Source organism: Scylla paramamosain, chromosome 27 (genome assembly GCF_035594125.1).
Source record: "Scylla paramamosain isolate STU-SP2022 chromosome 27, ASM3559412v1, whole genome shotgun sequence".
NCBI lineage: Eukaryota > Metazoa > Arthropoda > Malacostraca > Decapoda > Portunidae > Scylla > Scylla paramamosain.
The window spans coordinates 8,576,161-8,648,249 of NC_087177.1; the positions used below are offsets into that span (position 1 = coordinate 8,576,161).

The 72,089-nt window shown below is 38.0% G+C and overlaps 4 protein-coding genes across 8 annotated transcripts; 2 read left to right on the top strand and 2 right to left on the bottom strand.

Moving 5' to 3' along the window:
• Positions 1–5,477: 5,477 nt before the first annotated feature.
• On the bottom strand, positions 5,478–13,136 carry LOC135114137 (protein maelstrom-like). Of its 3 annotated transcripts, none has more exons than XM_064029864.1 (9): positions 12,919–13,136; positions 9,606–9,786; positions 9,262–9,405; positions 7,847–8,001; positions 7,445–7,523; positions 7,067–7,209; positions 6,398–6,586; positions 5,828–5,911; positions 5,478–5,747 (listed from the first exon to the last, which is right to left on the bottom strand). In XM_064029864.1, exons 1-9 carry the CDS (start codon positions 13,108–13,110, stop codon positions 5,724–5,726), a joined length of 1,191 nt encoding a protein of 396 aa, XP_063885934.1. In that variant the 5' UTR covers positions 13,111–13,136; the 3' UTR covers positions 5,478–5,723. The 3 variants fall into 3 exon arrangements, with proteins under 3 accessions (XP_063885934.1, XP_063885935.1, XP_063885936.1); XM_064029865.1 differs by lacking the exon at positions 12,919–13,136 and adding an exon at positions 12,625–12,768; XM_064029866.1 differs by lacking the exon at positions 12,919–13,136 and adding an exon at positions 12,599–12,743.
• Positions 13,137–13,553: 417 nt separating this feature from the next.
• LOC135114135 (probable ATP-dependent RNA helicase DDX43) lies at positions 13,554–26,021 on the top strand. 3 transcript variants are annotated; one of them, XM_064029860.1, is made up of 13 exons: positions 13,554–13,772; positions 15,473–15,705; positions 16,013–16,116; positions 17,225–17,334; positions 17,730–17,947; positions 19,209–19,374; positions 19,638–19,747; positions 20,013–20,145; positions 20,496–20,643; positions 21,810–21,920; positions 22,403–22,533; positions 22,649–22,811; positions 24,275–26,021. In XM_064029860.1, the coding sequence occupies exons 2-13, from the start codon at positions 15,477–15,479 to the stop codon at positions 24,362–24,364; spliced, it is 1,713 nt and encodes a 570-aa protein (XP_063885930.1). In that variant the 5' UTR covers positions 13,554–13,772; positions 15,473–15,476; the 3' UTR covers positions 24,365–26,021. The 3 variants fall into 3 exon arrangements, with proteins under 3 accessions (XP_063885930.1, XP_063885929.1, XP_063885931.1); XM_064029859.1 differs by having other exon boundaries at positions 13,555–13,772; positions 15,470–15,705; XM_064029861.1 differs by lacking the exon at positions 13,554–13,772 and adding an exon at positions 14,124–14,244 and having other exon boundaries at positions 15,470–15,705.
• On the bottom strand, positions 20,645–32,817 carry LOC135114136 (zinc finger protein OZF-like). The gene is made up of 3 exons (XM_064029862.1): positions 32,800–32,817; positions 29,072–29,193; positions 20,645–27,272 (listed from the first exon to the last, which is right to left on the bottom strand). The coding sequence occupies exon 3, from the start codon at positions 27,221–27,223 to the stop codon at positions 25,655–25,657; it is 1,569 nt and encodes a 522-aa protein (XP_063885932.1). The 5' UTR covers positions 27,224–27,272; positions 29,072–29,193; positions 32,800–32,817; the 3' UTR covers positions 20,645–25,654.
• Positions 32,818–37,662: 4,845 nt separating this feature from the next.
• LOC135114134 (thioredoxin domain-containing protein 5-like) lies at positions 37,663–49,090 on the top strand. Its single transcript, XM_064029858.1, has 8 exons — positions 37,663–37,923; positions 39,524–39,670; positions 40,058–40,166; positions 40,900–41,031; positions 41,358–41,513; positions 41,740–41,936; positions 42,344–42,476; positions 43,640–49,090. The coding sequence occupies exons 1-8, from the start codon at positions 37,775–37,777 to the stop codon at positions 43,763–43,765; spliced, it is 1,149 nt and encodes a 382-aa protein (XP_063885928.1). The 5' UTR covers positions 37,663–37,774; the 3' UTR covers positions 43,766–49,090.
• Positions 49,091–72,089: the final 22,999 nt, after the last annotated feature.

Here is a 72,089-nt window from a genome sequence, read left to right on the forward strand (position 1 = left end):
TCATGAAATTTCGTCTCCTTTACTTTTCTCTTGCATTTTCTTTTTCTTTTACCGAAGACTTTTACCCACATTCCCTTTTTTTTTTCTTCGGGTTGGCTTATTATTATGTATGTCACCTCTCTCTCTCTCTCTCTCTCTCTCTCTCTCTCTCTCTCTCTCTCTAAATAGCGTCACGGTGGAAGAAGGGCGGATGGAGAGTAACGATGGAACAGGAGAGCCGCAGGAATGTGAAAATGCAGTGGAAGAGTGACGGTGGGAGAGCGCATTAACGATGGGACGGCAAGGTGGTGGGAAAGGCACGGTGGAACGGGAGGGCGGCGGGAGAGTGTGAGAGAGAAAGAGAGATGGTGGGGCGGGAAGGGTTAAGAGTGTCGGAAGAACCACGTGGATTCCCGAAGGTGGCGAGGCAGCGGCAGAAGGCGGGGCGGGTGACGCACTGCAGCAGAACCATCCCTCCCCTGCCGCGCCTGCTCCTGCTGATCAATAGTAACCTAACAGCCCGCCGCCACACGCCCCCGCCCGCATCCCAGCCCCTGCCTCACTTACGCCCCCGCCCACAACTTAACCAACTCCACAGTACGCAGCCTGCCGCCGGCGCCCTGAAACTGTAAGATATCAGAAGGAAAGATGCCCACGCCCGCACTGCAACTAAGTTCCTCAGCCAATGAAGTCCTCGTGCCTCGCCTGCTGTCCCCCAAAACACACCTGCTGGCTGGCCCTCCCCAAGCACCTGTCCCTTTATGCTTAAGTTTTCTTCAGTAAATTATGGATTTTCCTCGTATTATTTCCCCGTGGCAGCATCTGTTCAAATGATTCCCAGTCCCCACTCAATTTTCCTACGCTTTTGTACGATATTCACAGGTATTATTACTCCTGTTTGGGCTGCTACTACTACTATTACTACTACTACTATTGCTACTACTTCAGGTGTTTGGAGGGTTGAAAAGGAATCCGATGGGAGAAGCACCCTGCCCCTGCCCCGCGCGGCGAGTGTTCCCCCTCAAGCCAGCATGGAGTTCATTCCGCGGGCGGTTGGAGTTGCATCCACCTCTCAGCTTCCGACACTCATCACCCGGCTACAGGCAGATTTATGAGCGTCTTAAGGAAGCAGGTGGAGACGGAGTAAGAATAAAGAAACGGGAGGAGGAGGAGGAGTACGAGGAAGACGTGGAAGAGGATGAGAAAAGAAATTGTAAAAAAAAAAAAAAAAAAAAAAAAAAAAAAAAGTCCACAGCATCCCACGAAGAGGACGTGAATGAGCATCTCTCCTTCAGTAGCGGGACAGCGTGCGGCGGCATCACTCAGAGAGAAAGGAAAACACGAGAGAGAGAGAGAGAGAGAGAGAGAGAGAGAGAGAGAGAGAGAGAGAGAGAGAGAGAGAGAGAGAGAGAGATAGGTGGACCAGAGAAATCCGTGTCTACTCGAGAGATTACATCCGTCATTCCTAAACGTGCCACATCCTTCAAAACATCGATTTCCCTTTTTATTTAGTGTGCCAAGGTCGCGGAGCTGAAGGGCGAGGCTGAGGTCACATGTAAAGGGCCGCGCCAGGGGAGGGAGAAAGGACTCAACTACGGACTGCTTCGTGAGGAACAAGACCTGCTAAGTCCCTTTCTGTTTATGATCCGAGGCTTATAAAGGACAGATAGTGATGCTTGTTATGTCATCGTAAGGAAAGTTGAGTTTATAGGTACAGATTAACCAGAGGAGAAAGGAGAGAAGACAGAGTACACGCTTCATGGGAGAATAAAATCAGTGGTAAATTTTCATGTACGATTTGAAAGTTATAAAAGACACTCTGATGCTTCAGGTCATCGGAAGGAAGGGCGAGTTCAGTGATAGTCACACTGGAGAAAAAGGAGAAAAGAGAGTGTTGGTTTCATGGGAATAAGATCCGAGATTAATTTCCATTCATGATCTGAAGCTTATAAAAGATAGTGATGCTTTAACTCGTCGGAAAGCAATTAAATTCAGAAAGTCACTGGAGAAACATAGAGAAACAAGATTCGTGATCTATTTTTACATATGATTTGAATTTTATAAAAGGCGGCGATTGATGCTTGAATCAGGAAAGAAAGGTTGAATCTATAACCACAATGACACAAGGAAGAAAGAGAGAAAAGATACGGCACGCGCTTCATGGGTAACAAAATTCATGAACCCGATTTGTACCTGTGATTTGAGCGTAGTCCACCGGCGGTTTCTCATGAGCAAGACTTACTAAAGAAAAATAGTAACGGCATGTTCTCAGCGTAAGGTAAGCGTACAATAAATAAATAAATAAATAATAAATAAATAAAATAAAATAAAACAAATAAATAAATAAATAAATAAAAATAAAATAATAATAATAATAATAATAATAATAATAATAATAATAATAATAACAATGCTCATAACTGCCTATATCGTTGGCCAAGAACATCAAAAAACATCATATTCCAGAAAAAAGAAGAAAAAAATAAATAAATAAATTGGCCCTATTCCTTAGCCGGCGTATCCAAGAAACTTCGTACCCACACCATTACCGGGTTAGATTCATAGATTTTCTTTCCACGGCGGCAGACATGGATGAGATCTAAATGACTGCCCTCCATCACGGGGCGAGGGGCTGCCGTGTCCGTAATATGTACTTGGCAATGCGACAAACATGCCATTTTTAGCGCTCAATTTCAACGTTACTGATAGTTATGGGTAATATCACACACTTCTTTACATTTATTATCATAGATGGTAGTAGTAGTAGTAGTAGTAGTAGCAGTATATCGATTTTTTTTTTAAAGGAAAGGATAAATGTGCCGCAATAATGGCCTGACCGTCACCAGCCTACCACACTCCTCTGCCTCAGTACTGAAATTTCACGGTAGGAATTTATAAACGACCTGGGCTTAATACGTAGCAGGGTGTGTTGCCGCATCACCATGAACACGACACACTCCCTGCACCGCCGACACAGTAAGCGCGTTCGTATAATTAAAATGAACCCAAGCAAAATTCTGTCACAGTATCTAATGACTCAGTACTATGAGAATGTGTCCAAATGTATGAGTCGTATCCTTAAACACTGTTCTCTCGTAAGGACTATTTCTAAAGGCCTCCGAAATAAATAATCAGATTTTCGCGTGCGTTTTCTTTTTGTCCACATGGAAACCTTGTTAAACTATTACAGCAATCAATTATATTCTTCAAAACCCCCAATAATTTCCACTAGAGCTAATTAAAGAGTTCACGATAAGGCGCTGAAAAGTTGAATAAGGATTTATTATGTAACTTATCAAAGCATCACCATCACGGACACTGCCCCCAAACACCCAAGTCTGGCGAGGTTCAGCGCCCTTTGACACGATTCTGACTCCCTATAAACAGTATCTGGCGCCAATTACATCTTGGTAGCCTGCCAGAGCTGATGTTTGGGGGAGTTGTTAATAGATTCTGTGTTAAAATGGAGCAGAATGTAGGTTAAGCCTGACAGCAGTTTCCACCACGAAACGAGCGCTAGTTACGTGGTCTGATTACATTTAGGCTTAGTTTCCCAAGGAGGCTCCTTTACGGTAATGGTCTAACTTAATTATAGTACTAGGTGTAAAGAAAAGGGAACTTCAGGAATAATGCATCATTTTCTAGGGTGCCGAGAGGAGTATGGTCGAGTTACCGCACAAAGGCCTCGCAGGGTCTTTGGTTAGGAGTCCCTGCATCAACTACTTTAGAAGGCTCAGATGAACTCTGGCTGCAGACTAAGCCTCTAGACAAGACGTAACGCCCGCTCTCACTCTCTTAAACTGACTGTTATTCATATTCTTGTCACTTCATCCCCATTTTTTTACCTATCTTTTAGAATAATAATAATAATAATAATAATAATAATAATAATAATAATAATAATAATAATAATAATAATAATAATAATGATAATAATAATAATAATAATAATAATAACAATGCCTTTACCAAGAAGGTAGATAACAGCAGTATAAGAAAAATGAACGATCAAGTTAAATTTTACAGTAAACCCTTACAATCTCACTATATGAAGGACCACAATATCCACCTAGAAAATAACTTGGTAAACTAGCAATTAGTGGTTTCAACAGGAAGACATTACTTAAATGCACATCTCAGTACAAGAGAGGGATCCGCCAAGCAATCAGCGAATGGGAAGACCTGTCAGTAGGTGGTAAAATCAATTTCCTTACCATCTTTCCTACTTTTCTTATCCTAGTCACCCCAGTGCCCAGAGAGAAAGAAGCAATGCGTGAAAAAGAACAAGAGCAGGGCACCCCCACCGCCACTTCTGCAAGTGTCGCGTGACTGTTGTCTTTCGACCGCTAGTGTACACTTCCGTTTCAATTTCATGTTTACTTTGATCTTTTATTTATTTCGGGTTTACTACTTACAAAATCCTTATACTCGAAAAGCAGGAACTTCCATATCACACAATGTGAATGGATTGTGCATTGCAAGTGTTATACATAATTTAATTTTGCATATGTTCAAATTGCAATATTCATGGATACTATCATTACCACAACCTATTTTAAATCATTTACATCACATAGGTTGCTAAGGATAATGCTAACACAAACATTATGTGGCAGGTATAAAGATCATAATGGTACTATAGAAGGTTGAAAGGAAGTGAACATGGCAATGGTAAGAAAATGTATCAAGAGGATAATAAATGGTCATGTATTTGTTGGTGACAGCGTTAAATTGGTGAAGCAAAACAAGAGTAAATTACCTAGGTACTGTTAATACTGATGCCTAAACCCTTACCTTACCCAATCCAACATGTCAGCTGCACTGTTTATCAACCATATTCTATAAGAAAGCCAATCTTTACTTTTTGTCCCCATTCCTCCCTCACCTTTAGTGTTGCAAATTCCTTCCACTTTTTTTTTTTTCATGACTATAATGCAGCTTCTATAATAAAGTCTCTTCAAAGCCAGTCTTATTCTTAAAATGGGTGTGGTATATATGGCAAAATTCAGGCTTTCGAGGGCTAATCAACAAGACCCATCCCTTACTTTATCATGAGCCAACACTCAGGAAATCACAATGAACCCTAATCAACAAGATATCCTTTAGTCAGTGTTCCTCCTACATAAAAAAAAAAAGGTGCTTTTTTTTTTTAATGTGGAATTTTTTTTTATTATTTTCCAGTTTCCTGGAAGCAATTATTTTTTCACATAGGTTCTTCATTTACCTTAATGCACATCTGTCATAACGAACACTACATTGGAACAAATCATATTCATTGTTGCATACACTACTATACATGAAGCTAAATAAAGTGCCAAGGTTTCATCCTTTAAAAAGGGAGCATTCACCATTAACATGAAGCCACCCTCTCATACAAAGAAAGGTAATGGTTCATAATATAAAATTAGAAAACTATTTCCTGAAAATAAACAAAACATTGATGTCAACACTCAAAATAATTGCTGGTAATAAAAAATAAATAAAAAAATAAAATACAATTGAGCAATAATAATTATAATTATTTTTAAACTACATCACAGGGAGGAGGAAAAGTATTAAGTATCCACCAGTTTCTACCTCTCAAAGTAACTTCTCTGATAATGTCTCTACATCAGAGAACCTGAAGTTCCCAAAAGTGTGTTCCACAAACTGTTTCTTTCTCAGTACTTGCTGAACTTTGTGTATACGTCTGCTGGTGAGAACCTCTCCTCTACCAAGCACTGCCAGACCCATTGAGGTTCATCTTATCTGCGATGATGACAGGTGCCCTGCAACAAGACTCTGTCACACTTTTCTCTCCAAAAAACATCTCTTCCTTGCATGCAAAAAAATAGTCCCAGAGCCTTACCAGAGTAGCTTCCTGGGGCACAGGTGATGAGGTAGGAATGGCACTAATAATTCCACTTGATATATCATCTGGCATATTCAGGTTCTGCAAGACAAAATCACAAAACTTGACATCAATAATCTGTACCTGCTTATGATGCCACAAGGGTCAAAATTTGCTGAAGAATACATTACACCAGTTAAGTGTGTATTGTGGAATGAGAGGGACATGAGGAATAAATACAACAGAAGGATGACAGATATAGCATGAAAACCTGTGCAAGTGGAGAGAAGTGTGGAGAGGTGGAATAGAGGTGACAGGCTTTGTACCACAGTCATCCCCTTTGGAAATGCCTTGAGAGATCAAAGCTTCATTGACTGAGACTATTTTAAATTACTTTCCTAAAAAGTCTCTCTTGCCTCTCTCGCCTACTCCTTCAAAAGAACTTAATTATCAAAAGACACATTAGTGCACAACACAGGCTTCTTTGGAAACATGAATTTAAATAAAAAAAATATTTAGTGCTCCAAGAAATCCTTTCACAGAAAAGCTAAGCAACTCAATGCAATAAATGAGGCACTCAGCACTCACCTGCATGAGAAGTGGCAAGTTCACCACAGTACTAAGAACTGGCTCTTCCACTGGGTAATGTTTTCCCTCTTCAGGAACCACTCCAAAGGCTGGCACCATCCCAATGTGGCGGCACATCAGGAACACCCATTGCTTGACACAGGACATTGTGCAATATCTTACCGAGTCCTGCTCATTGTCTATGTGCCACTGTTGGCAGAACAGATAATTTAGTCACATGATTAGATTACATTACTGTACTCGCAGTCTGACTGTTCTACTGAACAGGTAATTCTTCTCATCCAAATCACCCATCATAATTATGCTTCTTCCTAATTTTTCATAATATCTTTGCATGTCTGAAATCTACTTATTTTAAGACACATTTTCTAATATAAAAGTTCTCAACTAACTGGAAAGAAAGATAATTTAACATTTCAGAAATGTATAAATGTTGACATTCAAATAAGAAGCTACACTAACTCTCTAAAAATGCCTTTATTTATCTAATAAACCTAAAAAAAAAAATAAAAAATAAATTATTATTATGAGGCTCTTCTCATTACACAAAGAGGGAATGGCAGAGTGGATGGTTCAGAACTTGAATCTCACAACAAATATATAGGAACAACTTGAATGTATATACACATGATATATTAAGAAGAGAATTAGTCAACACAAGTGCCTCACCTTGCATGCAATCCCTACATGGTACTCCCACAGGGACTCAGTGATGACACCAGTGGATACATGGAGTGGAATTTTTCTGATCAAGACTGAGTGAATGTGTTGGAAGAGTATGTCTAGAGAGTAGACCTTCAGTTTGTCCTCACCTGTGCAGGGAATAATTAATGGACTTCCATCACTGTCAAAATCTTAATTACATCATATTCTTTATTTTTTTCACAGGCTATGCAGAACAAACAAGAAAGAAGTGTATATGCAGTCTTTAGCCATCTGCAAGGAAAACTGCATGGAAAAAGCAAGGCAATTAAAAAAATCACATGCTTGGCTGACATAAAGATACAAAGCATGGTCAGTCAACATCCTTTATGCTAATAATGCTACCTGTCATTGAGTGTAGCATTTGCTGCACTTGCTCCACTTCGCTGTGCAGGGTGTACAGGGGTCTGCACTTGTCATAGTCCTAGAACATATCACCATTCATTACCATCAATCTAATTATACCTGAAGCATTAAGGATGTTACAACTCAACAGGAAACAATTCTTTATATGAGATAATTAAAACAGACAATATAATACAAAAACAACACATGCTAAAACATGCTATATTCATTTCCCAAAAACATCAGTACTGATAATCAGAATACACTGAGGATGGATGTCATGTGAGTAAGGAGCATCAATAATTCAAAAGTTGTAAAGATAAACATGGTGGCAGGACAGGAAGAGCTTAACTGAAATTCAAAGTACTACTACAAAGCCACTATACCACCAACTACACCCACCTCAGAGAGGAAATTCTTAATGCGATTAGCTACTTGAGTAGGGCTACGAGCCACCTGTTTAATTTTCTCCCCATCTGCACCATCTTTGGGCAGCAAGTTGTGGGTGGCCTGAGAGTGTTTCATTGCTAGCCATCTGTACGACACAGGAAGGAATGCTGTGTGGAGGTTCAACAGTAAAATTAGTCTATCAGTATAGTATCACCATGTATGCTTTACTTCAAACAACTAACAACTGAGATGTGAGTACAGTAAACCCTCAGCATATTGAACCCTATTATAGCGATTTCACATTTATCAAACATTCGGTCAGTGGCAGCAGTGGCAGGGGAGTGAGTGAGGGTGGGAGGGAGGGAGGGTATGGGTGGTGGTAAGCACACACCAGTGACTGCACCCACACACACTGCCTCTGCCTCAGTCTTGCAGCAGCAGTTGAACTGGAAGGTTGTTGCACTTGTATATATGTATGTATATATGCATAGTATGTATGCATTTTTGTTTACTTGTTTGTTTGTAATGTATTCTTGTTTACTTGAGCACAGTAGAAACATTTTTCTGTAAGATTTGTTGTTTTATTTATACAAAAATAAAATTTATGCTGTATAATTTATATCCAATGCATGAGTTATCAAAATTTATATTATTTGAGGTTCATTTTTTTTATACTGAATTTCACCCTCATAGGTATAAAAAATAGTATTGGTGCACAGGGGGTCTGATGAATACCATAAAAAGTGTCAGTCAGCTGCTGGTCTCACACTATGTTTTCATTTCTTCTGTTCTGTACAGTCACAATGTTTCTCACACATAGTGCACTAATACTTTTTTACCCACAGTACCAAACAAAGTTCGATGTGTCAGGGAAAAATCTGACTGCCTTTTTTTATTTTTTTTTTATTTTTGCTTTTATTGTCATACTGAGATCGATATACTGAGGATTTACTGTAATAATGGCTTGACTTTCATCCCAGCCTGGATCCACTCAAGCACCAGTTGTGTTTAGTGACAGGCTACATCCATGCAGGGCAAAGAAGAGCCAATGAGAAGAGCTATTCACTCATCATTTTTTTTATTTTTTTTTATTTATACCTTAAATCCCTTGTGAGAAGTCATTTAACTTCATGATAGCATCACTCAGTTTTGGATTTCACCTAAATATGTCTTCACTACCTGAGAATTGGTATTTTATCGTATAGTTAATCTACTGTTATACAATCAAAGCTCACAAAAAGTGAGCTGAAGCTCAAGTTTTACTGTATATTACTATCATGATTATTATTCAAGATCCTAAAGAAGTTATTAATAACAATTTGAAGTGAGTAAGCCTTACATGGTAAGAGCCATCAAAAAATGTAAAATTAATTCCTATGCTTAGCTGCTGCTATTTGTGTAAATAACGGAAGATTAACCAGACTCACGTTCCACAATTGCATGAAACTCCCTGATAATCCCTGTCTTGAAGCTGAACTTCAGCAGACTTATCTCAGCAGGCACATAACAGCCCTCATCCATACGTAAGTAGAAGCTCCCGCTGATCACGTAGAAGGGAAGCAAACCCAGTCCTGGGTGAATACATAATAGCTTTCAAAACAATAATAAGATGTCAGTTGTTTTAGCAAATACAGGCACTGGTTTCTGTTATGCATGAAGCCACTGCTCCTGCTTACAGTGGATGTAGGACACACAGTTAAATGTGTCTGCCTACTCTTACTTCTGAATCAAAAATTAAATAAAGCAGGCAAAAATTGAGACAACTGGTTACCTCCTGATGAATGGTACTTGTTAACAATGTCTGCAATGTGGTGTTGCATGTCCCGTGCTTCCTGTTTCTTCATTTGATTCTCCTCCTCCCGCAATCTCAGTGGTACACCATAGCTGTCCAATTTATCCCCTTGTTGACTACACAAACGCTGGTACCTCATTTTCTCTGAATTGGACATGGCCTGCAAAATAATCAGGTCAGGTTCCCCTTCCGGACAAGAGCTTCAACACACCAGTTAAACAAGGCATAACAATTACGCAGTTGTTATTGATTTCTTAACAAAACTTGACCTACTTTGACTATTTTGTCCTACATATGTCCTAAATGGTGTGCAATATCTGTTCTGCCATGCACTGTGGTGAGCAGAACTTAACCAATAAAGCTTCCCAGACACATGTATTTATTAACTTCCCCTCCTCATTCTAATGGGTGAAAAGCAATCCCTGCTCCTTTGACTCTCCCATGGGATTATTAACCCAAACTCCATCCCCCAGGCAGAATGACTTGCAAAACATATCAATAGTTGGGCATTAATGTGTATTTTTCTTTAAATGTGGGTGAAGCAATCCTAGACCTTGCTAACTCTTTGTATTAACTGTCTTGGGCTACTGCTGCTGGTGATAACTGAACACAAGGTTTAAAAAGTTACACTGTATTATAATTCAGGTTGAACTTGGTTAAATTTGACCTCAACAATAGTAGGTCTAGGGAGGCCTGTCTTCTCTCCCCAGCAATGTACTCGTTTGGCTTTCATAATTAACATGAGTATCAAGGTTCAAGTAATCACCACAGCACTTCAGAACTTGCCTGTTTTCTTTCATTATCTCCATTTCTCTTAACATTAACAATGCTTCTCATCTTTAAACTTCCATTGGGCACAGTTAGCTATGGACTCAAATACTACATACAGCAAAGAAAGCAGGTTGGGTTTCTCATGATTGGTTTCTCTTATTTCAATCTAATCTTCATACATCATCCTTCAGCACCTATGATTTCACTGAGAGAGAGAGAGAGAGAGAGAGAGAGAGAGAGAGAGAGAGAGAGAGAGAGAGAGAGAGAGAGAGAGAGAGAGAGAGAGAGAGAGAGAGAGAGAGAGAGAGAGAGAGAGAGAGAGAGAGAGAGAGAGAGAGAGAGAGAGAGAGAGAGAGATTCTCGTAAATGGCTGGGGAGGATCAAGCAGCATGCCACACCAGGCTGGGGTTGTTGCGTCAAAGAGGGAAGCTGGAAATACATTCTGGATAAAACTGAAATAACTATAGCATTTTCATCTGAGGGATAGCCTATGTTTACATTAACATTTACATGTTTACATTCTGTTTCATTATTGCATTGCTGTGCTCCGAGAGTGGTCACAACTCACAAGTGTGTGTAAAAACAGGTGAACAAATGGCTGCCCAGAGTAAAGAAAAAAAAGCCCTCCTTTTATATTTGTAACAATAAAAAATGACTTTAATTATCCTTTTACCTATTGTAGATTTTCATTCAGTACGGGAGATGCACACGTCCACATTACCTGCTGCCTGAACTGTACTGCCAGGTGGCGGCGTGACAAAACACGCTGAGTGTGAAAGAATTCATTGAACATCATTGGAAGCTAAACTTTGGCGTGAAATTTCACGCTTCGTTTTTAGCAGACACACGCGCGGCATCAGGCGTGAAATTCACGCCGCGTGAAAAAAACTGCCACATCTGAACAGAAGTATGCATTTTGTATGTCCGCTTAGGTTGGGCGTGAACTTCCCGCCGCGTGATTTTTCACGCCTTGTGTGAAAGGGGCCTAAGTACCATGTTAGGAGTAATTTAAGGTTATCTGGACTAAATGCAAGGAAATAAATCAGAACACATTTATCAGTTGAGTTGTCAGTAATACATTGCTGAAGCCATAAATAATAAGTTTCCTCTTCACGTCAATATATCTGAAGGCACTTCTGCTTCTTCACCTTTGGAGGGGAGGAGGAGGGGATGGAATGAACTTGAAGAGGTAGCCACTGATCCTTACTACCTAGCAAACCTGAGACCTGGCACAACAGCATTCTCCACCCCTACCGTGTCTAGACTGACAGCTGTTGGTGGTGGAGATGGAAGGAGAGATAATACTATACATAATGATCACGTGTCGCACGACAACCTCTAACAAACTCAAATTTTTGTGAACTGGTTATATATTTGACTCAATATTTGGTCACAATGATTTTGAATTAATGATTTCACTTGCTTGACTATTCATATAGCCAAATATGGATCAAATGGCATTCCATATTGGTTCAAAACAGAATGCAATATTTCATTCTTGAATATGCAACAGTTCCATATTTTAAGGGACAGGTGGTCACCCTAGTCCTTGTGGAGGCCAGATGGCCTTGGGTACCAGTGAGGTCAAGTGAGGTGGAGTTGTAGCATCCAGAATCAAAGTACTTAACAATTTTACAAGTACTTTTCAATACATCCAACAAAATTATTAGTGCAAATTAAAAGTGCGCTGGAGGTAAGGTCTGTCCTCGGAGAGCACAGGTGGCCTGGGTTGGTGCTAGTGAGGTCATGTGAGGTGTAGCTGCCGTCACTCCCATTCCTGCTTTCAATCCTTATTACAATGGCACACACATACTATGCTGTTGAATAATTAAGTACTCGTGCTTGGACTCGAGTTCAAATATAAAACAGAATACTTGTACCTGGATTTGTGATATAGTAATATAATCATAATTTCGAGTACAAAATAATGCACTCCCGACCCAAGCAAGTGGCCAGGTGCGGGAGGCGTTTCCATTGTTGGTGACATGAAGTGGCCTGAGTCACCTTCCTCCACCTGACCAAGTGCGCTAGCAAGGTTGGTCCCTGTATGACCTTGGCAACGTAGGTATATACACCAAAATCATTGTTATTATCCTCGAAGAAACGAAATATTCACGAAATATTTCTACAATTCTTAAAAACAGGTCTCCATCAAAGAAATGCATGTATTCCGATTCATATTGAAGGAACAAATACTTAACCAATCAGACAGAGAGTTGTGACTGACGCGGCAGGGTGATGGGCAGAACCCCCAAGGGAGGCCATGCTTTATCGCTCAGTAAGAATGGTTTTACACAGGCGCAGCGGAAGCCGAACCCCCGAGTGAGTGGGAACACGCCTCAACGCTGTTTTTCACTTTAGTTTTTGATGTGACAGAATACACATCATGTCTCAACCTTCTAATATGAAAAGGACATATAGAATACCACTCATTACACGCTCACACCCTTATCAATGCCAGTGAGTGAGCTTAGAAGATGCTGGAGAAGGCCAGTTACTAATATACAACATTGGCTCTTACCTGCCATTCCTCTGAGACTTCACTAGCCAGCTCCCACATGGGCAAATATCGCCCCAGCCGCCTCTCCACCTCCGGCTTCCTCTCCATCATGAAACAATTAAAGGGGCTGTACTTGCTCATGACGAATAAGAAGCAGGATGAGGTCGATAATGAATGATATGTGTGAGAAGTTATCCACCCCGAAAAGCGCATTCAAGAGTAGGAGTAAAGAGATACTTGAGATAAAAATTAGTTTTATTAAAAGAGGCATTATTCTCTTCTTTGATGATATGTTAAATGGAAAAGTAAAGTGTTATGAATTGTTGGTTATAATGAATCATACAAAAAAATAATTTGAAAAAAAATGTAAATTAATTATCCAATATGTATACAGTTACAAGGACCTTGTATACAAAAAAATAGAGAAAATTAATCGATATTTATTTAATTTAGTTATCTGAACATAGACATACACACATACATCTGAAAAAAAGTATCATTTCGTAGAATTTGAAAGGTTGTGCACTATAGCACAACCGAATAACAAAATGTGGAGAACAATATTAGAGATACCGGAGAGCAATAAAATGCTAATGATAAAAAAAAGTGTAGTACAAAGAACCAAGAATGAAAGAAAAAAAGTGTTGTTAGGTAAGCAATTCCCAATCCTTACACCCCTGACCTGACGAAGAATCTGATTGTGACCTGAGGAAGCTTTTAAAGGACCCCAACGGGCACCTGCGCACAGGGAAAAAAAAAAAAAAAAATGCGCACACAGTCAGGCACAGCAAGCGAGGCACGGCGGAGGAAACACGTGAGAAGCTGAGAGGCGCCACACGGAGGTTGATTGAACCACACTGAACTGAATCGAACAGGTAGACTGACTCTATCGCTTTGTACCCCAGCTTGCATCAAATTATATACACTATATAATATCATTTGAGTGCTCAAGGCTCCTTTTAAGTTGTTTAGTGATGTTTTAGCTTTTTTTTTTTTTATGTCGCGGGATTGTCAAGGTCATAATACCCCATTTTATTTCCAAAATTATTGTTTTTCCCTTTCTTTATGCACACTTTGTACACACCACTTGTTCTGGTAGGGTACCTCACTCTTCCCACTCGTCTCAGTTGTGAACGTGTGCGGCAAGTGTGATAAATGTGTTTATCAGTCATGTACCAAAGATTGGTCTGAACTACACTTGTTGCCTTCTCTTTGGATTGGATATTCTTGAACAGATCTCATTTATTGCTCACCCAGCTGCCTAACAGTTCAAGGCAGCCGTGGCTCATCAAGTCAAGATTCGTAAATATTTGTATGTAAATGATCGTGATATTAAAGAATTAATGGGTAGGTGACATGGACAAGGGTTTTTCTTTACAAATACTGTTCCAGCTCTATAAAAAAAAAAAAAAAATCTAGCCCATCTGCTCCAACACGTGGGAATATAAGTGGGGTTTTTGGTGGGAAATGCTAAAATTAGTGAAATTTGGCTGTTGAGAAAAGTCTACAGAAGAAATTCAGAATGTGATTAAAATATGGACTCTATAGAAACTTAACAGGGTAGTGGGAACTGTGCAGCCTTCTATCCCATAGCCTGACAACACCACACAATGTAGTTCCTTTATCATGTAATTTCTATCAGCCTTGCTTAGGGGAATGTTTATAACTATAGGGAAACATGAAGGAAAATGAAAAGATAAATATGAAAATTCTGAAGAAATTATTTCTTATTATTTTTTTTTTTTCTGTAGAGTTTCTCTCTCTCTCTCTCTCTCTCTCTCTCTCTCTCTCTCTCTCTCTCTCTCTCTCTCTCTCTCTCTCTCTCTCTCTCTCTCATTTAATTTTTCTTCCAGTTTCCATGTAATTCTTGACATTTCCCTAAGCAAGGCTGATAGAAATTACATGATACAGGAATAATATTGTGTGTTGTATTTAAAAAGTATTAGGAGGCTAATCAGCAGTGCCGTATTATCCATAAGGCTGACTAGGCTGAAGCCCAGGGATCCACCAAAAGTAGGAGCCCATGCAACATTTTTTTTTTTTTTTGTGTGTGTTAAGTGTCAGCACTATGGAAGGGCATGGGGAGGGAGGGCTGGGAGATGAGTGTGATTTACAGATGGAAGGGGGTGGGGGCGGATGTCAAGGGGGCCCAAAGGAGCTTGAAGCCTTAGGGCACTGCCATGGGTTAATATGGCACTGCTCATCAGTGTGCTCGGGGATCAGCAGTGAATGCACTGGATATGAACTTAGATTCTGTGGGGCATCTTAACTTTTACTCAATTACTGTGGGCTTCATAAAGCAGAGTGCTTACCAGAACTGAACTAGCCTATGATAAATAAGTCATGTATACTTTGTTGTGCTAAAATATACAGATCAGCTTAGAGCAGTGACTGTGAAGGTTAACCATTACAGGTATTGGTCAGATTTAAGCTATTTTGCAGATGTTTTTCATCATTAGCTGTTGTGCTGTGTTATTGGATATTGATGTTTGTCACAGTGTTCTGTTTTATAAGAATTTTGTGTCAATAAATTGTTACAACCAGCTGGATTAAAACTTTCTACTCCAACCAGCAGCAAGATGGAACACAACTGGCGAAACCAGAGAGGAAGGAGAGCTGGTGAACGTTCTCCCTGGCAAAGTAATTCTCGTAACCGCACTAACAATGAGACTTATTCAGACTCAAGTTCAAGTCAAGCTCGATTTGGAAACAGAAATAGACCATCAGGACAGAACTGGGAATGCTCCTCTTGCAGGTTCTCCAACTTTTCCACTCGAACTGCTTGTTTCAAATGCAGGACACCCAAGGGTAAGCCAGCATGTAGTATTTGTTTTCATCAATATTTTTATGACTTTGTATGTAGTTTATTCACTGGTGTGTGTACTGTTGGAATGTCTTGCAGTTAGCTGATAGTTCCTAATACCCTCAGGTTTCCACATCATTGCTTGTTTGTTTCTTATGATCTTCTAAAAGTCTAAATCTGTTTATAGTGATGAAAAATGAGAATCAGACATAAGGCTACCAAAGGTGTGATATTCCAGTATGTCACCAAATATTTGAGGCTTAAAACCTTGCCTAGTGTATGAGGAAATACAGCAGATATGTTTGATTTCAGGGGAGAGCAGCAGTTTTGCCGGAGAGTACATAACTTCTTGGAAAAATTCAGGTGATGACTCCTCTGAAGAACTTATAGACTGGGATAGTTTTCAGATGGACAATGTAAGTAATGAGTTCACTGTTGACTTCAGTATCCTGTTTGTGTAAGGCCCCTATCTCTCTATGGAGGCCTATGCTAAAATGTCTTAACAGAAGTACCCAAAGGATCTCTACGACCACCCACCCCTAAATAGGTTTATGAAAGAAGAATGTGTTTATCCATAATATGATTCTGTTCTAAGATTGCAGAAAAAATGTGGTCATAGTCTTGGAAGATACAGGATATCTCTCGTCACTTCAATAATCACTATAGTTTTTTTTTATACATGGGATTCTAAATATTTAATGAAAGATTAAGATTCCATGTGATAGTGGATATTGCTTGCTTGTTATAAAAAGTGGCTAAGAGATAGAGGCTTAGAGACTGATATTGTTTGATATTGTTTCAAGTATTCCCTATTCAAGGAGGGATTTCAGTCTGGTACATAGAGTGGCAGATAGGTACTGCATGTAAATGTTGACATACATATATTTTTATATGAAGATGTTTCTATTGCTTAAAACCCTTAGTTTGCAGTATACTTTATTTCCTTACAATTCCTTACTACCACATTGTGTGCACTTGTGGTATTCAGATCAAGATTTATTGGTGTGTGAGACTTTCAAATTAAGCTGTTAAAAACCAGCTTGTGCTAAATTTGGTAGAGCAAACTGGCCAAAGCTAGTTGATAAGAATGAATACCCTCTTGTAAGTAAGAAAATCAAGCCATTTTGACATGGCATGCCTTCATGACATTGAATTAAAAAGAAGTACATCTATGGAAACCATCAGTATGTAATTTGAGATACATTAGAGATAAAATACCAAACAGGTTTTTCTGGAAAATACTTTGCTGTAGTGAACCATTATCAGTTACACTTCAGGGACGGGAATACAAAGCAGCCAGTCCAGTACAAATGGAATTAGTTGAAAGACCAACTATATGAGCATACTATTATTACTCATTCTTATTAATAAACTTTGTTTTTACTATTCCCATTATATGCATGATACTCATTATATGAACTGAGCTACTCCCCAAAAAACCTCCCAGTATGAACATTGCTGAGTGAGGCTACAGTGCTGCAGCGTTTTTTCTTTCATCATGCTTTTTTTCCCTTTCATCTTCAGATAAAATATGAAGCAGCTCGAATGGCCAATCTTCCTCCTCTTGAGAAAAATGTCTACTTTGAAGATCCTGACGTCAAAGCTATGAGTCGTGATGAAGTGGAAAGGTTTAGGTATGTGAACTGTGGTGTGTGATTTTTGTGTTTAATATAATGTCTCAGGTTATTTTTTTTTTCCCTCCCATATATATATATATATATATATATATATATATATATATATATATATATATATATATATATATGTGTGTGTGTGTGTGTGTGTGTGTGTGTGTGTGTGTGTGTGTGTGTGTGTGTGTGTGTGTGTGTGTGTGTGTGTGTAACATATGGAAACTAATTTATAAGAGTAGCCATATGAGAGAGCAACCAGAAAGCAAACTCTTCCCCTGGGCAAAACACTCAAGGTTCACAACTCAGTACCAGGTGAATCCTAATCACATGCCTCAAGTGGAGTGTTCCACTAATACATAGCTTTTCTACCTGTCTAATGGAATACTTTCTTTTTGCAGACAGGAAAATTTTGACATGAAGGTTTATGTTGATCGTGGGAGTGAACTGCAAATTCCAAATCCAGTGCAAACCTTTGTACAAGCTTTCAGGTCATACCCAGCAATTCTGAGAGAAATAGCACAACAAGGTTTTGAGAAACCATCGCCCATACAGTGTCAATCTTGGCCAATACTCATGCAGGGACTTGACATGATTGGAATAGCTCAGACAGGAACAGGTAATATGTTTACAAGTGTATATACCTCAGACTCCTCTTGTAATCAAAAAGAGATTAACAGTATATATGTTTTTAGACTCATTGAAACATAGACTTATAACTTCACCTTTAGAATTACAATTTCTTATTAGACTTGTGTAATGTTGAAATGGTTAGGAAAGTCAAAGATCCTAGCAACATGCTCAAAATCTTCATTGTGTAATGTTGAAATGGTAAGCCAAAGGTCATAACAGCATATTCTGTAGGTGCAGTATCAAGTTATTTTGAAACCATATAAATTGTCACTTTTCTGAAATCAGTACTTCATTCTGGAAGCAATGCTGTAGTTTTCAATCATTTTAAATGCTGAAATGTATGGATTTTCATCGCAGATGAGAGGACACACATTCACTTCTAAGGAAGTGTGTGTGTGTGTGTGTGTGTGTGTGGAGAGAGGAATGACTGCAGCAAGCAAATGATTGTGTGATAGAGGTGAATGGGGAGTGAGTGGTGAGTGCATGAAAATGACAGTCTCAGGTGTGTGTCTCTTGGTGGGGGCCATTGGCATAACCTGACTGGGTCAGGTTGGGAACAAAGGTGAGGTTGGCTGGGGCTGTCAAGTTCCAATGAGAATGCGGGAAGTCATGGAATGTGGGCAGCAAGGGTGTGGGTATGTGTCCCCACACCAGCACACCATAGCCTTCAATATTTCTCAGACAGCCCACCAACTGAGTGTTTGCAAGGAGTATGGTGGTACTGCCATGGTCACGTGTGAAATAGCCAATAGGCTACCAGTGATTTTGCCATCGTGTGTTTCTTACCGTGCGGTTGAAAATGCTTCGTGTGAACAGGGTCTAAGAGTGTGAATAATATGTGTGAGTGTGTGGCGCATTGTCTGGGCCACCACATGTGGGATTGCCAGCTTGTTATATAGATGTATAGATTGATATAGATATGCAAATTGTTGTTGTTGTTATTATTATTATTATTATTATTATTATTATTATTATTATTATTATTATTATTATTATTATTATCTTTTCATATATAAAAGCATGTATGTATTTATGTACTCTGTTTTTTCATGTGAACCATTCCATGTGTTGTGAAGCTGGTGTGATGTGAAATTTTTCATCCTTCACATTTTTTTTTTTTTTCCCCTGGATTTTTCCTGTCCACATCAACATTCTGATGAAATACTAACACATGATACTGGAAAATATTTAAGTTGATTTGATGATTTAGTGTTGATTTGTAATGAGTATCTGTTTCTTGTGTGTAGGAAAGACTTTGGCTTTCATCCTGCCAGCACTACTTCACATAGTGGCTCAGCCAACACCTCGCAACAAGCGTGTTGGACCCACTTGTCTTGTCCTTGCACCTACACGAGAACTGGCTCAACAAATTGAAAAGGAAGTATCAAAGTACTCTTATGACAATATTAAATGGTAAGTATGCAGTATAGTTGGATTTTTTAGGAATACATGTACACTCAGTGAGTCCTGACAAGATAAAAAATTGTTTTGAGTCTCAGTAGATGTTGTGTGAATGATGATGGTAGCAGAGAGGGAGGGGGAAGGATGTACTGTAAGTGAGAGTGGGATGTGTATGTGAGTGGAAGAGAGATGTAATTTGAGACTTGGTTATGGAGTAATTGTCAAGGTTGAAGTTGACATTTTATAGAACACTAAGTGATTTTATCTTCCTGCAGTGTATGCGTGTATGGCCAAGGAGACAAGCGGACCCAAGTACATAAGATCAGAGGCAAAGCAGAGATTGTGGTGGCCACTCCTGGGAGGCTGAATGATTTTACCTCCACTGGTAAATTTAAATTATGATGCACGTTTGACTTTTTTTTTTTTTTTTTTTTTTTTTTTTTTTTTTTTTTTTTTTTTTTTTTTTGCCATCTTTGTGTGGCAACCTTAGGTTCAAGATTGACCTCAAAGGAGCAAGTCTTGCTTATACATATAGTATCACAAAATTTGTCACTTCTAAATGCTTATGTAGTCTGTAAAAAATATTAGATATAAATTGGTGCTGAGTTGTGAGATGTAGTGAGAATGTTAGTTTGAACATTGTGTTGCAGGTATTATTGATTTGAGTGGCGTGTCCTACCTGGTGCTTGATGAAGCTGACCGCATGTTGGACATGGGTTTTGAGCCACAGATAAGAAAGGCAGTGCTCATCACTCGCCCTGATCGTCAGACTGTCATGACCAGGTAAGCCTTGTCACCTGTTGTGTGTGCTACTTGCCACTTCTGTCCATTCCTCTGATGTACTATATGGTCTTCTGTTGTGAGTATTAGTACCCAAACTCCATGCATGCACTCACACACACATGTACTCCACCAAACAGACCAATATTACCTTAACATGGTTCCCTCCTAAGCGCAAACCATAAACGGTTCATATTATAAATAGTTTATATTCTAAAACTAATTTCATTTTACATTGTTAAATTTCCCATTCAAAATGAAAAATTTTTTCACCACTGCCTCACTAATAAACTATTATTATTATTATTACACATAATAACTTGCTTGGTTGGTTAACCCCTGTATGCTTTCAGTGCCACTTGGCCAGAAGGTGTACGGGACTTGGCCAGCAAGTTGATGAAAGAACCAATAACAGTGGTGGTTGGTAGTCTGGACCTGAAGGCTGTTCACACAGTGACACAGAAGATTTTGATATGTGATGAGGACAATAAGAAGGAAGAAGTAAGTCTGCTTGTTTATTTTATTTTTCAGGATTGAGCAATTCCAGTATGTTATTTAATATTATAGTATGATTAGTATATATAGTACAGTGTAGTTAGAATAGTACAATCCTGTTTCCAGACACAGAGGATAGTTAAAAGTCCTTATATTTTTTGGATGAAGTGCCACAATCTCCTTTCAAGACATAGGAAGGAGGAAATACAGAAGCAGGCAGGGAGTTCCATGGCCCATATTAACAAAGATTTTCAGTTTGTCTCAGTCTTCTGCTTAGACTTCTTAACTCCTAAGTGGTCTTAAAGTTGTGCTGAGGTGAACTCCTAGGTCCCAGTAGGAAATGGTGAGAGCTAAACAGTAAAATCTTATATTTCTTAATTTCAAGTTAATAGTGTAATCTTTTTACATTTTTAGTATTAAATAACAAAAATAATAGTTTATCATCAACTTTGTAAGGATATGAGCCTGTAAATTTGTGATTGTCAAGAAGCAAATTAGATTCTGTGCAAGGCATGTGTATTTTGTCTCAGTATTTACATCCTTGAGCCGGAGGAAACCCAACTGGACTGATAGTGAAACTTTTCTTCCTTCTCCTCTCAGTATTATGAGGAAAGATGTAGCTCAAAGAGCTTCACTCATTCAGTGCACAAAAAAGCCACATGAGGCTCAGTTACCAAGAAGGTAAATGAAACACCAACAACAGGACACAGGAAGACCCACAGTCATCATTACTGCAGAGCTGCAATTCCCATTGGCTCAATAACACTAATTATTACTTTAATTACTCGTTCCTGTGGGGCTTTCCAAGGCATCTCCCACCAAATCTGTCACAAATAACACTCCTGCAGGTCTAGTTTATATATATATCCAACAGTTCATTGTCATTCAGGTCATTGAGAACTTCCTTACTGGGTTGATAATTCTTGAGGTGGCGAACTCAGGCTCAACGGTCGGCCATCTTTGGTTAACTTAGTCTTAAGCATAACCCTTAAAGTTAAGCTGCCTCTGGACCTATCATAAATTTAAGACCCAGATTCAGCATGACTTGGGAAGTTAAGCACAATTCTAAGCATAAGAGTTGGTCTGAGTCAGACTTCTATAGTTAAGAATCTTTGTTAATATGGCCCCAGAGTTTTGTTTGTGAACTTCATAAATGTCTTCTTTTCTTACAGCTTATAAAGTTCATTACTGGCTTGGGCAATAAAGAGAAAGCAATCGTGTTTGTTGGGAGGAAGTCCATGGTGGATTTCCTGTCTGTGGCAATGTTAGAAGAAGGCTTGAATGTAAGTGAACATGTTTTTCTTACTGCTGTGGATTAAAATGTGCGTTATGATCATGTATCGTGTAGTACATACATATTCCATCCATCCCATCTTGCTTTATAAATGGTATTTCTTTTCTTGAAGTTTCTTGAAACCCTCAAAGGATGCCATGACACAATTCTTCCTTCAGTTCTGTTCTATCTCTCATCCATCTGTTCCCATTCCTTTCAAATCTCTTTTCCTATATTACAGTTGTTGCTGCTTAGTTCCAAAAGCATCTTTCCTTCATTCTTGTTAAACCATTTTTGGGTTCTTTGTGTAGTTTTCTCTTCTTTTTTTTCATGGTCTTATTAAAAACTAATCTCAGAAGAAAAATATTATTGTCACTTTAGCTTCTGCATTACAAGAAAGTACAAGTTCATTAGTTTTATTTTATGTGTTCATCTTATGTTATGATTGTATACAAATTACAATGAAATTAATGATATTGTACTGGTTTTCAGGTTTGCATTATGCATGGTGACATCTGCCAGCATGACCGAGAGCAAGCCCTTCGAGACCTGAAATCTGGTAAATCCAGAGTTCTCATTGCCACTGATGTTGCTTCAAGGGGCATTGATGTCAATGATGTAACGTAAGTACCTCAGTGGGTGTCTTTCCTGTAATCTTAGTTTTTACATTATGACAAATGTTTGGATTTCATACAATTGCATGGAAATATATATTGAATAATAATAATTTGTGAACAGACACATTTTCAATTTCGACTGCCCGCGAGACATGGAGGAGTATGTGCATCGAGTGGGCCGCACTGGACGTGCTGGTCGATCTGGTTCAGCCATCACACTGTTTACACGCAATGACTGGGCTAGAGCTGAGAAACTAATCGATATCCTTGAGAAGTCAAATCAGGTAAGAACAGTCATAAATCCTATCCTTGCATTAATTAAAATAAATACAGGCAATCCTTGCTTTTGTTGTGACTATAATGCTTATTACTTGAGTATTGTTAAAAGACTCTCTTCTCAGTTATTGTTGTTGCTATGGTCCGACATCTCTAGGCTAGGGTGTGGTCACACTGAGATTTACTTTGTGAACACTGTTGTCACATCCCTCCTCCTGATGGGGTCAGGCTGGGTCGGCAGTGTTGCTGCTCATGATTGAGTGGTCTTAATGTATTATATTTTTTCATTAAGAAATTGGCTTACTTTTACTGTTAATCCTTCACATTATATTCTAAATATAGTTGTGAAAAGTACTTACCCATCTCAGAACTTCATTAAAAGCCAACAATATGTGGCAGCATCTTTTGAAACCTGACATACTAAAGCTTTGCCTGGGTGACAGGCTGGATCACTGTCAAGTGTTGCCACTCACAGGTGGCTTAATTTATTATTTTTTGTATGAAGAAATTGGCTGATTTCTATTTTTGTTCCTTCACATTATATTCTAAATATAACTGAAAATACCTACCATGCCAGGACTATGCTGAAAGCCATTAAAGTGGCAATATCTTTTAGCAACACAGTAAATTATGTATGCCATGTTTTCTTTATTGGTGTATAAATATCTTATGCATGATGGGTTTACTGTTTTTTCATATAATGTAATGCCTAGAATAAAAGTTTAGATATATGTCTATCTTACAGGGCATCTCTTTTACATAAATAACTTAAGTTATGCATTGTGGGCTCTGGAAACGTGACAACAGTGTTCACAGGAAATTCCTACATGACCCCACCCTAGCTACCAGTTTAAAGATGTCGGACCATAATAAAGTGTATGTACATGCAACATAAAAAACATGGTAGTGTAGTAATTCATCCATACAACAGCACATAGCTTGCTTTATTATTTTTTTGACACAAGTGGTCTATAAGCAAAGAGAAGGAACACATCTTCCTTCTCTGGCATTTTCATTTGATTTGGAATGATCTCTTAAGTTTTGTTTTATTTATTTATTTTTTATTTATTTATTTATTTTTTTTTTTTTTTAGTAATGTACCATTAGTCCAACCTCTAGTAAGACTCCATTGTATTCATTCATTGTTTTAGATGAGAATAAGTGTCTAGGCAGTAATGAGTCAGAAAGGTGTCTTGTAAACATGTGAAGCTATAGTATAAGGACACTCATTAAACATACCAAAAGAATGGTGGTTCATTTATGTGGACCTTGTACCTGGTAGACTGAACAGAACATGGTATTGGTGTGTTTTTATTGCAGAGTAGAATACCAGTAGAATCTGCAGTATTTATACACACATTTAATCATAATGATACCAGAAGTTGAAGAAAATTACATGTGAGTTTTAATGAGTACATGAGAGTATGGAGCCAAAGTAATTTTAGTTACTTAATTTAATTTGTTGTTCCAGGATGTACCAAGAGCTCTAGTGCGCATGATGGAACGCTGGAAGGAAGCTCAGGCCAGGAGGAGCCAGGCCCCAAGAACCTACCGCTTTTAGGAAACCGAAGTGGTACAGTAGAATGTGATTGTGGCTTCCCTGTCCCCCACCCACCTTTCCTGACCCTCTCCCCACCAAAAAAAGGAAAAACATTTGAAAACCCCTATGTTATGAATAAGACACATTGGTACTTTATTTGATATTTAATGATAATTTTTGAGGGAACTAATTTCATACATAAACATATGCAAGTTAACTTTTTTTTTTTTTTTTTTTTTTGTGTGTGTGTGTGTGTGTGTGTGTGTGTGAGAATGAGCAAAATATAAATAGATACGATAAAAATGAAGTGAATGGGTTTACAAACTGTAAAGTTTCATACAAGTACAGAAAGGTAGCAATAATATCCTGAGGTATTTGTAACATTTCATGAAAAGCATCACAATGTTTTGAAATTTTATACTTAAAGAAATAGAGGACAAAAGTAAATTTTGATATCCAAATGTTATTATACTGAAGAGTTATCTTTTACATTGAAACTAAGAATGTAAAACTGATGAATAACCTTAATGTTAAAATAAAAAATGTCTAGATTATTTATAACTCTAAACTTGGTAGCAGATGATCTATATTATTTTCATAAGCTACTATACTACAATAATTTGTGTTTTGCAAATACTGATTTATTGTAAATGCTCCTTCCTTTTCTTAATGATAAAAGTAAATATCTTGTAGGCAGTACTTTGTTTAGGACAACTGAGTGTACAATGGAAGGAAAGGGTATAAAGGAAAAGTGTGGAAGGAAAATAGTGAATTGGTAAATTTTTTGATAGGCAAACTGCATATTAAAAATTTCCATTCCTTGTCCATCCATGTTAATATTCAACGGGGTTAAATGATAACTTGCTAAAGTAAAAAAAAATAATAAATAAATAAAATAAATGAAAAAAAAAAGACTACATTATTTATAACTCTAAAGTTGGCTCCTCTGTTTTAGTTCAGATTCAGATGCAGGAGAGTGAGTTATTCTTAAAATTATCATAATGGTAACTTTGATAGGTATGGGATGACGGGAATGGAAGTGATCTTTATGGAGTGAAATGTACAGGCAAATAACCTGAGATGGTAGACCTGTGCAAATAGTCAAGGCAAACTTTGAGAATGTTTGTCTAAAAGTGAGTACACAAGAGAGAGATTTAAATGTGGGGAAGGTAGAACAATATGCTAAGGAGACAAAGAGAAAAGTAATAAAGTGTGCATGAAAGAGCAACATATATGAACATTTTTGCAACAATCATTAATTACACATAAAAGATTAAAATTAATTTACTTAGTAGAGCTAATCCCATCACATTATATGTGTGGTTGGATTATTACATTACTCTGATCATCAATATCATCTATTTCCACCAATATGCACAAGTCTTCTTCTACTTCATTAGGAAGAAATATATCTGACTCCTCTAATACTATTTTTTCATCACTTTGTACAAGTTCTTGGCCAAGATCACTATTTCTGTCATCTTCACCACATAAAACAGCTGTTCTCACTTTCTCTGCATCTACTCTGTCCTCACTGTGCCCATGTTTAAGGTGTCGCATCAAGAGTATATTTCTTCCAAATATTTTTCCACATTCATTACATCTATGTATACTTTTGTGCAAATTCAAATGTGTATTCAAGCTACTTTTCTGAGTAAAACATTTACCACATTCTTCACATTTGTATTTTTTCTCACCAGTGTGGACAACCATGTGGCTTTCCAGGTAGCTTTTTCTTGAAAAAGTTTTGTCACATAACAAGCACTGAAACTGCTTCACATCACTATGCACACTTTTTAAATGGGTACTGAGACTACTTTTTGATGTGAAGAGGCCTCCACATTTATAACAATCGTACTGTTTGAAACCTTTTGATGTTTTGCTGAAGTTAGCATCACTTGAGAGTGGATCATGAGGTCTGAATGATTCATCTGTTATTTCATGGAGTTGCATATGTCTTTCCAGTCTGCTGAATGAGTCAAATGATTTACCACATTCACCACATGAAAAACATCTTCCTTCATCAAATCTCTCATCACTCAAAATTGTTATATCATGGCCACTGTCAAGATGTACCTTCTTGTTTACCCCATGATGATGCAATGTGTGATTATTCAAACTGATCTTATATTTAAATCGCTTACCACACTCTTCACACTGGTATGACTTCTCACCTGTGTGCACTAACATGTGGAGTTTCAGTCGACTTTGTACTGGAAATCCTTTACCACATTCGTCGCATTCATATTTCTTCAAACCAGTATGAACAAAAGAATGGATATTCAAATTTCCCTTCGTAAAAAAACATTTTCCACAGTCTTCACACTGAAAATTTTTCTTGTTATTATGAATAAACATGTGTGTATTTAGGTGTGGCTTTTGACTAAAAAGTTTTCCACATATATCACACTGAAACTTTCTTTCAGAATGTGATCTTTGGTGCAAGGCAAGTCGGGAAGAATGAGAGAAAGTTTTCCCACATATGTCACAGTTATGAGCTTTGGGCAAATGACATTGTCTGTGTCTGTTCAGGAAATTCTTCAGTCTGAAACGCTGACCACAAATCTCACATATAAAATTCTTTTCTCCACTGTGTATGCTCATATGGAGCCTTAAATTTTTTTTACTCGTAAGAAATTTTCCACATACTCTACAGGTGTTTTTCTTGCTACCATGGTCAAGCATATGAATATCAAGAAGCTTTTTGGTAGCAAATTTCTTGCCACATAAAGCACATTTTAACCAGTAATTTTCATCATCCAGAATGTCATTAAGTGCTTCATCATCAGAAGAAGAGCATGAATCTGAACTTTGCTCTAGAGAAGTCTTGGAATTGCAGTTTATGCCATTTGTAGACAAGCTTGAATATGTTGGTTCCATTATCTTGACACTTCAGCATAACTGGCCACTGAGGTTACAGTTGTCCTTTCTGAAATGAATTAATTTCCTATAACATCAGGAGATGTTAATATAAAATACAATTGTTGATAGGCCATGAAAATGGTAATTCCTTACTTAAGGTGTGTACCGGCATGGGTATTTTCTTAGATGGTATATTACAAGTAAAGCAATCTGGAAGTAAATCTGGAGGGCTGAAGAGGAAGAAGCTACAATGGACACTTAAGACAACATTCTTGAGTTCCATAATGCTACACATCCAAAATCTGAGCACCACCTTCTGAGAACATCATCTTGAATTATCAAGAAAGTGTAGTGCTGGTACTTATGTTTTGATGAGTAGTCAGTAATTTTTATAATCTGATGCCTATTTCTATGAACTCCCTCAAAGACACAGCAGTGACAGGACTCTGATGGACAGCATCCAACAGCCTCAGCTCAGAGGTCAGCCAGGAAATGGCATGCCTAGATATAAAACAAAAACTTGTGTTGTAGTTCCATTAGCATTAACTAGCTAGCAGTGACTGGTTGGGTGCAACATCTGAAAGTCCCAAAATGAAAACCAGAAATTTTTAAACCAACAGTCATCTGCCAACACAGCTTCCCATATTTAGGTGCACCATGAGAAGGATGCCAAGGATTTCTTCACAGGCCACAACAGGCATCAGAGATGCCCACACAACCTATGGTTTTATGTCAAGTGAGAACATTGCAGGGACTAAGGCCTCTAAGTTAGTAATTTTTGCATTTCAAATGAGGCTTGTTGAGAAGATAACTTTTAATGCTAAGACATTATGCAACAATATTACTGATCAGTATTAAGTAAATCACTTGCAAAACTGATACTTATGTTTAATTTGGCATTTCATTACAAAAATGAATGGCTAGTTTTAAACCTTTTACCATTCCCATCATTCCACATGAATGTATCATGGATGCTCCAATATTAAAATATGGAAAAAACTATGAACTATTTGAGTGGCTGTGCTTGATAACAATGGACAAGTGAAAGGAAAATTTCTTTGTCTCAATGCATAGACTATAAGGAATAGAACTACAGAGAAAGTGATGCCCAGTGGCCTAACTCTATCCTTTTTAGTTACTTTTTATAATACTGTAAAACACTGGTAAAAAAAAAAAAATGAGCGAGTGAAGAGGGTACACATAGAAAAGGAGGGATGACAGTGGTGAACAGATAAATTACATAACAGTGGATGGATGACAAAGGAAGAATGTATTGAATACCAAGGTAATGAAAGGGATACTCAAAGAATCAGATAACTATGTTGTTGTAACAATCAATACAAGACACTTGGGGACATTATAGGAATGGTGGTAGAGCAAAGGTGAATACACTATTGGTCAGTGAAAGTATTGGCAGAAACAAGTTTAGAGAATAAAAATGACAGGAATTAATGAAAGAGACTAAGAGATGTTAGGGTGATATTTGGAGGAGGATCAAATGTAAAGGAGAGAGGAGGAGAGTGTTAGGGTGTGAGGATAAAGAGAGGGAGATCTTGTAAATGCAAGAAAATAAATGGTGTGTGGAAAAAGTATTTTAATAATTTAATGAATTACAAGATAGTAGGAGATACAATACTAGTCTTCAGTATAGGTATAGAAGCAGGTGGAGAGTAAGTGCTTAAGCAGAGATAACACAGTCAACTAAACATGGAAATGATGATGAGACTATTGTACAACTCTTGGGATTACTAATGGATAAGATTTAAACTTTAGTTGGTCTTTTTACTGGTGCAGTCCATGAACTCTTATCCTACACTTTGGAAGTACTTCCATCCCAACTTTCATGCCCCAATATAGAGCTCTTACCAGCACTTGAGATGATTGTTTCAGATGGGGAGCAGCTGGCTCTACATTGTGGGGCATCAAACAGAGTGAACACCTCTAATATCAAGGAACTTATCAGATGCAGTCAAGTGCTCACAGACAACCTGTCAAGAGATACAAAGTAAGAAATGTTTTATGCTCATTTCTGGTGCTATAAAGCTAACCTCCTTGTGAATCTAGTGATATATAATACATGCCTTCTTATGAGTTTCAAAGGAAAGAAAACTGCTTTTAAATTACAGTGTTGCAAGGTGTGTGGAGAGGCCACAAATGCCTGGCAACAGATGAGGGATTGGAAAGAAAACTTATGAAACTTACTGGTGCGAGAGAGGGTTAACACTCAAAATTTGATATTGCAGTTCATTCTAAATTTGCCATAGTACTAATTCATCAATCAATCAAAATAATCAGAATGACAAGCTTTCCATGATGAAACAGGTAAGGATTCAGTGCTTGCAAGATGCTGGTTACCAGAACCAGACCACCCTGCTGTGCCATAGTTTAAGGTCAGCTCATTTTATCCTATTTACTACTTTATCTCCTGCACTGCTTTCTTTGATACTTTCTAAACACTACCAGATGATATTAAACTTAATGTTTTCACCAGAGGCTTACATTAAATTATGTTAGGTTTAGATTCATTCAGCTAATTAATTTGCCACTGATCCCTTCAGTGTCAATCATGACTGGAGAAAGCATCCTGTATTTGCCTATATGGTGGTACTTCAGTATACATCCACTCTGGAAGTCCAACTTGGTATACGTCCTGTTTGGACATGAAAAAATTTGCTTGTTACATGACCTTTGTTTGGAATACAACTCGCATGTTAGATTTTGTGTGGGTCAAAATGAGTCACGACACCACGCACTACCTTTCTTTACCTCTATCAAGACAAAGTCACAACTACCCACAAGCATCAATACACCCCATTGCTACCATTCAGTGAACAACCCATGCTACAACTCTGTGAATTTTCACATGATTTTGTTTTTTTTTGCATATATTTGTAGTAAATTCATTAGCCATGAATTCTAAGAAAGTTAATGACTCTCCTTCCAAACAATAACATCTCCCCTCTAATTGCTTTTTTGTATTTACCATATTTGATAGCACATAAGATGCACCTTTCTTCGTAAAAATAGCTAAAAAAAAACACCCTGCATCTTATGTGCAAGTGTAAGATTTCCTGTAGATTTAATTTTGAAATTTCCTTCAGCTGTACATCTGAAGACTTACACCACCATATTATAGGGAAGGGTGCTATATTATATTTTTTTCAAACAAAATATGATATGAGAAAATGTTGAAAATGAAAACGTGGCCCTGTTCAGTGATGCGCCAAGTGTGTTGTTGACATCTCAACAGCTGGGCTGCATTCTTCGCCTGCCCCCACGACTAGGCCACTACCTCTGTTTTATTACTACAATCATGTAGGATATTTTTACTATTGTGATTGTTTTCTTTTTGTTCAGCTTGCTTTAAACATTATATGCTTAAATACATAAAAAAAAAAAACATTTTCCTAAATATGCCCTGCTGAAATAGGAGAGCATCTTGTATGCCCATGCATCTTATATGCCATAAAATACGATATGTATTTTTGTATCAAGCAGTGTTTAAATTATCTTATATGTATACATATAAAGAAGAGTACATTTGTGAAACATAAGTGTTTGCAAATAAATATATTGAGAAAACAAAGAAAACATTACATAAATTGGTATTATTACATAAGTGCACCCGTCTCACAGGAGAAAAAAAAAAAAAACATTATTCTCAGTGAAGTACTTGGGTCACATATAACATAGTGGTGTATATCTTTATTATCACAAATTGTTTGTTCCTACACCATATTTGTTTACATCTCACAGCAGGATTGGTCTGAGGACCAGTGTTGGTAGGTCCTAGCAAATATTAGGGTTTTTAAATGTAAAATATTGGGATTTAATAATGATCTGAATACATATGAGAGGGCTTCAAATGTCAGGTGAAACTTCACTTTATATTCAGAACTTATATCTGCTTATTTATCTTTTTTTTTTTTTTTTTAATGCCTGCCCAAACTGAGGTGTATCTTATAAGTCCATGTGCCTTATAATAAAGCCTCAAATATGGTAGGTTAGGTTTAGTTAAGCTCCGGTTTTTTCAGTGTCACACATGAGGGCAAATATACATTTTTCTGGTAGATTTTGGTGTTTTTTGGATGAATTTCTGCCTGTTTTCATTGCAAATCACATTGCATCACATGTGTGTGGGGGTATGTAAAAAAAGAGAAGATTGATATGCAGCAGAAACGGTTACTAGTTCATTCAAAGCACAACAGAATCTACCAGAAAAATGTGGCTTTGTCTGAAAATGTTAGATGGGTACACTTACATAAATTTACCCATAAATTTTGGTAAGAGAAAAATAATGAAAAAAAAAAAAAGGAAAGAGAAAGACAGAGGACACAGACAGTGAGAATGGGCACGTCAGGGACTACTATTTCAAAGGCAACACTCATGAATAATAAATCAACCCAGCACAAGTGATGAGGGAATGCCAGTCAACTCTGCCCATTATCAACTTGGCCTACTGCCAACTCAACCCATGACCAAGTCAGACCACTGCATACCATTGCATGTTCAACACAGAGAAACACCCACCAGAAATTACAATATAACTCAATCCTTTCAAGCGCACAATGCATATTTACACAGTACAGTAAGCTGCAGTTAGTTGCTAAAAGTAAAAGTAATAAAAACTTATGTACTAACACAAGAAATTCCATTGACTAAAAACAACTACTACTTTTAATCAAGTGCACACTGCAGCATGGCAAGGACATGCTCTCAGTGAACTTGTTGCAGACTTCCCCATCTGCATTGTGCTCCTCCCACAGCTTAACAAGTTGACCACTATATATTGTGTGTTTGATAATGTTGTCTTCTCAGTTCCTTCCCACCTGAGAGGAGATGCACATGCAGAATTACTGAGTAATTGTCACCGAGTAATGTTATGAGCAAGTAAACACAGAGTTGTCTTTTGTGTGTCTTCCTATTTAGCCTGTTATGCCAACCTTCCAAACTGTCACATGTATGGATGCTTCTACCGAATACACACCATGCACTGGGAGACCAAATGGCAGAATGTATCCAGGATTTTTTTTTTTTTTTTTTTATGTAGGCTTGAAGATTTGTGAAGGCCTGAAAGCTGTTTGCTTTTCTGTAAAATCTTATGAAGAGTTCTTCAATATGGACATAAGGCAATGCCAAGACTTTCCGGAGATATTCATGTGTTACAACATCATTTGTGTAAGCCATTTGTAGGCCTAATTCTTAATCTTTCTGCCACACTGCCTGCCCCAAAGAAAGCTGGATCGTCGAATAATAACATCTGGCAGGATTTTGGAAATCACATTCCAGATGCCTACCTCAAAATCAATAGTAATTTCTTTTACTTTGTATGCATTAAACTTGCTATAAGTATATTAAAGTTGTAGTTGATGGTCCAAGTGGTATCGCAAAATGGTTCGAGTTGGCTCACCGGGTGGGACGAGTCAGTAATACTGAATGGTCCGAGTTGGCAATGGGCCGAGTTGGACACACATCATGAGACTGGCAAATTTCCCTTCTAACCACAAATTTCCGGCATAATATGACGTCTAGCAGTATTCCTCCCACCACCTTAACCCACAATAACTCCTGAGAACGCTGTACTCTCACATTACCTCGCACCAACCGAAGCCCTCAACGTGTGCTGTTCAGTCAAAATAAGGCATGCATGACAGGACCGCTGGAGTCTGGTGGTAGAGTTGTTGTGTGTGTGTGTGTGTGTGGTGTCACTCGGGTGAGGCGCGTATTTGTAACAGCTCACACTATGGAATTTTTAATCCTCATTCTACTGCTGGACATTTTTTTCCATGGTCACCTACAACGTTTTAGATACCTATATTTAATACTACAGTCATTTCGACAGTTATCTACCTTAGTAACACAAGTTACATACTTTTAACCCTCACACTGCAAGACGATTTCTTCAATATTCACTTACAACACATTTCTAATATTGCAGCCTCTTAATTAGTTATGTAGGTTAGAAACGAGTAGGTGGGATGAATTTGTGTAGTGTCTCACATATGCCTGTTGCGACGCCATAATTTCAGTCAATCAATCAATCAATCGGTCTCTCTTAATCACCTCACCTCTATCTTCCATCCTTCTTTTCCGTCTCGGCGAAACATTTTTTTTTTTTTAATTGTTCCAGATTTGAATGTGCTGTCATTTCTAACACAAAGACTGTGGAGAGAGAGAGAGAGAGAGAGAGAGAGAGAGAGAGAGAGAGAGAGAGAGAGAGAGAGAGACGTGTTGTGTTCCATCAGGGCACCTTTCCGTAAGCCAGCGCACTTTTTACCTTCACTTCAGACAGGCGCCGCTTACCTACGCAAACATTTCGGCGTCTTATCACGAATACTTTTAACAGTTGCTAGAAGAGAATTTTGGTGTCTTCAAGTGTGTTTTTTTTTTTTTTTTTTTTTATGATTCTTATGATAAAATATAGGAAACTTAATCATCCATACAAATAAGCAGACGTTTCCGCCGTATTACCAGCCACTTATACTTTGCAAGATTGCTTTAAAAGACAACTTATTAAGCTCTCCATGCCGAAGACAGCAAACTGTAAGAAATGTTTGGCTAGGTTGTTGCTTGTTATTATAAATTGATTCTCGAAAGATTTATTTATTTTTTTAATTCTAGGGGAGGCCCATTATTCCTAGCGTAAGGATATGAAAGTACCCTTTATTTACGTATCAAGTCAACCTTATGAGGAGAGATTGATATGACTAAACCCGCTTTCTTTAGAGATCTTGGTGTTTCAAGCCTCTGCCTTTTGTGATGCAGTGTAGCATACATTTCTTCTGAAAACAAACGTGACCACCATCTCTTCTAGTAAGGATTTCGATCAAGCTACGAATGTGACTCCCTCTCCCCCTTCCACTCCCACCCTACCTGCCGGCTGTGGACCGTGTGGAGTTTCGATTTCTGTTTACGTGTGATTGCATATTGACTAACACTCTGAATCCGGTAGCTCTCTTTTACTCTTATTCAGGCAGAGGATGCATGATTTAACTAAGTTTCACCAGTGCTACCTTGAAATCAATGAGCTGATTGTTGCGTCTAGTCAAAATCTCGGTCTAAAACTATCTAGCTTCGTACAATTTCGAGTTAAAATGGACTAACTAATATGTTCCAAGAAGACACCCGAATTTTAAGGTTTAAATATGTACAATAACAAACAATATGAGTGTCTTCATCTACTTAATTTTAGAGAAAATAAATAAAGACACCATGTAAGAAACAAACCAAGGCTATTCTTTTGCCAACTCAAGAACACGTATAACATTCAGATTGGTCCCCAGTCTCACAGGTGCACTGCCACCCCTGTATTTGTCGCCAATCATACACAGGTGTTGTCTTCTGATGTGGCAAACACCTGTGATGTATCGCTCACAGCTGCTTTGTTAGCACAGGATATGTGAATAACACTATTCAGAGCAAAACACACACACACATACACACACATACATACACAAACACATTTTGTCCCACGATGTATTAAATTTTCTAAGATGCGGCAAAGTAATTCATTGATAGCTCTTAGAAGCTACCGCGTCTGAGATATTATTAGATACAGACAGGTGAATGGTATGTTCCTCGTGTGCTGCGTCAGGTGCCACGTTGGCTGGCACTTGCAGCGACGGCAGCCCTCCCGCTTATCGTCATCTGCTCCAAGGGTCAGTAACACGAAGGTGGGGGTGGACACACGCAGGGAAGAAAACCTAAAGGGGAAAAAATGACCTCTTATTCAGTCGAAGAGTAGTTATTTTTGTACACTAGGATACATTTTTGTCTTAGTCCACAGAAATCTTAGAAGTTTTCCTCTTGCAGTATATATAGGTAAGATCTGTGTTGTGGTGTAATTCAAGGCAATGCATTGTTCATATCTGCGTGATAGATCCAGTTTCCATTTCATTAAATCGTTGTTTCGTGACGGTCGGTCATGTGTTGGATCAGCCCCACGGGTCGTTCACCGCAAATGGTAATAAGCTGCTCGGTGGAAAAAGAAAAACTCATATCTATAGTATTCTTCCTGGTCGCATACATCGCCACCATGGCAACACCAACTGATGATTTGTCACATACTGTTATTCATCCACCTCTTGTTGCTTGTTTTTGTAGTAATCCTTGAATTCCTGTTTGGAAAAACTTGTTTGATTCATGGTTTAATTCATAAGTCAGTGTAAGTCTCTTCACACCCTTATTATCATATGAAGAGATGTATTAGGTAAGGATCATTGACCAAATTTCAAGCTTCATCAGAAAGTGAAAAAAAAAAAAAAAAACTTACGTCCCGTGACTTGCCTAGTGTGTGTCAGTCATGACGTGACTCAAAACTTGGCATGGGCGTCTCGTGACATATGCTACGTAACTCGTGACTTGGTCATAATATTGACTTGTCTGAAAAAGAAATAAAGAATGGAGGTAAGGACTTGTTACAGAGTACACAGCAGCGGGAGGGAGTGGGATATGCCATTGCTTCTCTCTAACAATGTACAAAAAGAAAAATGTGTACATGAAAATATATCTTGTTTTTTCTCAACCAATAAGGTGAACGTGATGCTGAACCTGATCTCTCGCCAACAAGCTCGTGGTTTTACGTGACAACCGATCATTTTCACCTTTTCATCTATAGAATGGGCAAATAATTCTAATAAAGATTAAAGTAGTCAGAATAAAAGTACTATTTGTACTGTTATTTGCTAGACTTGTCCATGTCCTGTTTGAGCCATGAAGCGTGAAAACTGTATGGAGTTACCCACTGAAATTGCAAAAAAATTATAAGACGTGTGGTGAATTGACGATTGGATAACTGTCCTCGTATCTGTACAGACAGCAGTTTCAGAAAATCACTTATCTGACAGGGACAAATAAAGAACTGGCAATGTCCTCGGGAAAAGCCAGCGTGCTTGAGATATACATACGCAGGTGGTCTCTTGTGAAAAGTCGGCATCTTCAGGCGCAGGTAATGGAAATCTCATGAGGTATTCTTTGGATTGGGGATTCGTGAATAGATGACGAGTGGATGTTTTCGAGGTCAGGAGCTTCTTGTGGCATGCAAATTGCATTGATCCATCTCCATAATTGATTCACATACCAATACTCTTTTAAAACCAAAAGAAAAGCTATGATCATGTGTATTTTCAAAACTATTTACGTTTCAGGTATGTTCACCTCGTGTGAGACGCCAGCAAACTGTTGAAATTTATTGCAACAAAATTATAGTTGATTTCTGCCCGAAATGCACCGCGAATCTTCATTCCTTTGCCTAATCTGAAAATGCTGCCAGAAGCCTCATTACAATCATCTTTCCTTATTGTCACCTCCAACACAACACCATAGGAGGTGTGTCGCGGTGTTTGAGTGTATTGCCGACCATGACTTTAACTATACTCTTCTCGTGGCGTAAAACGTGACGGTGTTATTTATGTCCGGGTTCTGTCCATCGCCAGTTATAAGAAACGTATTTTTTAATCATCGTCATATTACCTTCACCTCAAATAAGCGGAGGTATTAAAATGTATTATACTATTATGACATGAATACCTCCGTACAAAACAGCTACACCCGATATTGTGTGGTGTTCGACGTCAACCAAGCATTCCTAAAAGAGATCAAAACATTATGACACTGGGCCATTTATGACGTTCCGTTGAATCCCGCATTATTGTCTTTACTTTTTAATTTTACATCCCTATTAACTCCATGAGATACAATAACAAATGTAATTTTAACAAATAAATATATGAATATAATACTGACAATATGTATTAGAAGCTATAATTTCCTAAACCTCACTGCTCTTCACTCAACCATAGTCCTTGTTTTTTTCTCCCTCGCTGTGCAACTCCCACGGTCCCACCAATCGCCGCTCGCCCTGTGTAGCTCCTCTGGCATAGGGCTGTCGCACGTGCCAACCCTTGTCGACACCGTAAACAACGTATCCTCCGTCTTTCCCTCTCAGCTAATATTAAATACCCGAATATCATTTGTATTGGTAATTAAATACTATAACGTCTCATATATTTTCCTGTATGTGGTTATTAATGTGTAGAGTAAGAATAAGTTGCTTAGGGTAGAAGAGTTGTAAATTTTCGCATAATTGCAGTTAAAATAAAAGTAGCTATAGAGATGAGCACATTATAATAACCCTTGTGGTATCTGGCACTTACATCTCAGTGAATAATTGACAAAGTAAAAGTTAAAGCCAATAAATAAGAAAATAACAGATAAAGAGTGTCATTATTCGGGAGAAGTTACCAGTTTTACTGTTTTTGTAAATACACTTAAATAATGATGTCTGGCACTTTTTTTCTCATTGAATGATTATAACTGAACACGAGAAAGACAATTAGTAGAAATGAAAATACAATCAAGAGGGTGAATGTTTAGGTGACTTTTTAGCTTGTTTTTAGTTTATATGCATTACAAAACAACATAAGTAAAATAAAGTGCCGTTGAGAAAGAGGAAACACTTTGGCACCACCACCACCTCCGCCAAGCCGCTTCCACCTACACATCCCCTCACCGCCCCGGCAGTCCAACACTTCACATCACTGCGAGTAGACCTCTTATCACCACGTCAAGATGTTCTTTTGTATTATCTTGCTGAGTCTGGCGGTCACGCTGGCTCAGCAGCAACAAAAGGAAATTAACGCGGTGGTGGATTTCTCTGATGATACATTTGCAGAATCGGTGCCTGTCAAGCCCCACTTCGTGATGTTCTACGCTCCGTGGTGAGTGGTGGTGCTCAGGGCTGGGTGGTGTGTTTGCAAGGGGAGTGTTTGGACATCGTGCTGGGCAAGGGTAAGCCATAAGGAGGCTTTTTCGAGTAGTTTCATTGTTTTGCATAAATGAGATGTTCATTCGTCTCGTGATGTAACCGCTTTTTTTTTTTTTCAGCGTGATGCATTTTTTTTTTTACATTGGTGTCACTGTTTCTTGGAGAATTTGAATATAACGTATGGAAGGATTTGTGATAGTATACATATTTGTCAGGTTTCACCGATTGATAGAGCTTTGATATGTACTTAGCAATATTATTTACACCGCTCCCAGCAAAAAAAAAAAAAAAAAAAGTAAATAAAATGTCTGCATTCATCAAGCTGAATAGGTTGTAGAGTTATTTTGAAGTTATACATATTTAGATTCAAGATAATGTTTGTAGCATTTTTACAATGATAAATAGAATAGTTTATATATATATATATATATATATATATATATATATATATATATATATATATATATATATATATATATATATATATATATATATATATATATATATATATATATATATATATATATATATATATATATATATATATATATATATATATATATATATATATATATATTGTTCAAAACTGCTGTTTATTTTAGTCTCAAGAGTGTTCATACTTGTATCTCATGCTTGCTAAGTATCTGAATCTTAGCAGTTAGTGGAAAGCAGAAAACTTCACGGGTAAATGATCTGGTTAAAAGAACAAACAGCTTCAGTTATTAAGATGTATGAGGAACAAGTAAATATTTCACTGCTGGCTGTATTTTGTTAGACAGTTGGTCATTGTGCTGTTCTTGTTATAAGTACAGTGAACATCATGTTAGAAGGTGAATTTCATAGGCATCTCAGTTTGACTTATTTCTATATGTGTACAGATAGTTAATGGTTGTTGACACATATTCCTTAATGTTTTAAGAGGGTATTATTTCAGGAGAGTACCGTAATGCTCTATACATTTGGGAGTATTGTTTTTGATTACCTTTATGGATACTGAGAAACTTACTTTATCAAAGTTTTTGTTGCAAATTAATAGTTTCCATGATATAGTGATAGTGTTATATAGTGATAGGTGATGGGCATAGGTCAGGTCAGGTCAGGTTAGATTAGGTTAGGTTTGGTTAGGATTGCCTTTTAAGCTATCATCTCCATTCAAGTATCCAAAAATGACCATTTTCCCTGCCCATAAATCCCACATCCTGATGAGTCCCCAAGATAGGGGGATGTGGGGAGGCAAAATAAAGTATTTCTGACATGTTTTATATTCAAAATCATCTATGAAATAAAAAATAATTATAATAATAATAATGAATATCATAGTTTTGTACTCCAAATACAATTTGGTCCTGTTGTAAAAATTTACCTTTAGGAGAAATGTTGGTTGGTCTCTGATGGACTAACACAAAGCAATGACAGCATAGTAGTAGCTGTGCTGCTGTTGTTTTAGTACATTTTACTTAAAGAGCAACCAAACTTGAACCCGTTTCCATAATTAAAGTTCTGTTTCATGTATTAGATTTGCAGTCAACCACTGACTACTTTGTTGTTTTCAGGTGTGGTCACTGCAAAAGGTTAAGCCCCACCTGGGATGACCTTGGAAATAAGTACAATATTGATGAGGCTGAGGTGGTGGTGGGGAAAGTGGACTGCACTCAGCACACTGCTCTTTGCTCTTCCCAGGATGTGACTGGTTATCCCACGTAAGTGTAAGAGAGCTTCATCATATTAATCACTTGTATTATTTATGTATATTATGAGTTAAGGAAGAATTTACCTTTGTGCTGTTTGAGGTTGATGATAAATGGTACTGGAATCAAACATGACATGGGCATGTACCTAAATACAGTAGTGAAAAAAAAAAAAAAAAAAATAGAGTTGAGTACCTCAGTGTACAATAAATGCAAGGTTGTGAAGACAAAGAAGGATGGGAACAAGGGAATTGTGAAGTTAGAAAAGTGTACATGAGAGAAAAAGTTTGAGGAAGATGGTCTATAAAGTATCAAGAAATATGTTGCTGGTAAAGATCTTAGAAGTGTTATATTGATTTTTATTACTTAAGATTCTCAACTTAGTTTTTTCTCTTCCAGACTGAAGCTGTTTGCTAAAGGTGTGCAAAGTGGTATCAAGTACAGAGGCCCTCGAGACTTAGCATCTTTGGAGAAGTTTATTGCTGACCAGCTGGGTACTGATGTGGAGGTGAGTATGAAAGAGAGAGAGAGAGAGAGAGAGAGAGAGAGAGAGAGAGAGAGAGAGAGAGAGAGAGAGAGTTATATGCATTTTGTCAGATATTTCACTCAAAATGAATAGGATTGATGCTTCTTTTACCCTACATCACATTGACATCACAATGTAAAGATAGGAAGGTGCATATATGATGATAGATAACCTCATTGTGTGTGCCTCTGTATTCTAGCCAAGTTTACAAAGTTTGTTACAGTTGCTGTAATCATCCACATTTTGCTTGTAAACATGTTTTTTTTTCCAATTAGGTCAGGATCTCAAACATTCTCTGTCAGAATGCCATCCTTGTCTGATGCTTTGTTAGAATGTTGCAAAAATATAGCATGACATGATCCCTGAAACCCATAGTAAGTTTTATCAGATGTAGTCTTTATTGGATCACCACTGCTTGAAAATGTGTATTTACAACAATACTTGTGCATAGTTGTTGTTTTGGCCTGTGGTTCACAGCTATTTTTGGTCTGTGACACCAACCCAGAGGTCTGTTGATAAAATCATTATTATATGGCAACAAAGTGGCTGATCAAGGCTTTAGGACCAAGAAAACCAGTTGGTTAATGTTTTGCCTGTATTTTCCCCTTTTTGTGATGTATATGTTTGTACATTTTACTTTTCTTTAAGCTAAGGATATATTGTGTTCTGACGACACTAAATGTATATATAGGTGTTTGAACTTGCTTCCCCATAGGAAGGTGAGGAAGCCTCCGTGCCAGAGGCTGTGACAGGCCTGGTGGAGCACACAGACACCACCTTCAAGGCATCAGTTGTACGTGGCAGACACTTCATCAAGTTTTATGCTCCTTGGTGTGGACATTGTCAGGTGAGAATTATATATTTTTTTCTTGTATTCTTGTCTGTGTTGTATAGATGAATTAATTTTAGACATGCATGATAAACTAAGATTTGTTTGTTTGTAGTTGTACTCATAAACTGTTTTGTTTTGTTTTCAAATTTGTGAATTGTTTTTTTATCTTCAAAACTGATGGCAACAATGAATAAACATAAAACTTATTTCAAAAGTGTTTAAAAGCAGGTATTTTCAATTATTATCTTGGAAATTCTTAAATGTTGTGTAAAGACTCTTACTTTTAAAATTCAGTGTTATTTTATTCTATTTATTTATTTATTTTGTAATTTTCTCATCAGACACTTGCCCCAGCCTGGAAGGCATTGGCCCACTCCTTTGAACATGATAAGTCAGTGAGCATTGGAAAGTTGGACTGTACTCAGTACCAGTCAATCTGTACCCAGTATGAGGTGAAGGGCTACCCAACACTCCTCTGGATTGTTGATGGCAAAAAGGTAAATTGATAAACATGAGAACTTTAATGTACAATTATGTAATAGAAGATTATACATCAACTGTTCACTATCCATTTAAATGAGTATTGATGTCTAAGGAACCATGACTTCATTTTGTCATGGAATGTTGGTAGTCAGCTGGTGTAAAAAATAATATATGTGTTAGATACATAAGCATAGTATTGACTGTAGTCTGCATGCTATATTGTATTATCTATCTTTGCAGGTGGAGAAGTATGCAGGAGATCGAAGCCATGATGATCTGAAGAAATTTGCTGTGACCATGATGGGGAAGGAAGACCAGGAGGGAGGTCAGAAGGAACAAAGGGATGAGCCTCAGCCACCTGTTGTTGTCCTCACCTCAGAGAACTTTGAAAATGCCATTGAGAAGGGAACCAGCATGGTGAAATTCTTTGCACCCTGGTATGGCTTGTGATGACTTGTCATCACATTTTTTCCCTCATTTAGTTGATCATGTTAAAGTCAGTGGGCAGATAAAAAAACCTAATTTGACTTATAACATCAATGTAAACATAATAATTATGAAGATTGTAGGAGCTAAATGCTTGATAATTTTGTGGTATACATAAAAAGTTTCATGTTTTTCCATGCCTCAATATAAATAGCTTTTTTGCATTTATCTGTAGATATCACATGTATTTGGATATCTGTAGAGGACATACCTATGCACAGAGAGATGGGCAAATACTGCCTCATGTATATGTAGTGTTTAGATTACCAACTTATAGACTGATACTCTGGTGTATTGCTGCCTTTGTCATAAAGATGGCTGTGGAAGAATTTGTTATACAGGATTGTTTCCCCTGCAGGTGTGGCCACTGCAAGCGCATGGCTCCTGCTTATGATGAACTTGGCCGTAAGTTTGTTGGTCATGATAAAGTCAAGATTGCCAAGGTGGATTGCACACAGGAAGTGAACAGACAGCTTTGCAATGAACAGAATGTAAGTATTAATTGTGGTTATTTTATTATCATATTTTCCAGCATACAAGACACTGCATCTTGGAAGATGCACCCTTATTTTATTTTCAGCATTATCTTTGTCGGAGTTCACTTAACAGACATTTAAGTGATTACAAATCAAAATAATGCTAGAATATAAAAGTAACATTGTCTATTAGATTTATTATCTTGATATAGGTACAAGATGGCCATTGTCCTGCTATATGCTGCAAGAATCGTAGACAGAGGTGATTTGCCCATTGTCCTGATACATGGTTAAACATAAACGTATGTTTAAGCCAGATTAATTTGCTCCTAAGACATGGAATCACATTTTTAGGACTTATGGCACAGTGGAATAATATTTCTTTTGAGCTGTAGGGAGAACAGTGAGGGTAGATGGGGAAGACAGGAAAACGAATGTACACAGGCCACTGCGCTTGTGGAGCAGGAGTCAGTATGTTGTTATTCCACCTCTATTCCTTGCTGAGCTAAAACACCAGTTACTTGGACATTAGCAGATGATACAGGCTCTTTTTCATGGTATTAGCTCATATTGGTGATATGATATGACCTCCAAGCAACCAAACCATCTGAGGAAAGTTTAAGTTGGTGAGCACCAAACAGCACCAAACAGTCAAGATGGTGATATACCATTATAATGAATTAAATATCTTGAATATATTACCAGTAATAGTGTATACATATTTTTTTCTCACAGCATGTTAAAAATATTAGGTGAAGTTGATTTGAATGACGTGGTATTCAAAATACTTGTAACATTTAAGTACTGAGGTTTTATCATAGGAATAGCTACCCAAGCTAATCTCTAACAACATTCACATGAATATTTCTCAGGGTATTTTCAGGAAAAAAGTGCATATTATAATCTGTAAAATATCGTACTTTATCATGAATATAAATATAATTATTTATTATGTTAGTACTCAGGACCTACATATCTTGCATTCACTTGAGCATTTACTGTATGTACATCTCTTGCTTTTTATTTTTTGAGATTTTCAGATTATCTTCTCAAATCTGTGTATTCTGTATAATTTTTTTTTTTTTTAATCCAAACCTTTTAGTTAAGCAGTACTAGAGATATTTTCCAGTAGAGTGGATATGTTTTTGTGGTAAGTGAGACAATTCTCCCATGTGCAGGTGGATGGCTTCCCTACTTTATTCCTGTACAAGAATGGTGCAAAGGTCAGGGAGTACAATGGAGATCGCTCTCTTGATGACATGGTGAACTTCATCAGCAGAAACCTGGAGCATGATGAACTCTAAAAGGTCTGGGTAACCCACCTGCTAGCTCCCCCTTCATCATTCACCTCAGAATTTCTGTCTTTAACACATTTTTCAATTTTGTGTCTACATTTTTTTTATTCATCTTATTTTAGTTTTTACTTGAAAGCTTTGTAAATGATCAGTTTGTTCATTTCATGAACTTTCCACTGTAAAGCATCACTTTGACACAAATGTGGATGCTGTTCTTCTGCTGTCAAGTAGTCTTAGAGGATACCAACCTTTTGCATATTAATGATTATGTTCTTGACCACTTTTATAATGTACTTGTGAATTAAGTATTCTTTTGTTGTTTTAGCTCATATTTTCTGCAGCCTCTTTTGCTAATTGAGTGTGATGCATAAATGAAACACCTGTCATCCTGTGACACTGTGTGGTGACAACTAAGGATCTTTTTCATCTTATAAGATTTTAAAACTTTATTTATTTAAATTTAAAGCAGATACTTCGTGAAGGACTGTTAGTTAAAGCTTTATATTTTATTTAAATGTAGTTGTAGAATGCTTGGAATGTATTAACAGCTTGAATTGTTCTGATTGAGTTCTGATGTGGGTTTGTTTATTAAGTGTTAATTTGTTAAGATTTATGCTTGTTAACTAATGTATTGATTCTGTTAAGTAAACCTGTTTGTTATATTTTCATCAGTGTAAAGAACAATGTCCAACTTTGGGTACTATGTCAGATTTAATTTCATGTGGAGACATACATGTGAAGTATGACTGCATAATAAAGTGTCAGCACACTTAGACAGTTCTACACCTTAAAATATGTGGTCAAATAGTATCCATGAATTTAACATGACAAAAAAACCTAATTTATGAAACTGCTGAGGTTGTGTTGTGTTGAATCCAAGTGTGCTGACATTAGCTTCCTTGACTGCACCTTACAGTATGACCACTGGTAACCATAATTACATCAGTGTACTGGTGTTTTGTCAAGATTTTTTGTGGCTTTGGATCCTGTTGTTCCTGCTTATTGTATGTTATGTAGATGTGCAGTGTTTACTTGAGTGAGTACATTGAGTTACTCAAGGTTTAGTTAAGAGCAGATTTGTTGTGCCCTCAATTGTTGTGCTTCCTTTAAACTAACAGCGCAGAGTAATTACTGGTATATTTTAATGACTACTGAGGTGCTTCCTTCCTGAACAACAGACATACACTGTTTACTAACATTTCAGTGACAGCAGGTTAGCACTTCCTGATTTTTGTTACAATTTGTTTACCCTTTTATAAATTACCAACATAAAAAGATAATATTTGCTTGTTTACTTCCATCTTTACCATAGTCTTATGTTGTGTCCACATGGTTGAACACTGTTTGTCGGACAAACACAGTTACCATATCATACTGTGTAGCAGGATGACTTCACAAGCACGGGATTGAGGAAAACTGATTTGACAAGAAGCAGTGCTACCAGATGCTGTTGTATACCATAGTTTCTACTCCATTCACTGGGCAGTCCTGTGAAGTTGAAAATCAATGTCCTCAGTCAAGATGCAGGTGTTTAGCTCATGCCCAGATATTAATGTGTGTGAGGACAGTAACTGTTGTTGCCAATTTCTTGAGATTTAAGAATATGGTTCTGTGTTAATCTGGCCTTGGGAGTGATGTGGTTATTGCCTGTGTCTAGTGCTGTACAAGATTACTACTGTGGTGTGCAGTAAGATGAATTAGCATTATGCAGTATAATAATTGCTGCACTGTTTGAAGACAAGGTGAGAAAAAAGAGAATGGTGCAAGGAGTGGTTGCATGAAAGAAATTAAAGGGAAAGCCATACAATGATTTTTCATGAACTATGGCATGGTTATGAATCAGACTGTATGAACTATATGCAGATGGACTTAAACATGTTTTACCATTTATTAATTGCAACAACAGGTTTACTTCTGTCTATAAACTGCTTTCATGTTTCATGAGCACAGTCAATACACTTTGATTAACAGCGGTTATTTTCCTTGATAGACTTATGGTTAGCTGTGTGGACATGGCAGGTGAGACCAAAAGCAAGTAATAACCTCAGATTATACTGTGAAAAGACTAGGTAATAGGTGCTGTAAGCTGCAGAGTAATTTAAAGGACCTTTCCCCATTGGCTGGGGGGTTCTAATTTTTAGACGGGTTGCAGACCTTGTCATGTGGAGCCTGTTTGCACATGCCATGCCAAGTGTCACGCTGCCATAATGGTTGCAACAAGTGACTTGTTGCTATAAATGACTGTTCAATATGTGGAGCTTTATCTGTATTCTGATCACACTATTGTGTTCACAAGAGTTTTCATACTTAATGTAATAATATATTTCACCATTCAAAGATTAACAGTTGAAAATAGTGAGCATAAGTAAAACAGGTTTTAAAATTTTTTTAACATCTTCACAGTTCAACTTTTTTTTTCTAACATCTTCACAGTTCAACTTTTTTTTTTTTTTCAAGTTTTTACCCTACATCTTGATTCTACAGTCACTGCCAAGTCTGATGGTGTCAACCAAAACTGGTTATCCTGTATATGAAGTGAGTTATGGTATATAATTCACACATGCTTTATAAGTCAAAATATGCAAAATACACCAAAATGGTGGGTCTCATGAAGAAATATCATAAAATAAGAAAGATGCACCATCAAAAGTTACTTAAAAGGAAGTGTTTCCAAGTCTAAAATAGCAATTTTTATATGCGATGGATACCAAAAGGTGCTCCTGGCCAAATCATCGGTGTACCCTTCAAGGCTCAGGGGAGCGGTGGGTTGTAGAGATGTGCAGTAACAAAATTAGAACCCCCTTGCTCCGCTTGGGGAATAACTTCTTGAATTGTGTGTTTGGCAATGTCATAGCCTCTGTCCTACCAGACAGTATCTGAAGTTTAAACTATGAACAAATGGACAAGGGCAGCGAGTGTTAGTCTATGGTACTCACTTCTGATGTCATCATTGCTCACTTTCTCTTCCTATTGCTATCTGGGAGCAGTGTTTGTCTGATGAACATTCTCCAAATGTGTGGATGCATCCTTCCTTAGTTACAATCAGGGAATGGGGATGGAAATCTGAAGACCCTGATTTATTATTTTAACTTTCAAGGAAACTTATTACAGTGCAACAGTGCATATTTTATTACCACCTTTGTTAACAAGTTTGGTTTCATTACTTGCTGGTCAGGAGAAATGTACTTTTTTATTTAATTTAATTTTCTTGCTCGTTGGTAAGAACCACAAAAAAATATGTTCCTTAAAGAATGAGGAAAGGAAACTGTCATTCCATAAACTGCCTTCTACCTCTTTCACACTTGAAGTGTTTCACAATTATTTGATGTCCTTCTGAATATACCCTAACCAATAATTTGATGTGTAGGTGGGTGTCAGTGGTCCACTAGCAGAAATTATCTGTTGTTACATCATATATTAGGCACCACCACCATGAGAACATCGGTGCAAGTGGTGAGGGATCAGACTTCATTGTATGGTGAATGTCACAAACCCTAAGTCAATTGTTGTCTTCATTTGTCTATTTATCAAAACAACTGATTAAATTTTGTGATAATTTTTGTGTGAAGTGGATTTGTCTGTAACAATATGTCTCGCACATCACTGTGCAAATAATGGAAACAAATTGACTCTCATTGTGTTCAGATTTTTTTTTTTTTTAAATTTATTTTTTTTACTTGAGTAAATGTGGATGGTTAAATTGTGAAGGAAAAAATTGTGAATGGGATGTACAGACAGAGGAAAATACAGGAATGTTGACAGCATAGAACCTAATATTTACGAACTACAAAGCTGTGATGCTTAATTATTTGTTTTTTCATTTGTTGTTGAAGAAATATGTGGAGAGTGCTTAGTTATACCGAGCAAGTGAATTAAGAGCCAGTTTTATTTTATATTTGTTATTTTATTTCCTGGGATGAACAGATATAATTCACACAATATTTTGAAGTTCACGTGTTGGATTTGTGACTGCCAGCTACTTCTCTTCAGCTGTGAGATCTTAGAGTTCATACAATCTGAATTATAGGCAAGGATGTGACCTCACCAAGCACTCTCCACATCTCTTCCTCAACCTGTACAATAACTACTCAATGAAGAGCTTGAGTAACTTGAGTGGGGTGCAAACCCTGACTTGCCAAGTAATAGGCAAGGACGTTTCTGGTAAAATAATGAGCATTGTGAAAGTGTTTGTGACGTCTAATAAGGGAATATTGTTAGTGGAATACTTTGTATGTAATCTTGTACAGATATGGACTTTCCCACTGATATAAGATAGTATTAGAAAATGATTGAAAGAAAAAGGAAATGAAAGATCCCTCCTGGTGCTTTATATTTCTTAAGTCATAGGAGTACAAAATATTCAAAGAAGGTATTCATATTTCTCTTCAGTAATCCCTCTGTTACCTTGTTATGTGATAGTTGGTGAATGTAAAAACATTTTGTATACCCAAGGAATTAAGATGAAAATTATATTAACATAGTATTCCTGGGCAATGATTAGTGACTACTATATTTAGTTTATATATAATTTCAGAAATATCACAGAAAATGTAAGTTTAAATTTTCTAAGCCATCAGTTTGTCATTTTATAGACTCCATAGAGGTCTTATAAGGTTGGCATCTGACAATACTAATGCAATGGACAAAGCAACCACATTCACAAGTCAAGTGCCACCAAAAATGATTGTCATCACTATACATTGTATATCTTGTGTGTCACGTGACAGTAATGGTGAGAGCCATGTGGTGCGATTGCCATTATTTTGCCTCTGTCTCACTGCCAGGTGTATGAAGAAGATTCTCTTGCTATCCCTAAAGAAACAATTACGGTGTGGGAAGCTGACTCAACTATGTGTACTAGAGAAAAGAAAGGTTTTCTAGGTGTATCCTTGCTCCCTTCCTCCCACCTTCCTCATCCCCACGTAACTTCCACATGGGCATATACAGTTTGTCTTTCATCACTGTTTACTTAGTGTGGTTACATTGTTTTTTTAAGTAACATACAAGGAACATATGAATTTATATAAATATTAGTTCAAAATGGCAGGTATTGTAGTGCATTCACAGTATTGAGATTTTATATTTTGATATGGATAATATTGAACAGTAATTTTTCATAGGTTGTAGATGAGCATTACATATATATCAAGCTTGGAGTTTTTTGGCAGAAGGAAAGGTATTACTTCTAGTGTGTATTTTGTACTTAATTGGTCAAGTGAAAAATACAAACATATTAATGGATAGATTTTTTTTTTCTAATTTAATGCATTGTAAAGTATAGGAAGAAAAATGTTAATGTAAATTTTAGCTACAAAATGTACAGTTCCTTGATAAGATGTATTTTTCTCACCTTTTTAAATGAAATAGACATGCTGAAGACCTAATTGTGGAAGTATATATTACACTGTTTTTAACTGCAATGTTCTCAGTGTGGCTAATGACTATTACCTGAAACGAGCTCGTCATGGAAAGTATTAGTGCAATGTGTCTTCTGGAGAGTGTTTCATCCATGGTAGGTGTTGAAATGCCTGGGTAATGGCGCACTGATAGAGGCATACTTGTCCTCATTTTGCATTTATTTACGTGCCTCTACTGACTATTTGGGATGATTCCTGGGTTTTTGAATATGATGCATTCATTTGAAATTAAGTTTGGCAATGCTCCAGAATACTGTGGAAGAAAGAATTCTTTATAAACTCTGTGTGTGATATTTCTTCAAAGTAACTGTTATATATGAACTGCAAGTTTTGTATGCAGCTGCAGCAAGCACGAGGTAATGTTTTGTGGTGTTAGGTTGTGAGCCCCCTCAGTCTTTCAGTTAAGTAATTTAGTTACTGCTAGTCCAAGTGCTATTTACCTATTCATTTATTTATTTTTTTTATGAAAGCATATATGGTGAGGAGGGATGCCACTGCACTCATTTCACTTTCTCCATTAATTAGATCCTTGAATATATATATATATATATATATATATATATATATATATATATATATATATATATATATATATATATATATATATATATATATATATATATATATATATATATATATATATATATATATGTCACAAGAGTTGTAATGCTGAAGGCAAATGGCCTGCGAATGGTAACACTGACTTCAGTGATTCATTTGATTCATTTGTTCATTCAGTGTCTCTAAATATTTTGAAGTATTCAGTATTAGTTCAGCTGTAGGTAGAATTACAAATTAACTTTCCTTTCATAAGTCAGACATGTTGATATTTTCACAATAGTAATAAAACTCACTTTTGTGTCGCTGCAGCCCTCGTTTTCGTCGCTGCTTGCTCATTCACTCCAGCACCGGAGCCCCGAGGAGTAATCCCGAGCCACCTGTAGCATCAAGATCAACGCCATCACAGCAGCAGCAGTAGGCAGCTCCCTATTTAGTTTTTGATAGTAAGAGACGGTATTTTTCCCTATTTTAGCTTTTTCCCACACGAAAATCACAGGTCCCCAGCATTGTTAGGGGTAGGAATCGAAAAAAAAAAATAAATAATGCCGCGCGGCTCTACTTAACAGTTACCAAGGAGGCTTCTCCACCCCACTACAGAAGGATGGGACATCTTTTTCCAATGGGTGCCCTCTCAGTCTGGCATTAGGAGGAATGACATTGCAGATACTGCCGCCAAGATGGCCTTATCGGATGTAAACATCACACAGCTTCCCTCCCTCTCTACAGCAAGACGCCTCACCTCTCAGGTGAGCCAATCCTCCTGGAACATATAGTGTTGTGGGGAGATGTATGTAGACTCAATCAAGCTGGAGATTCATCCGTGGAAAGTTTGGTCACCCAGTCCTACTTGGTGAGTAGCATATTCTGTTTGAGTATTAAAAGTTATTTTTAGAAATTGGGCCTGAAGACAGTACTACCGTAGCCCCTACCTAACTCCTCGTGGTATTTTCAAGCCCCATTGCAATTTTTGTTTAATGTCAGACTGTGCATGTTTTCTAAATTTGCCAAAGGTTTATACATATATACTATGATACAACTCCGGTTCTGTTAATTGTCTCGTATCGCAGTGAAAGAATTAAGAACACCTCCCCTCTCATTTGCTACAAAATGAGGAATAGAGAGGGAAAGGCGCTCCCTTCTCTCATTTCCTTATGACAGAGGTCTTAACACAAAGTCTTCCTGGGAATTGCCTTCGTTCTCAAGATTACAAGTCTCCGGTTCGCGTGGGACGAGCAGGAATGAAAGCACGTCTTGTTCCTTTTTATTTTTTGTTTGTTTTTGTTGTTGCTCATTATTATTATTATTATTATTATTATTATTATTATTATTACTATTATTATTATTATTATTACTGTTTTTTTTTTCTTTATTTGAGGGTGCCCGCCCAACAGCATAAAAAATGATTGAAGAAAGGTCAATAAAATTGATTCTCCTATAAAAGTGAAATGAAATAATCCATATCAAAAGCCAATTAAAAAAAAAAAAAAAAGCTTAAACGGTAGATAAGCAAATTCATCACCATTCATATTTTCTCGCTGACAGTTCTTGGGACGATATAAAATGCAGATAAAACAATACTCGTATATAAAAAGGATGAACAAATAAGTAAACGAATAAACGAAGAAACAAATAGGGATATATATAAAATAACACACACACACACACACACACACATACACACACTTATAGTAAGTAGCACAAATTACCAATTGAGAAAATGTGAGAAAAGAGCCGATAGAATTTCACTCACCCACCAGCCAGCGCATTTTCCCTTTCCTTTATTTATTTTGTTTTATTTATTTATTTTCAACACCTACACCACATGGAAGACTTTCTAGGAAATTTGATTGCCAAAACACACACTCACACACACGGGACATCTCCTTGCTCTTTTTCTTCTTTATATCTTTTTTTTGTTCTTTTCTTATTAGGTAATAACATACGAATAGAAAACAATACAGCCTAATAAAAAAAACGCACAAAAAACAAACAAACAAACAAACAAACAAACTTGAGACAGTGCTGCCCAGTTAACAGTGCTCAAAGGTAAGCGAATAGGGTACAGTATAAAAGCTTTAAAACATTATAACTTGCACACCCAAGAAATAGTATGCAATTATTAAAAAAAAACTGAAATTACAGAAACGTAACACAAGGTTAATGAAAAGAGTTGCTCGTTCAGAATGATCCGAGTTGGTTGAGATGATGGTCCGAGTTGGTATTTCAGAATGGTTCGAGTTAGTTGAGATGGCGGTCCGAATTGGTATTTCAGAATGGTCCGGGTTGAAACTACCCAGAGAACAGTAGCTTGGAAGAAAATCCGCTCTCCCGTGTCTTCTGAATTACGTATCTATTCTTGCTGATAACTTTTGATAGTGGCGAAATTTATGGACTCACTCTCAGACTGGGTATAAACGCAGACCATTCATGTATAGTGGTGTTAGTTTTACGTACCTGAAAAATTCTGCCTCATCGCTGTGAAAGAGCGAGCGAGATAGATAGACAGCCGGAAAGAGAGAGGAAGAATAGTAAGTGCCTTTAGTAATATATATAATGTACGTAGGTTGTTGCTGTTTACCTTTTTTACTACTACTACTACTACTACTACTACTACTACTACTACTACTACTACTACTAACATCATAACCGCACATTTCTAACATTCTTGTCCCCCTTTCACACCTACACACATAAATTCATACTAAACGGAATGAACACGATATATTTAAAAGCGTGAATTATTCCAGTTTCATTATTCATATTTCTCCCAAGTCTTCAGTGCGGCAAACTGTAATACCCCTTTTAAGTGGGTGTGCGCTTTCAAGGACACCACCTTCACCACCACTACCGCCGCCACCCCCACCACCACCACAACCACTACTCCTCTTTGTAGTTAAGTAGTTCCATGAAACCACGCTTCGGTTAAAAGAAAAAGAGGGAAAATATAATAATAAGGGGATACTCGGGAACAAAAATGGGAGGAAGGTTCCAGGAAACACGAACGTGAGAGAGGGAGAAGCGGCTTTCATTATGGCCTTCTCATGCGGCGTTAAGAAAATGAGATAAAAGTAGAAATTAACCTTTATCACTGCTATTTGGGGCATCTCTCCTCAGTCATTAATCACTCTGAGACATTTTTCTTTACTCTACAACCATCTCTTAAACATTATACCGAGTAGAAACTGCAAAATCTATTTTTTTTATATCCCCTTCTTTCTTGTACATGCTTATAAAAATTTCACACAATTTTATTTATTATTATTATTTTATTTATTTATTTATTTATTTATTTTATTTATTTTTTTTTTTTGTGCTGTGAATCGTTAGTTATCACGGTGAAAAGAGTTAAGTGTGTCCTTTTCAAACTCACGCTCGTTTTCTTCCGTCGCTGTATTACAATAGGATCGGATGAAATTCACGCCTGTTTTATTTACTTGCTTAAAAAATGTTCGTAGCTTTCTATATGACCTTGTGTTAATGATGTTAAAAAGATATTAAATAAGTGTCCCCGTTGAAATTCTCTCTCTCTCTCTCTCTCTCTCTCTCTCTCTCTCTCTCTCTCTCTCTCTCTCTCTTGGAAGGTCAAATTCTGAACTCTCAATGCCTTTTAGGAGTTTTAATGGACTTCGCCTCCCTACATTTATCTGTCCCAGACGAAAGTTGCGATCCCTAGAAGAGAGAGAGAGAGAGAGAGAGAGAGAGAGAGAGAGAGAGAGAGAGAGAGAGAGAGAGAACGACGATGATTACTAATACTACTTACTTCCAACAATAAAGAGAGATCAAAACAAAGAGCACAAAAACATAGTAGTCCAAAACAATCCCACTCACACGCACAAATCCTAAAGGCAACGACGAGTTAAAAAAAAAAAAAAAGGAAAGAAAAGAAAAACAATTCACTTAACTCAGGTTGTCGAACTGTTTCGGTTCTTCTCTCTCGAGCGTCTCTAAACAGTAGAAAAGCACAGACAGGAGGCAGACTGGACTGATTCAGAGCGTACCTATGCGAGAAGTAAAGGAGAGAAGATTAACGGTTAACTCGGGTAAGTGAGATGGACAGACCAATTAGGCTGAATGGAAGAAGAGAGTCTTGTGTACGGAGAGGTAAGTGTGAAAGTGTCGCTTGAGAAGGGGAAGTGAACTGAGCTAAGTGAACTGAAGCATCAGGCAACCAAGACTATACAGAATTTCCTCAGGATAAACTGTACGGTAAAAAAAAAAAAAAAAAAAAAGGACTATGACATGCCAAACTACGGTGGTGGGAATTTAACAATGAAACAACATTGATGAGTGTTACATCAGTGGTAGTGTACGAACTTGATGAAATACCAGACGAGATGTAAAGAGAAAGAACGGGTTTCTTTTGTCACGTCCTGCAAGTCTAAGGGATGGTTCAGTTGTATGGTGAGCAGTCGTAGAATGGATTTTGCTCTTAACACTTTGGTGCCTAATCTTCAATACCTTCAACAAGCTCATAAGGAATTTACAGAACATTTTAATGGTGTTTCAGTAATTTCAGTGATGAATAAGAAGGATTTTACGTTATCGACTGGAAAACACCCATGGGAACCCGTATAGCCTTTTAAAACAGTCGTGATGAGAGAACAAAGAGTTTTAACCATTTCACTGCGATGCGAAACAATTAACAGCACAATATATAATGCAGGGAATCTTTAAAAGCAGCTACAAGAAAGTAGTGTATGAGAAAAAAAATATTCTGCAATTTTTTACCCTGTTTAAAGACTGGAGGTGGTTATACAACAAGTAAAGATGTCTCAGAATGATTAGCAAATCAGGAAAGATGTACCACGTAGTAGTCAAAGCGTTAAGAATACGTATTAATATGCAATAAAGAACAGCAAAATAAACATATCGATCCTCATCTAATCTCTACCTAAACCAATCAATATTAAGAACAAACTTCTATATCTCAGATCTTGCTTAATTAACGTCTATGAAAAGATGCTCTCGATCGTGTCCATTAAACTTCCTCTCTCTTTTTCTTCTCGCTCTAATCACAGGGGCCTCTTCCGCCTCCCATGGGATCATACGCCCAAACATTCCGGCGTTTCATCTCGAGTACTTTCATCAAGATATAGTGGAAGCTGTTGTGGAGAGTTGGAAGATGCTTGCATTATTCTAGTAGTCGTTCAACAAAGATTCCGCACCACATCATAAGAACTTGACTTGACTAATCACCTCTGTCGGCTTTGAATATAATCTTGATGAAAACTCAAAGTGTTCATGAATATAAGTCATGGCTAAGGTAGTGTGGGCTTAATTCCCGCGGCTCCTCTACTGAAGTGGGCAATTTTCTCCTCCACAGTCCGCTTTTCATGCAGTTTTGTAGGGCTGTTTTCACGGTTACTGCTCCTCTCAACCTGCTTCTCGCCATGCTTCCTGCTCCTCCGCCTCCCGCTGTGCAAGGATTCCTCTCATCCCTATACCTTTTCTTTTCGTCATAGCGTGCATAAATTCACCAGTATCTTCACTCCTTCATTCTTTAAATTTGTTCTAGGACTGGAATTGTTCAGTCTTACCTGCAAGACTTATGATTCACTTCACTTTCATCTTACCAGCGCAAGATGTATCCAGTACCTTCACTTCTTCACTTTTTAACCCATTCCTTTTTCGTAAGACTTATTTGCCACAGAATGCTTGACTTCTGATCTCTCTAAAATTTCTGATTGAGGCAGAGCAAACTTTGTATTGTTCAGTGCCTCAAAAACTCAATTCCTCCATCTATCAACTCGACACAACCTTCCAGACAACTATCCCTTCTTCTTCGGTGACACTCGACTGTCCTCCTCTACACTGAACATCCTCGGTCTGTTCCTTACTTATAATCTAAACTGGAAACTTCACATATCATCTGTAGCTAAAACAGCTCTTATAAAATTAAGCGTCCTGAGTCGTCTCCGTCAGTTTTTCTCACCCCCCAAAAGCTTCTAACTCCTTATCCGTTCATGTATGGAGTATGCTTCACATGTATGGGAGGTTCCACTCATACCCTTATTTTAGACAGGGTGGAATTAAAAGCTTTTCGTCTTATCAACTTTTCTCCTCTAACTGACTGTCTTCAGCCTCTTTCTCATCGCCGTAGTGTTGCATCTTTTGCTATCTTCTACCGCTATTTTCACGCTACCTGCTCTTCTGATCTTACTAACTGCATGCCTCCCCTCCTCAAGCGACCTCGCTACACAAAACTTTGTTCTTTTTCTTACCCCTGTTCTGTCCACTTCTCCAATGTAAGAGTTAACCAGTATTCTCATTCATCTTTTCTCTGGTAAACTCTGGAACTCGCTGCCTGTTTCTGTATTTCCTCCTTCCTATGGCTTGAACTCTTTCACGAGGGAAGTTTCAAGACACTTATCCTTCAATTTTCGATGACTATTGACATCTCTTTTGGGACTGCAGGCTAAGTGGAATTTTTTCTCTTTTTTTTATTTCCTTGGCCAGTGACCCTCTTACATAAAAGACTTTTTTGTTAACCTCTTTTGTTTAATCCTTTCGTATTACGTGTGCAAAACTTAACCAGCACCCTCACTCTTTCATATTTCCCTTATGTCAGGCTCTGAAACTGAGCCTTATTTGTAAAGCTTACGGTAACACTAACCTCTATTCTTTTAATTCTTTTCCTCGAATTAAGCCCGCAGGAATTGACCAGCACCTCGGCCGCCCCGCTTAACCTTTTTCACCGTCAAGCTCGGGAACATTCAGCTCTAGTTTGTTTTCTTTCTTGCAACGTGATCTCATTCACAGCCATGCACTGCACTACAATACAGCGCGGGAGCTAATTCGGCCTTACACTTTTAGGTCTCTCTCTCTCTCTCTCTCTCTCTCTCTCTCTCTCTCTCTCTCTCTCTCTCTCTCTCTCTCTCTCTCTCTCTCTCTCTGTAAAGGATGCCAATTTCTGTGTTTTTCGAGAATATTTGATGCTTTCGCGACATTGCAAAGGAACGTAAAAGAACACAAAAGATATCCACTTGTATTTTGTTTATTTATTAGTTAAATAATTTATTTACTAACTGATTAACTAATTAACCAACTAACTCATGAACCAATTAATTAACTAACTAATTAACTAACTTAATTATTTATTTTTACGTGTTAAGGAGTTTAGCAGAGACACAAAATAAAAGAGAAAAGGAAAAAAAATGAAACAACAACAACAACAACAACAACAACAGCTCATTATGCACCTCCCTCCCACCACTCCTTCCCCGAAAATAATAATAATAATAATAAAAAATAAAAATAAGTGGCTACAGAAGGAGATCCCAAAAAGTTGATGCTCTCTCTCTCTCTCTCTCTCTCTCTCTCTCTCTCTCTCTCTCTCTCTCTCTCTATGGCATTGTGGAGGTATAAATTGAAGGCTCCCGGCGGCTCAAGGCATTATCCTGTGAATTATTGAAGCACCCCAAGGCCGTTCTCTGGTTAGTTTAGCGACGCTTGATGGTCCTTACGCCACTCGGAGAAAGGTCAACATTATTATTTTCATTATTATCATTTTTTTTTTTTTCGTGTGCGTGTGAAAGTTGACCAAGGACAGAAATGTAAAGGGAAAAGTGGCTGAAGAATACTGTAACTGCCTCCATGGAAAGAAAAAAAAAATAAAAACAGTGAGATGAAAAAGAGAAAGAAAAATGAAACTAAATAAAAAGAGGACAGCAGAACAAATGGGAGGTCAAGTTATTGTTGTTATTGTTACTGTTCTTCTTCTTCTTCTTATTATTATTATTATCATTTATTTATCATTTTTTTTTTCGCGCGTGAAAGTCGACCATGGGCAGAACAATAAGGGAAGGAAATGTCTGATAAATAACTGCTTCCGACAAAAGAATGAATAAAAGAACAATATATATATAAATAATGAAAAAAAAAAAAACAAACTTGAAAAAAAAAAAAAGCGATCAGGAACGGAAATATAAGGGGAAAAAAAAAACCTGTAACGACTAACCACTTCCCACACACACACACACACACACACACACACAAAAAAAAAAAAAAAAAAATGAAATAAATAAATGTCATAAAACAGAATAAAACTGAGATAGAATAAAACAAAATAAAACAGTAAATAAAAAAATAAATAAAAAAGAATTAAAACAAGCCAGCTTAATTCCAGAGGTGTTCCAATACTTCTCCCTTGCAACAGTTGAAGTCATAAATAGTGGGAGGGGAAAACAGAAACAGGTAGCGAGTTCCAGAATTTACCAGTGAGAGGAGGAGGAGGTGGTTGTGGTGGTGGTGGTGGTTGCAAGACTAGAAAGCCACGTAAGGAAAATAAGAGCCGTGGAAAGAAGCGTAAATAGAAAACAATCGCAATTTTGGGGAGGAACTAGAGAAAAAATAATCTTTTCTTATATTGATGAAAGTATCGTGATCTTCTTTTCATCTTTGCTCATACGTGTCTGAGAGTGTGTGTGTGTGTGTGTGTGTGTGTGTGGTGTGTGTGTGTGTGTGTGTAGCAATGGAGTCAGCTGCAAATTCTCTCTCTCTCTCTCTCTCTCTCTCTCTCTCTCTCTCTCTCTCTCTCTCTCTCTCTCGCGAATTGTGAAATGTGGATCAAATTATATTCTTCCAAATTAACATCTTTCTAACAAGTTTCAACATTCGGTGCACGTAAAAATGTAGATAAAAAAAAAACTACAGTTGGTTTCCGCTGGATAACCGTTTTGCATTTGATGGCGCTAATGAACACATTGTTAGTACAAACGGGCAGGCGTGAGCGTGGAGTTTTAGCATTGAAATGTCTAAAATTCAATCCATTTCATCAGTTTAATGCACGAGCAGACCGATATAAAAGGGAACGATCAATTTTACACGTTATATATCCAGAGTACAAAATGAGTGCAAATTTAAATGTAGAAACACAATCGGTGAAATATTCGGCGTTAATTTGCAGTATTTAGGATCAAAAGCCTCGAATTCATTGCTAATAAATAATTTGGATAGTGTTAATCTGTTAAGGAGTTTCAATCAAGAGGTAAGAACATAAGAACACAAGAAACCATCAGGCCTACACGTGACAGTCCCTACATGAAACACGCCTACCTATATCAGCCTATCATCCTCACCCATAAATTGATCCAATCTTCTTTTAAAGCTCCCTAATGACTCGACACTAACAACCAGATTACTGAGTCTATAACATTCATCTACCACTCTGTGTGAGAACCAATTATCAACCACCGTGATGCTATTTTATATTAAGATTTTTTTACGTTATATGACATTTGACAACATTTCACGCTGGTTATTATTTATTTCCATGTTTTAAAGGATCGTAATATATATTTTTTTCTTTTTCACGTACAGCCTAACTTAATAACAATGATGTTTACCATATTATACTTTTTGCCTTGTTTGTTGTTAAAGTTGTATATATAAATATCTATCAAGCTGTCTAAACATCGATCTGTCCTTCAGTTCCTTCAAGATAGTTTTTTCCTTACGAACATCCCATTCACTAAACGTCCCTTACAATAATTTCTTCCAGGACAAATGGCGTGAAGTTGCATTAGGTTAGAAGAATTTCATCACGGAAGGAATAATTTTAGGTGTGATTTTCAGTGAATCTTCAAGGCGGAATTTACAACTAAGTTCTGAGCTTAAGAGGAAACAACATTAAATGACGGTGCGAAGTCCCGGTCTGACAGAGAGATTATAACAAAGTAGCATAATACGAGGGCTAAGATTAGCACCATCCCTTCCACAGCCACGTTCATAATTACAGCGGGTAGATGCGACGCGACGCTGCAGCATTCCGGGACAGCAGGGGAGCATGGTACAGTCATGATTTGAAGCTGAGTAACGCACCGAGCTCCCTTCCTCTGTGTTTAGTTTACTCTCCATCTCAATCCTTCCGATATACTAAGAATCCATCAATTGCCAGGTTTTGTAAGGGGACTGTCAGCAGATAAGAGGACTCAAGATTGAAGGAAAGCACCAGACACAAAGGAAGTGAATGCAGAAGATTACTCGATTTCTGACAATGACTAATTTACCATCGCCCGGACGACCTCCATCAAAGAAAGACGCAAACAACAACTCATTTGTTTTTGCGTGAGAAAGGTCAACAGGAGAACTCAGGTGAAGCAGGAGTATTACGTATATATCGCAACTTAAGAGAATATGATAATATTAGCTAGCATTTCTCCTCAAATCTGAAATTTGTTACCAACTCTCCCGCTCTTTGTCTCATCTTGAGGTTATTTTCAAGAATCAATCCAATCGCTGGAGAACATTGTGAAGAAATTTGTAGCGCTTATACATACACAACAAGGTCACCGCTATTCCTTGCAGCTTGAGTGGAAGAACGAAGTAACTCAATCCCTAAGGAGCCTCGTCGTGAAAAAAAGAAAAAAAAAATGTGCACTTTTTACAGACATCAAGAGGGATCACGGATTCGAAAGTATGTCCGCAAGTACTCAATGAAGCCTCATGACTCCTAAAGTATGGTTTGGAGAGAGAGAGAGAGAGAGAGAGAGAGAGAGAGAGAGAGAGAGAGAGAGAGAGAGAGAGAGAGAGAGAGAGAGAGAGAGAGAGAGAGAGAGAGAGAGAGAGAAATGAATCCTTTAATTGGTCACTCCTCGCTTCCATACACACATCAAATTAAAACCCAATAACCCTGAGAAAAAAAAAATCATACAAAAAGACCTAATACGCAATAAAATCAACGTACATATATACATACATCCCCCATAACGGCAAGGCTTGTCCTAGAATAGAACAGCATGCCAGTATATACGTGGTCCATCTGTTTAATTAAGAAAGCCTCACCGGAGCACCTGAGCAGGGCAGGAGGCTCGGGCAGTGTTCCACGAATAGCACGTGTGTTTGGTGTGATGCACGAACACAGTCAAGCAGGGCAATAAGATAATGTATGTATGTAGGGATTATGTCATTTCGATACTGTAACGGGCACACCGCAGGAAGGAATATTATATGAGGGTAGATAGATAGGTAGGTAGATAAATGCACACGTAAATAAAAAGATGCGTAGATAAATAAGTAGATAGGTAATATATATATATATATATATATATATATATATATATATATATATATATATATATATATATATAGAGAGAGAGAGAGAGAGAGAGAGAGAGAGAGAGAGAGAGAGAGAGGAGAAGAGAGAGAGAGGAGAGAGGAGAGAGAGAGAGAGAGAGAGAGAGAGAGAGAGAGAGAGAGAGAGAAGAGAGAGAGAGAGAGAGAGAGAGAGAGAGAGAGAGAGAGAGAGAGAGAAGAGAGAGAGAGACAGACAGACAGACAGACAGACAGACAGACACAGACAGACAGAGGACAGACAGACAGACAGACAAAGAGAATCAGTTTCTTGATTTAATGGACCATTTTATATGCAGAAAATAATATCTTTGTAAAAAAAGGAAAAGAAAAAGATGGTGTTGAATAAAAGAAGGTAAATAGAACACCAAGTCCCACGCGAGTCTCCAGTGATCCTTCGTGACAGCTGAGGGAAAGGAAAATGAGAAAATGTGTGTGTCTGAGGGAATTTGTTTAGTTAACATTGTGTCTTGTCTTGTCTTGTCTGCCTGTCTGTCTGCCTTTCTCTCTCTCTCTCTCTCTCTCTCTCTCTCTCTCTCTCTCTCTCCGTCTCTCTCTCTCGCTCTCTCTCTCTCTCATCACCACCACCACCACCACCACTATCATCATTACCATCATCATCATCACCACCACTACCATCATCATCACTGTAATGCAAGAAGAAAATAATTTCAAAACAAAAAACAAAAACGAAAGATGAAAAAAGTCCTTCTTTTCTTCATAAAGGCGCCAAGGTACAATAAATGGTACGTAGGAAAGGCCTCGGATTTTCATCAAGGCGCAAATAAAGGAAGTGAGTTCGTAAAGTTGAATAATTATTGTGAGAAACGGCTTGAAAATCACAAGAAGCAGGCCAATATATGTGGGTGTGTGTGTGTGTGTGTGTGTGTGTGTGTGTGTGTGTGTGTGTGTGTGTGTGTGTGTGTGTGTGTGTGTGTGTGTATCTGGTGTACGTATAGACACTGGTGAGCTAAGACGGCTACGGCAGCTCATTACACGGTACCAGCAGATATGGCAAGGAAAAAAAGGAAGAAAAACAAGAAAAAAAAATACTGAAAAGATGAAAGACAGAAAAAAAAAAAGGGATGAGATCATTATAAATTTCTGAAGGCATAATTATTGAATAAAGTGGTATTATCGCTCAAAGGATTTATCTTCTTTACGGGCCATCGGGCGATCAAAGGAGTGTCGGAGCTTTTCTAACCCAGCGTACTAGCGGCCGGTGATGATGGGAGTCTTGAGCGGCTCTTTGACTCATTATGTTTCTCAGTACTGGAGTAAGGAAGGTCGGTAGGTATTCAGGTATTCTTTAGTCAGGTACTATGGTGACAGAAAGGCATTCACTGACCTAGAACTTGGTACTTTAGTTCTGGGGATTCTCTTTGATCTTTGCGTTTCTCACTGTTGGAGTAAGAAAGTCCGGTAGGTATTCAAGCTCCACTTCTATCGATGATCTTTGGTCATGTACTTCTGGTAATAGAAAGCCAGTCACCGATTTAGACTTGGGTTTCCGCGAGGAGTGTCCTTTTATCTCTTGTGGTTCTCAGTACTGGAGTAAGGAGATCCGCTAGGTATTCAGAGCTTACTTTTTACTATTTTATCTTTGGTAAAGTACTTTTGTTCCCAGCGTTCTCTTTGCCTTCTGTTTCTCAATACTAAAGTAAGGACGTCTGTTAGTTATTTACACTTCATTTCCTACTATCTTATCTTTAGTCAGGTAATCCCGGTGAGAGTAAGATGGTCAGCAATTCATTGTCTGGTTCCAGGGCAGGACGCCGAAACTGCTGGATGTCAGTCAGACCAGAGCTGCTCAACGCTGAAGCTGGTTATACACAATACAATCAAAAGTGCTACATTTTCAAACGTTTCGGCATCATATCTTGACTATGATTAAAATGCTTTATTACAGTAGTTCTTAACCTTTCTTAGTGTCGGTACCCCTTGGGACCTTACAGCATTTTTCTCGTACTAATCTCAAAACCTTGAAGGAATGAAAATTGATCAGTGAAAGAAAGCTAGTAATAAAATTATTTTACTCCATTACTGAACCAAAATACGTAATGCATATAAAGTCTCGCATTTTCACGCAAAATTTCGCGGCTCTTTCGGGGAAATGCAATTTTCGAACCAACCGACCGTCTGAATCATCACGGCTCTCCAGTCTGTTTTTGTAGTCCCTTTTGTAAATATAACATTGAAATGGCTGTCTCAAGAAGCAACTTTCAACTTCCTTACAGGCACAGGTGTGTAAGGAATGCTCTTATAACCTGACAACTCACTACAGTCTAAAATAGAGGAGGAGGAGGAGGAGGAGGAGGAGGAGGAGGAGGAGGAGGAGGAGGAGGAGGAGGAGGAGGAGGAGGAGGAGGAGGATGAGAAGGAGGAGGAGGAAAAGCAAACAAGAAGAAAAGACGACGACCCAAACTTGCGTACAAAATTTCTTTACACCAACCACGGATTTTACACCAGACCTTATTTTCTGAAGTACATTTGTTTCCTTCATTTACTCAATTTCTTTTTATAGCCTCCTTTCTTCTCTAAAAAAAAAAAAAAAATGGTGGAAGACTCGGAGTTTTCATATTATTTTGTTTTTTCATCAAAGTTGTAAGCACTGGCAATAAATTTTCACAGTGCGTGGTATGTCACCGTGCGCTGGGTGAGTGAAATAAAGGAGAGGCAAGAGAGAGAGAGAGAGAGAGAGAGAGAGAGAGAGAGAGAGAGAGAGAGAGAGAGAGAGAGAGAGAGAGAGAGAGAGAGAGAGAGAGAGAGAGAGAGAGAGAGAGAGAGAGAGAGAGAGAGACTCCCAAGAACTATTAGCTTTAGGTCGAGTTCCTCCTAGCAAGTCTTCCACGTGGCTTTGTAAAATCAGATCCTATCCATAAGACGAGGAAGTGTTTGTGAGAGGTTTCAGAGAGGTGAGTAATAAGTTATTGATTTGTAAAAGAGGGTTCCTCATGTGTATGAATGACAGATTGACATTTTATTGACCACAAGACAGCATCGTGGTTCATATAACATTCATGACACATTAAATACATGTCACATATAAAACTACTGTACCGTGACTTACTTTTCAGGCTTAGCGAGACATGTATATACTAACCAGCGTAATTACGAAGAAAACGAACTCTCTATGGTACGGCCTCAAAAGTCCATCATTTTTAGTATAATATGATATTTTAGATAAAAAGTTTCTTATTAAGGAAGACGGGTATTGAAAAGTATGGAAATGAGCTTTGCCGTGACCTCCTCCTCCCTAACCTTTGATGTAACAAGAATCAGTCTTTTTACCAGATTAAGAATTTGCATTTTTCTCATATGATCTTTTAGAGGGAGAATGGAAGAGGAGAGTAGTGAAAAGTATCGATACGAGCCTTTGCCACGTTCTATCTTCGCCAACCTTTGATTTAATAAGGAATCATTCTCCAAACCAGATATACGGCCTAAGAACTTACATTTTCTTAACACCTGATCTTTTAGAGAGAGAAAGTTTACCTTACATGAAAGAAAAGAGCATTGAAAAGTATCGATACGAGTTTTGCCACGCTCTCTTCGCTAACCTTTGATGTAACATGAATCAGTACTCTATACCAGATATACAATGTTGTCTAAAAAGCTACATTTGCTTCACATATGATCTTTTAAGGGGAGAGAAAGTTTGTGTTATATGAAAGACAAAGATATTGAAAAGTATGGAAATGATTTTTATCGCGCTTTTTCCTCTCTGACCCTTGATGTATTAATAAGTCAATCTCTATGCCAGACTGAGGACACGTTATAAATGATTAGGAGATAGCAGCGGCTGGCACAACAAGTGGAAAAAGTCGAGGGATAAACTTTGGGGTTCTCTTGATAAAGGAGAATTTTTGAAGCAGAAGCTCAAGATTAAAGATTCATCTCTCACTCGCGAATATGAGGAGGAGGAGGAGGAGGAGGAGGAGGAGGAGGAGGAGGAGGAGGAGGAGGAGGAGGAGGAGGAGGAGGAGGAGTAGGAGGAGGAGGAGGAGGAGGAGGAGGAGGAGGAGGAGGAGGAGGAGGAGGAGGAGTAGGGGGAGGAGGAGGAGGAGGAGGAGGAGGAGGAGGAGGAGGAGGAGGAGGAGGAGGAGAAAGAGGAGGAGGAGGAGGAGGAGGAGGAGGAGGAGGACGACGACGACAAGAAAATACTACACTATTTAAGAAAAACAATACTAAAAATAAATAAAACGCCAAAAAATATGATGAAACACTAAGAAATACAATAAAACACCAAGAAATACAATAAAACACTAAGAAATACGATGAAAACACTAAGATGTATAATAAAAAAAACTAAAAATACAATAAAACACTAAGAAATACAATAAAATAAAATAAAATAATAAATAAAATAAATAAAATAAATAAATAAATAAAATAAAATAAAATAAAATAAAAATACTATAAATAACAAACAAACAAACAAACAAAAAGGAGCCTGTAGTATTGGGAACAAGAGGAGTGACAGCTATAATCTTTCTCGCCTCCACCTACAACCCACGGGTGGAGCATCCCCTGAGAGGCGTCCCCTTGCACTGGTGTCATCTCGTCCTGGTGGTGGCCATGTAGTCTTGAGGGAGGTCAGCGAACGCTCCTCTGTGTGTGTGTGTGTGTGTGTGTGTGTGTGTGTGTGTGTGTGTGTGTGTGTGTGTGTGTGTGTGTATGTGTGTGTGTATGTGTGTGTGTTGTCAGTACTCATTTCCAGTCCGCGAGATCTCTTTGTCAGCCGGTGATTAGTCTCGCGTATGGAGCAATTCTGGGTACGAGGATCTGGGTGCGTTGGTACTGGGGTAGTGGTGGTGGTGGTGGTGGTGGTGGTGGTAGTGATCCTGCTACTGCCATTACCATCAGCCACACATTACAAGGCAAATTCTGTACATGGGGTATTATAGGGTAGCAGTAGTTTACTTACAAAATGCACATATGTATAGCATAAAACACATACATAGAAATTACAACTGAAACAGTCCAATTAGTGCAGTTTTATCACAACAGTCTCCTGAGGGGCCTCCAAAAAATCTGCACTTTTTCTTTTATCCCTTTGTGTTCCTTTGTATTCCTTTGTGTGATGGAGGAAAGCGCCAACGTAACAGCTAAGGGGGTGAATACTCTTTGACACTGGTTTATTCCGCTCTTCGTTTCCTAAGCCTTGAAATCCAGCGTGTTGTCTTGTTCCTCTGCTTCACATCTCGCTTCCTCAATGTCAAGGTGCAAAATACGACATGCATGTGTTTTTTTTTTTCTGTTTCCATCAGTGTATTTTTCCTTTTACCTCTCTCCCTGTCCCAAATTTTGCGTAGAGGAATGAGGGCTGGGAGTTTTCTTGTGTGTTGCATGTAGATTAGAAGGAGACTTTTCATACCGACTGTGTGTGTGTGTGTGTGTGTGTGTGTGTGTGTGTGTTGGCAGCTGCAGCGTTCTCTTAATTAGGGAATGGTTTCTGCCACCGGTTCTGAATCACACACGTCTTTTATAACAAATTCATCAAAAGCACCTCCTTGATCCCCACTCAAATACACCATTCTAGATCAACATGCAAAACAAACAAACAAACAAACAAAACAAAACAAAACAAAGCAAACAAATAAGAAACAAAGGAAAGAGCGAAACACAGAAAGCAACCAATTCTTCACTTAGCCCAGCAGACGGGATGGGAAGGGATTAGGAGGAAGGAGAGAAAGACAGGAAAGGGTAACGAAGCACACGAGTCAAAGTTCGAACCAAGTGCAGCAAACCTTGAACTCAGTGTTCGCGACAGCCGGTGAGAGAGGTGAAGGGAGGTCAGTGGCTGAGAGAAGCGCAGAGGACAGTATAGCGAAGGTAATCAGATAAGATAGGATTACTGCAAAGATTCTGTGAGAGCTACATCAAAGAAGCCAATCCAGAAGAAACGAAATGACACACACACACACACACACACACACACACACACGATTCTCTTTCTCTAATCTCTTATATATTCTCACACATTAAGTTCTTTTTAGTTATAAAACGCAGTTCAGCAGAGACCATCATTATAATACAGATCAACATGCTCCTTAGTGGTATCTATTATTACTGCCTGATTCTATGCATTTAATAACTCGTAGTACAGTTATGGTCATACATCAAGTACCACACGACACTGCCTCTGTGTTTAGAGTCTCCTCCCACCCTCAATGTGAAGTCTCCTGATCTGTGAATCTATCCGTTGCCAGAATTCGTAAAAGGTTGTCAGCAGATGAGAGGACTTAAGCTTGAGGAGAAAACAGCGGAAGTCAGGGTTACAAATCGACTGACTTACTACACACCTTTATGTTTCCTCTCTCAATGTGAAGTCCTTTGGTCTGCTAAGAACCCACCATTTGCCAGGCTTCGTGAGGATACTGTCGGCATATGAGAGGATTTAAGACTGAGAGAAAAGCAGTGGAGGTAGTGAAGGAAGTACTCTAGTCTAGTCAGAAGTACTCTACTTCTGACCAGGACTGCACGTGGGGACACTCGCCGCAGGTGTTGCCGGGGAAGCACAGGGGAGGAAGCTAATAACTCAAGGGTAGAGAGTCACCAAGAATTCTGGCCGTGTGAAGAAAAAAATAAGAAAAAAAGTAAGAGCAAAAGAAATATCCCGCTAAACGATGTAGGTACGTGTTCGCGTAGAAATTACTAGTGTTCTGGAAGGTCTGAGCAGTTATTGCACACTAAGAAGACTTTAAGAGAAGCTCAGAGAAAGTTATAGGGAAGGATAAGAAGTGGGCACACACATATACATGAATTAGACAGGGACTGCCACGTGTAGGCCTACTGGCGTCTTGCAATTTTTTTATTTTATTTTATTCTTATGAACCCTTAGAGGCTTAGAATCTATATAGTCTCTTAGAACCTATTAAAACAGTCTACAGTCTATTGTAACTCTATTATATTATGAAGATGATAGTGGAAATAGGTACGTATATTTCATGAAGGGATTACCACGTCTTCTTGGAGCTTCCCTCATTTTCTTGTTAACTCAAAATTCTATGAAACTAGGGACTGGACACAATACGCAAATCACTGATTATTATTATTATTATTTTTTTTAAGAGAACAGCCGTAAAACTAACTGAAATTAAATCTTACTTAATATAAGAATACGAAAGGACTACTGGATTCAAGAGGATGAATGTGACGTAATAGTGAGTAACTTGGGGAATGCTTATATTCGTTTGTGAATGAAAGCTGAGTGCACAAAGATCAACATTTTGCCCGATCTGCTACAAGTGGGGCGGAGGGAAGGGAAGGAGATCTAGAGGAATAATACTAGGGTCTGGAAGGACCTAAAGATAAAGAGGTCGTGAATAAGCGAGCGGGAAAAGAAGAGAACGACCTTACAGCACATGAGGCAGTTCCGTAAACTACGACTCTCACACTACCATCACACATACTTGCTAGATTTCTAAGTCATCATTAGTTACTTTACCAATATAACATTCCAGAAACACAAGTCATCTATTCAAATTTTATTAAGTGCTACCACGGGACTTACACAAACTAAGAGGAAGAAGTTAGTGGGGGAGTGTTGTAGGGAAGAATAGTCTCTGGAAAGCGGATGGCGTCCCGTGCTACTCAGGGTTTTTCGGATGAAAACCAAAATTTCGTCCCGCGTCGAGAGAGAGAGAGAGAGAGAGAGAGAGAGAGAGAGAGAGAGAGAGAGAGAGAGAGAGAGAGAGAGAGAGAGAGAGAGAGAGAGAGAGAGAGAGCAAAACTTACTGGAAAGAAGTGACTAGAAAAATAGTCTTGATCTTTATAAATGGTGTTAAGTCAGACAGTATCCAACGGAGGGAGTGTAGCGGGCAGCAGTTATGACCTCCACCTGTCGACCTCCGCTGCCAGACTGCTCGTTCCAATAAGTAAGTACATGAGAGTCCTTTTCCAATATTGCGCCTGGCTTCAGCCCATCGCAGCGTGGGTTGAAGCTTCTTGCGTCTGGTGGCCGGGATGGGAGGCGAGAAGATGCGGTGTGTGTGTGTGTGTGTGTGTGTGTGTGTGTGTGTGTGTGTACGAGCCAGTTTGACAATATAGTAAGAAAGTGGAGGAAGGGGAAGGAATACTTGTCCAGTTTCAGAGAGAGAGAGAGAGAGAGAGAGAGAGAGAGAGAGAGAGAGAGAGATCCACATTCACATCCACATCCACCCACACACACACACAATCCTCACCTTTGATAATCTCCCAGCTTTCATTTGCCTTACGCACCAAGAAGCAAATAACGAGCAATGTATTTCATTAGTGTCTCCTCCCTTTACCAAACTCTAGCATCTGAAAGCCTCACATGCTCCTTCTTCCACGCGCCGCTGCTCAGTGTCTGTAAACTTTGGCCTGAACCCATTACATATTTAATGCTAGAGGAAAAAGACTTGGTAATGAAAACTGGCACTAACGTTTGTCCACTTAATTATGTGTTTGGGGGAAATAAAAGGTAACTACCACTTCTTACCTATCTATACATAAGTGGTACAATAGTTTACGAGGCTGAGCAACAACTTCGACAATTTTTCGTGTAGGTAAATTTTTTTTTTGGTAGTTTTTCTTTTCACATTCTATCATTGTTTGAGTGGCAGGTTATGAATAAAATACGTTGAATAAAATACATCAATAAAGAAACGATACATTTAATTAGCTTAATCAGTCAGTCAGTCTATCACGTGCTCTCTCGCTCTGCATCTACGTATTTATCACTCTGTACATTAGGATCAAGAGCCAAAATACCTACACATAAATAAAGCTAAACACACGATGCATTTAATCAATTCAGTCAGTCAACAGGGCGTCAATTCAGTCAGCCAATCAGGTGCTGTCAATCTACATCGTTCTGTCTATTCGCACATCTGTCTATCAGTTTATACATCAAGAGCGGGAAACATAATAAGTTGATGAATGCAACATCTTTAAAAGTTTATATATCACGCGCTACCACTCTACATACATTTATTTATTTATCTATCTATCTATCTATCTATCTATCTATCTATCTATCTATCAATCAATCAGAGCAGGAAGCCTAGAGTGGCGGGACTCATAAAAACACACAAAGGAGGAACGTTACATGTAATTCAATCTATCATGAGCCGTCTCTTTACATACATCTATCTATCTATCAATCTATCAGAGCAGGAATCCTTATATATCGTTGTTAGAGTGCTGGAACATTATTAAAAAAAAACACACACAAAGGAGCAACGATACACTTAATTCAATCTCTCAGGCGCCGTTTCTCTACATACACCCATCTATCAATCTATACAGCAGGAGAGGAAAGAAATTTAATGCGCCATCAGTGCCACCACCCCGTCGATGCCTCTTCACACCATCAAGGAGCTTCACCAGTCTATCCAAATCTGTCTGGAAATAGATTTATCTCCTGCCAGGCACTTGAGGCGGCCCGCTCGTGGTCTTGAGCAGATTGCCTTGGCGTAAGACTGCATCCCCTCATAACGTTGAAAGGCAGCTTCTCAATGAATAGATCGCATTGGCGCATCTTATGGAATTGTATTTATTGTTATTGGTCTTTCGTGCCTGAAGTGTAAAGGGTTGTGACGGGGGAAGTCTTCAGTATTAGGTTGGCGAAGTGAATAGTATCTTTGTAGTGCAAGGAAATGTTATGTTATGGATGTTGTTATTGGCATTGTGGTATATGACGTATCTTTTATATGTCGGATATAATTTTTTTATTTCTTTTTTTCTCTTTCCTTTTTTTTTCTCTCCCTTCCCTTTCCTTTCCTTATTCCTCTTCCATCTTCTTTATCTTCTTTTTTTCTTCTTCCTTTCTTTCTTCCCCTCCTTCTCTTTCTATCCTCATTCCCTTTTTTCTTCTTCCCTTAATAAGTAAGAGCAAGAACATTTTCTTTGTCGTCATGCTAAAAATGATACAAAAACGAAATACAAGTCGTCTCTTTCTTTATAAAAATGGAATGCAATTTGTCTCTTTCTTTCACGATCCTTTACTTCCAAGGCAGTTTTGTCACTTTCCTTTCCCCGCCATGTCCTCCAGAGCCGCTTAGCTCATGCATTTTGCACATTACTGCTTCTCTGTGTTGCTCGCCTTACGTGATCTCGGAGCGTCTCTCCTCACAACTCGTAACTTGCTCTCCTATAACAAAGAGGAGGAAGAAGAGCTCAGTGGCTTGGGCAATGTATACAATGCTGTTGGATCTTTTGATATTTCTGAATAGCATCCTTTTACATATTTCGAGGCTTTTAAATACTCTGTCTGAGCCTCTACGAATAGAAAAAAAAAAGAAAATTTCCTCGTCCCTTATATCTTGCTACGGATTCTCAAAGTTTCAGCGCTCTACCTCAACTACACTTAACCAGATGCAGTGGAGAACATTAGTTTTCAAGGATGTTTTCATAAATGTACTGCCAGTTTAGGAAAAATTCTGAATCATCAATTAGAAAAACACCTAAGAAAACGCGATTAATCATCTCTGCGGTCTGAGAATAGTGCTTGTGAAAACCCTAACCCTTTAAAAATATAGGGTCTTGTCTCCCAGTTCGCCCACAGCCCGGGAGTCGCACATCTGGGGACAAATGAATAATTCAGAACCACCCGATGGACAAATGAAAATATGAAAGTCTTGTATTTTCCAGTGACTTTTCTATAACCTTTCAGTTCTTCCCTTGTTACCTGTCGGCCACACGCCCCAATAAACGCTGCGACTACTATTCGATCACTGCGGGGCCTAAATGAGATGATGTTTCCTGTACGACTCAGGGAACCTTTACGAGACGTTAAAGACTTGGCGTTAAGTGCAGATCTGAAAATATATGAAGCTTGTGGAGATTTATGGGAGAAGCTATAGATTTTTGCCAACAAGAGCAGGCCACCTTTGATCTATCTGAAAATACATCAAGCTAATGGACGCTTTTATGAGACGATATAGGCTTTGGCGACAAGTACGTATTTGTCACCTTATCTGAAAATTAATCAAGCTCGTGGACACATTTATATAGATTTTGGGGTCAATACCAGATCTGTTACATACGAGGGACACTTTCAGAAGACAATATTTTTATTTTTATTTTTGGAGGGAACAAGAGCAGGTATGTTGTGTGAAAATATATCAACTAGTAGACACTTACCGACTTTTTTTTTTTTTTTTTTTTTTGCAACAAGTGCAGATCTGTTATTTGAGAAATGCATCAGTCTGGGGGAGACTTTTACAAGACGATATATATCTCTGGCAAGAAGGACACAGTGCCATCTTTCCTTTTAGCCACGAGATGAATGTGGGGAAACCAGGCACTCGAGATGCGTA

Bases quoted from the DNA above. Each gene is read 5' to 3' on its own strand.
- LOC135114137 (XM_064029864.1), bottom strand. From the start codon at position 13,110: ATGCGCTTTTCGGGGTGGATAACTTCTCACACATATCATTCATTATCG. The intron at 9,787-12,918 runs GTAAGAGCCAAT...ATTATTTTGCAG, and splicing joins AAGTCTCAGAGGAATGGCAG to GCCATGTCCAATTCAGAGAA. The intron at 7,210-7,444 runs GTAGCATTATTA...TTCCCTGCACAG, and splicing joins AATGCTACACTCAATGACAG to GTGAGGACAAACTGAAGGTC.
- LOC135114135 (XM_064029860.1), top strand. From the start codon at position 15,477: ATGGAACACAACTGGCGAAACCAGAGAGGAAGGAGAGCTGGTGAACGT. The intron at 16,117-17,224 runs GTAAGTAATGAG...TTTCATCTTCAG, and splicing joins ATAGTTTTCAGATGGACAAT to ATAAAATATGAAGCAGCTCG. The intron at 22,812-24,274 runs GTAAGAACAGTC...TTGTTGTTCCAG, and splicing joins TCCTTGAGAAGTCAAATCAG to GATGTACCAAGAGCTCTAGT.
- LOC135114136 (XM_064029862.1), bottom strand. From the start codon at position 27,223: ATGGAACCAACATATTCAAGCTTGTCTACAAATGGCATAAACTGCAAT.
- LOC135114134 (XM_064029858.1), top strand. From the start codon at position 37,775: ATGTTCTTTTGTATTATCTTGCTGAGTCTGGCGGTCACGCTGGCTCAG. The intron at 41,937-42,343 runs GTATGGCTTGTG...TTTCCCCTGCAG, and splicing joins GTGAAATTCTTTGCACCCTG to GTGTGGCCACTGCAAGCGCA. The intron at 42,477-43,639 runs GTAAGTATTAAT...TCCCATGTGCAG, and splicing joins AGCTTTGCAATGAACAGAAT to GTGGATGGCTTCCCTACTTT.